We start from the raw sequence: 72089 nt of genomic DNA on the forward strand, positions 1-72089 counted from the left end.
GATTCTTGGGCCTTTGGGGCTTAGAAGAGTATCTGTCTCCTTTGAAAACCTGGAGTAACCTTACAAAGTTCCCTTCTATTAATGCTGACTTGACAGAAAGCATGTCTGACTTCCCCTTCCCAATTTCCTATCTCTTTCACTCTCTGACATCAGGCAAAGAGATGTTATAAATGGTGGTGGACTGTACTGAAATACTGCTTTTGATATTGTAGGTTGGGCAGGGGTAGGAGTGAGGATCTAAGTGCCATTTCTGACACCGCCTATATGGGAAAAGATCTTCTATGTTCCAAACAAAGAACAGACAAACAAACTAGTGGACCTAGTATTACCATGGAAACAGTCCCTCCGTGTATGTATGGGTGGTCATACACGTAACACACATAAAGGCAGTGCCCTGGGGCATTCTCTCTATGACAGTCCTTTTGGGACCTTGGGGAATCCCCGGCCTCGCTGAGTATTACTTAGGGTAAGCTACACTGCTCTAACAAATAGACCCATAAGGTGATGGAAGTTCGTTTCTTCCTCTCCTAACAGTCCAGGGCAGATGCTCTGCGTCTGGAGCTGGGAAGAGGAGGCTGTTTCCCATTGACATTCAGGGCACCAGGTCTTAGGTGCCTTAGGGAAGGAAAGAGCTAGGAGGCACATTCGTGGAAGGTATTACAGCTCTGGCTTGGAAGTGACTTGCCTCACGTAGGCTCACATGGCTTTGGCCAGAACTCAGTCCTATGGCCTTTCCTAAAGCAAGGGAGGCTGAGGAATGTCAGCCAGCTGTGCACCCAGGAGGAAGAGGTGGATAGCTTTAGAAGGCCTGCCAGCTGTCTTCTCTGTGCTGAGGCTGAGTTCCAGGCTGAACGGCATCAGATGAGAGAGCCTGAATTGACCCTTGGAGGGGCATCAGCAAATGATTCAGACTGAGAAGGAAGGGGTAGGATGTCCTGCACTGATACTCAGAGGGTCACCAGCACAGCCCTGTTTCTGGTGGCTGTAGCTGCTGTGTCCCACTTTGACTTCCTGCTTCAATTCCTGGCTCAGCTGGACTTCTACCTCCTTCCTTTGCTCTCCTCCTGGGCCTGCTCCCAGGCAGTGTGGCCTCAGGCTCCCAGTCTCTCCTTGCTACTGGGATCCACCAAGGAGTTTCCTGGTCCCTTATTCACTGGACTCCCTGGCTTTCAGCTCAAACGTCCTGTAAGTCCCCTACTGTTCCTCCTAAAGTGGACAACAGCACCAAGGCTCTTAGCTCTCGTACTGATGCCCCATCCCAGGCTATGCCCTTTATGGCCTCCCCTTGGCTTTGGCACGTTTGGTCTCCTCTTTTGTTTCCCTTACCTCCTCCAGATCCCCCTCCTGGCTGACTGCTGGTTTGGGAAGCTGTGCCTTTCACACTTGAAACACTCAACTTTTTCTCCCCCCAAACTCCAGACTGCATCTGTGTTAGGTGCCTTCTCCTGCCTGGAGCTCCCTTGCTGGAAATCATCTGTGACCCAGGCAATTCAGAAGATGTATAGACATAAAAAAAACTCGGTAAGAATCCTTCACTTGTCACTTAGCAGATGTCAACAGCTTTGCAATGGTGGAGTTTTTTATGTAGGTGATCTGCCACCTCCTTCCCCATCTAAGTTGGAAACCCTTGGTTTATATTTAATGAATTTCTTGTTATGTCCTAAGTATTGTGGCACATATATACTTTGTTTACTCCACAGCACTTAGCATATACTAAGCACTCACTAAATACTACTAATACTAGCTTTTCCTTCATCCATTTATTATTTTAAGGGAAATGCTTATTATAGTACAGAGTTAGATGATTTAAAACATTGCTACTCAGCCCTCAAAATAAGTATTACAAATGAAGGAATCATAGACAAGGCTGAACATATAGCTCTACTGAGGAAGAGTATATTAAAAAACTAAAGAGAAAGGTCATTTAAAACTAGAGATAAGTAAAGCTAGATATTTACTATACCATTCTGAAGTGTGCTTTGTCATTGTACTTATAGTGTGGTCTAGCTGTGTTTTTAACAGCATTATAACAGCATTACAACTACATTTGAAAATTTTTTAACAACATTATAACTACATTTTGAAATGAGGATCTGTCTTGATAAAAATACGGAAGCTATAAAGACAATTATCATGTATGCAGCCTAAAAGTTGGCTTGACCAAGAAATTCTTTAGAGATTCATTTATATTGTTTGGTTCAGCGACCCTGGAGAAGGAGTTGTAAGTTATAGAATGGTAGTCCAGATTTGAAAAGGGAGGTCTGCTAGGTCAGAAACAAATTCTTCTTTATAGAATCCGACTCATTTGAAATGAGGGAGAAAACTGATGGATGGTTTAAAAGGAAATGTTTGACTGAAGCCTGCCTGCTGTACCCATAGCTACCTGCCCACCAGAACGTGACTCCCTGGTGACAGCTGCACTAATTATAGAAAACAAGTTGAGTGGAAGAAGATGAATTATGTAAATTTACAATCACTGAGGATCCTGTTGGAGCCTTTAGGAATTTTGATTAATAAAAATAAACCTAGGATTTTCTTACATTGAAAAGCAATTAAAAGATGAAGGATAATTTGCTATAGTCTTAGAATAGCAAGGAAACATTTATTAACATGTTTTTATTTCTTATTCATTTTATTACATATAATTACATGTCCTTGCATGTGTGTCATTTATTACTGTAGATTACTTGCTGGTAACAGCCATTTTGTGGATTGGAGAGGAAGTATAATGCTTTAGGCTGCATGTTTATATTTTTATTTTTTGTTTATGAAAAATAATGAAAGGTACCCAAAAAAAGTCATGTTTTTCATAAACCCATGCTCTTAAAAGAGAAGACTGCAACTTTCTCTGCTCCATTTCAACCAGTTCTCTTATTCTAAACCTTATTCTAAACCTAGCTTAAAAGCTGAGGATTAGAAAACAGTCAGGAATGGTAAGCCACTCAATCTTCTAAAAGAAAACATTTTTGTTTGTGTTAATAGATGAGCCATTGAAATGAATACCTTAATAAAGATGCTTAACATGGTTCTTTACACATTTAGAAGTTTGATAAACTTAGGCTTAGTGAATATGTTAACAAAAGTAAGTGAAACTGGTATTTAAAATTTTTTATTAGTGAAATATTACTCAACACAATTTAATATGCTGTAATTTTATTTTATTTGCTTATTTATTTTTGGCTGTGTTGGGTCTTCATTGCTGTGTGCAGGCTTTCTCTAGTTGCGGTGAGCAGGGGCTTCTCTTGTTGCAGAGCACAGACTCTAGGTACACGGGCTTCAGCAGTTGCAGCATGTAGCCTCAGTAGTTGCGGCACACGGGCCCTAGAGTATGTGGGCTCCAGTAGTTATGGCACACAGGCTCAGTAGTTGTGGTGCATGGGCTTAGTTGCTCCGTGGCATGTGGGACCTTCCCGGACCAGGGATCGAACCCGTGTCCCCTGCATTGGCAGGCAGATTCTTAACCACTGCACCACCAGGGAAGTCCCAATATGCTGTAATTTTAAATGACTCTTTTTTCCTACTCAGACACATTGGAAATGCTGCTAAATTGTTTCAGTTGCCAACTCACTGAACAACAACAACAAAAAAAGACATTGGGCTTCCCTGGTGGCGCAGTGGTTGGGAGTCCGCCTGCCGATGCAGGGGACACGGGTTCGTGCCCCGGTCCGGGAAGATCCCACGTGCCGTGGAGCAGCTGGGCCCGAGAAGGTGAAGGGTCTACCACTAAGGCAGCACAATTCACAGGAAAGTTTCTGTTCTCACTCCCCATCATCATAGCATTTTGACTAAGCAGGGAAAACACCATTACATCAGGATCAGAAAACCGTGCGAATGCAAAATGCTCTATGTTTATTGCCACTCTTAATTCCCAAGTATGTATATTTTAATAATCTACAGTTCAGGGGAGAGTACCCAAGCCTTTTCCCAAAGGCAGATCTCTCACGATTTGTGCTACACTGAAAACCTCTGTACAGACAAAGCACAGCTCAAGGGTACCCGAGTGTTCATATTTAGCACCGACACAGAGCTTTCATCTGTAACGTGCTTTACAAACATTGACTAATTAAGAGGAACAACACCCCTGCAAGGTATTTAGCAGGATGCAAAAATGAAAATTTACAAGAAAGACAGCCAGGATGCATAAATCATGAAGTGTTAAATCAGCATGACCTGGAAACCAGCAAGACTCCCTCACCCTTTCTTGCCATGACAGTCTTTTAGATTTTATGCCAGGTGATGGTGGTGGTGGGGTGATGTCTGGGTGGGAGGGCTGTGATAAAATTCGAAGTATCACATTTGCAAAGGGAATTGTTCTACTAGCTCAGAGAAGGGGCTTCAAGAATATAATCCATTTAGAAGTACCCGAGAGAAAAGGAAATCAATACAGTATTTAATTAATCTACTGCAGATTGACTTCATATAAAGGAACCCCAACCAGGAAAGTATCAGGCTAGGAAATCTGACAGTGCACAGTTGGAGAGTCTAAGAAGGCAGGAAAATGGCCTGGGATATAATCTGCATTTTCCATTCTTTCATGGAGGTGTGGGCAGGCATCGTGACTGTCCTGGGGTCTGACTGCAGACTTCCCTCCCCTGTTCTATGAAAGCAGTCTCAACAGGTAACAGCATTACACAAATGGTGAGTGGAATAAGTTCAGTAGCTTTTAGAGGACAGAATGGACTGTCATTCAGTTAAGGGCTTTGGATGAAGAAGACTGGGATTCTAACTAGTGCTGTAACCCTTGTCTCTGTTTCTTATTTATTTATTTATTTGGCCGACCGGCATGTGGGATCTCGGTTCCCGGACCGGGGATCAAACCTGTGTCCCCTGCAGCGGAAGCGGGGAGTCTTAAACACTGAATTCCTCTTCATCTTTTTTTTTTTTTTTTTTTTTTTTTTTTTTTTTTGCGAGCCAAAACGCAGGCCCAGCGGCCATGGCTCACGGGCCCAGCCGCTCCACGGCATGTGGGATCCTCCCGGACCGGGGCACGAACCCGCGTCCCCTGCATCAGCAGGCGGACTCTCAACCACTGCGCCACCAGGGAAGCCCGCTCTTCATCTTTATATGGTTTAATAATCTCTCTCAAAGAGGTGCTGGAAAATGAAATGAAATGGACGTGAAAGTGCTTAAGAACAAGAGTAGATGCTCAATGAACTGTAGTTCTCTTCTCCTTACTGTCTTTGGTGAACTGCAGCTATGAGGCAGGTTCAGTTCTGCCTCAACCTCAGGAGGTCTGCCATCAGTGGAAGCAGTTATAGAGTCAGGACCCATCTCAGATGCCCTCTAGAACCCCCGAGGGTCCATGTTTAACATGAACCACATGAGCTACCGAGCACCTGCAATGTGGCTAGTCCAGTCCAAGAGATGAGCTCTCACTGTAGACTACAAGCCAGATTTCGAAGACTTAGTAAAAGAAAAAGAATGTAAAATATTTTATTCATAATTTTAATATTTATTATATGTTGAAATGAGAATATTTTGGACATATTGGGTTAAATAAAATATATGAAAATTACCTCTTTTCACTTTTAAAAATTGTGGCTGAGTGAGGCTTCCCTGGTGGCGCAGTAGTTGAGAGTCCGCCTGATGATGCAGGGGACACTCGTTCGTGTCCCGGTCCGGGAAGATCCCACATGCCGCGGAGTGGCTGGGCCCGTGAGCCATGGCCGCTGAGCCTGCGCGTCCGGAGCCTGTGCTCCGCAACAGGAGAGGCCACAAGAGTGAGAGGCCCGTGTACCGCAAAAAAAAAAAAAAAAAAAAGAAAAAAGAAAAAAAAAATTGTGGCTGAGGAAGACAGTTACAGGGATGGAACCCACGCTTCCACTGCCAGGGAAGTCCCTTCACATTACGGTTCTATTAGGCAGTATTGTCTGGGACTTGGAACATAACTCTCAAATATCTTAGATCATGTACTTCATCAGTGAAAAAAATTTTGAAAATGCATCCCCGAATATATAAATTTTTAATTTATAAGTATAGTTTATAAACATTAGAGACATACAAAAGCAGAAAGCAAACAGATGGATAGAAGTCTTGGTATCTTCTTCTCACACCCTGATGATCACAAGTGTACCCCTAGGGTGTGCACAGGCCCTTTGGAAATTGCTACCTTAGAAAGGGCCCTTGATGAGGCAAAGGGCTCCCACACTCCTTTGGGGAGTAGGGGAAATGGGGGATTATAATTGGAGAGAAACAAAATTACAATAAAATTGTAACAATGCACAGATCACACAAGTACAACCAAAGTAAAATATTATAAATGTAACAACATGAGTAAGAAAAAAATGCAAACAGTAGGCTCCCCTCAGCTGCAGCCACAGAATTGTTGAGTTGGGGGTGGCCAAGTGAGAGGCCATGAGATCTAGCCGGAAGCTCCCTCTTTGTAGATCTTTACAGAAGATTGGAAGATGTCAACTGTCTGAATCAAAGTTATGGAGGAGGGACTAAGGAATACCCTAGGTGTTGCTTGGTAGCTTCTTCTCTCACTACTCTCATACGGAAAAGAGGGGCAAATCCTGGGTTTTAAAAATTCACTAAGAAGAGGGAGAAGGGAAAGTGCCAGGGAGGAAGGGAGTGGAGAAAGAGCCGGTGCCTATGTTTTCAGGTCCTATGAGCAGAGGTGTGGAGGTGTGGAGTCCCACTCCGTGTAGGACTCCACAAAGTGACAAGATCTTTCTGATGAGAAGTGTTGGGAGATGCTACGATTTGAGGGCAGCAGAGAAAGACTCCTGTGCCCAAGTTTGCCCCAAGAACCAAAGAGATTATGGGCTTGGTGAGGCATGAGGCCTTATGTGTGCTAGAGACCAGAGGACCTGCCCCATATATTCTACAATGCATGAGACAATCTGGGACTCCTGGATGACCTTAGGGATGGGAAGAAGCCCAAATCATGACTGAGATTAATTTCCTGGCAGCAGAATTATTTGAATTAGAGATACATAGAAATGTGACACGTTTTTAATGAAAAATATCATAATTATTAAATGTACATAGTTACATAGTTTAAAATGTGAAATAGAGTATATGTATACCTGATTCACTTTGCTGTACCCCTGAAACTAACACATTATAAATCAACTATACTCCAATAAAAAATTTTTTTTAAATGTGAAATAGAAATGAAATGAAAAGTCCCTTGTCCTACCTCCGCACTCCAGATTCCCACTTCCTAGGAAGAGCCACCTTCAACTTTTTTAGCTATTTCTTCTCACGCTTACCTCCATAATTCTAAATAAGGTATTCTTACTATTCCTGAAGTTTTTGAGTTTTATATATTGCCTAAGAACTTCTCACTATAGAAGATGAAAGTTCACACACACACACACACACACACACACACACACACACACTCTTTGCCTCCCCTCTGTCCTCTCAATATAGTTATATGACAATTTTGTAATTTTGGTTAATAATAGAGTATTTACATTACTATGACGGTGCCAATTTTATTCACAGCAGAGCCAGGTAATGTATTGTAATTTCCTTTCTTGAAAAATTTTTCTTTTTTCTAAAGTTAATAAGTACCTTAAAAATTTGGGTTTTTTTTTATGAACCTATGAACCACTCATTCGTTCTCAAATTTTCTCACTACACAGTAAGGCCCTCTCGATGTGTTCAAACATTAGGAAGTGTGTCATTTTTCTGTCATTTCTCACTTTCCTGCATTAATCTGGACTGGAACATGCTTGTCATCCTGGGGCTTCCTTTCACCATCAGTCTCACATTTCCCTTTGCCCTCATTTCTTGAATTTTTTTTTTGTTGTTGTTGTTCTTGTGGGTTTATGCTTACTTTATTCATTTACTTCACTTAAAGATTTTTTTTTTTAATTTTTTGGCTGTGTTGGGTCTTCGTTGCTGTGCACGGGCTTTCTCTAGTTGTAGCGAGCAGGTGCTACACTTTGTTGCGTGGGCTTCTCATTTGTGGTGGCTTCTCTTGTTGAGGAGCGCAGGCTCTAGGCGCACGGGCCTCAGTAGTTGTGGCACTCGGGCTTAGTTGCTCTGCGGCATGTGGGATCTTTCCGAACTGGGGCTCGAACCCGTGTACCCTGCATTGGAAGGCGGATTCTTAACCACTGCACCACCAGGGAAGTCTCCATTTACTTTACTTTTAATGAGGGTTCAAGAAGATGCAGATGTTATTTTTTTTTCAGGAGTGCTGCTTATCAGGTAGTAGTAGGAATGCGACATTTCCCAGTCTCAGTCTTGTAGCGTAAACATCATAGCAGCCTCACAGAAACAGCAGCAGCTGAAAACGAAGTCCATGCGCTGATGCAGCACCAGTGACACCCTGAAGAGAAGCTCCTTCTCCAGCTGGAGCTGACTCCAACCATCTGCATGACAGACTGCAGAGTCAAGTGTAGAGCCCTCTTAAACTCTACTAACTCACTAATTGGGGCTACAAAAACCACATTGTATAACTCATAACATCATTCTGTAAGTTCTGGAAAGCAGCTCTTAGTCATATGGGAAAATAAATGCTTCAATGACTGTGGGTCATTTATCTCTCAGAACCAAAGCAGCTCCTATGGCCAAAAGTGGGACACTTTGAGCAAAACTAAAGTGTAATGCATTGAGATACATCAAATGTGCTAAAATCCGTGAGTTCATAAGGGCACAAGAAATTAAAACCCAAAAGACTCCTTGGTCATCTTTGGAGGATGCTCACTATTCTGAGAACTGGTAAATAAAAGGAAAGAATCAAACATCCTGCCTTTCCTGAAAAAAAAAAAAAAAACCCAAAACTGTACTTCAGGTTAACAAATAGATGACAGCGGAGAGCTCTTCTTTAAAAAAAACCCCAGCTAATAAATGAGGAAGGAGTAAATAAGTGCAACCCCGGGCTTCCCTGGTGGCGCAGCGGTTGAGAGTCCACCTGCCGATGCAGGGGACACGGGTTCGTGCCCCGGTCCGGGAGGATCCCACATGCCGCGGAGCGGCTGGGCCCGTGAGCCATAGCCGCTGAGCCTGCGCGTCCGGAGCCTGTGCTCCGCAACGGGAGAGGCCACGACAGTGAGGGGCCCGTGTACCGCAAAAAAAAAAAAAAATTAGTGCAACCCCTATTGAAATAATGGATCCAGGCAATGATCATCAATGGTTACTGAAACCATTTCCTGAACTGCTGGGGAACTTTATCTATCTATTTATGCCACACTATGCATCATGCAGGATCTTACTTCCCTGATCAGGGATCGAACCCGTGCCCCCTGCAGTGGAAGCACAGAGTCCTAACCACTGGACCGGCAGGGAATTCCCCAATGGAGAACTTTATAATAGATGGATCAGGCTGACAACATCTGGAAACACTGATCAATCTTAATATTACAAAAAAGAGAGACAAGGAGACAGTATGTGCCTCATGCGATGTAAACAGGAAGTACACAGCACTGCCAATAAAATATTCTTGCCAACAAATTACACACAATCTGATTGTCTCTAGATTTTACTACCACTGTAACAGAAAACAGGGAGCGGGAAGATGATAAATTGACATTATAGGGAGGCAGTCAATAAAATCATCAAAAATCAGAATATAGGAAACTCCTATAGGACAAATGACACAGTTTCTTGCACAAATAAATGACAAGGAAGAAGGAGTACCTGTGGATTAAGAGACTCAAGGAACCCATACCAAGCATGGTATGTGGCTCTTGATTCAAACATGCCAACCATAAAAACAGTCAAACAAGCAAAACTTTATGAGACAACCAGGCACATGTGAACCCTGACTGGATACCTGATGATATTAAGGGATCATTGTTAGTCGTTTAAGGTATGACTCTGGGATTGCGATTATCTTTTAAAAACTTCTTGTCGTTTAGAGATACACACCAAAGTAAAGAGAGTCTCCTATTGCCTGCCTTCCTTGTCCCACAAACTCTTATCCCATCGGGTTGGTTCTCTTTACAACAGTCGGAAAAGCTAGTGTAGATGCTCAGGCCCTCTCTGGCTTGTCACAGAGCCTGCTCTGTGTGAGCCCTTGGCGTCAGCCTAAGTCTTGAAGGAAGAGCCAAGGCAGCTGGCCACTGTGAGTGTTAGTAATTGCTGAGTAATTGTAATTGCTCAGTATTTGCTGAGAATGTGTGCCGGGACCAGCGGTAAGGAGTGGTGAGGGCTGTGGTAAATTGGAGAGCACACTCTCTGTCTGAAGACATTCAAATGCAATGCTACAGGGAGGGAGGGAGAGAGAGAGAGAGAGAGAGAGAGCGCGAGGATGAACCAACAACGGAGGCCAAAGAGCATGGATCCAGGCTATAACCTTTAGCCATATTGGTGGTCCCTGCAGCAGACCTAAACCTATACTTGAGCTGAATGTAGACTTTTTTGGAAGTACAACTCTTGGCCATATCCATCTCTGTGACAGTCAGTACAGAACTCTAGTGCCTACTCACAGTGGATTAGAGAGTGTTATGCTTATCAAACTGACAAAGCGAGAACTGGTAGGAAATGTGCTACCAGGAAAAAGGCAGTCCCTTGAGGAGCCTGTCTGTGTTGATTTAATGATAAGAATCTGTACACCAAGGGTGTCAGCCAGACAGGAAATCCATCCTGGTGGAGAGTCAGAAGTGCCCCAGTTGGACTGACAGGCTGTGGCCACATTGATTGGCTCCAAAGGGCATCGTTATACACACAGGCAAAGGGCGTATCTAGACTTTGCAGTCACCGGAGACTTTCCTGGGGCACTGAAAGGGAGTATAGGGAAGGCGATTAAGGGCCCTAAGAGAGAGGCAGGAAATCTACTTCTTCTTTTCTCCCTGTGATCGATTGATTTTTATTCAATTTAAAGATAATTCTGAGGTTCTTCCTAAATACTAGAGAAATATCAGAATGTGGTAGAAATTATTTATTAAAAAATGGAATTTTTTGGGTGTGTTTCAGGATCTTGTTGAAAGGATTGTTCATTTATTTGGTGGGTTAGCAGGAAGGCTGACTGTAGCAACTGTGGCACTGTCAAGAACAAACACTTCTTGAGAATACGATGAAAAGGAACCATACCAAACCCTGTGGTGGATATAGGCATGAGTAAGACACAGTTCCTGCCCTGCCAGATCTTACACTACAGTTGAAAATCTGAGATCATAAAATTACACTAAAAAAAATATATTACACTATAAGACATAATGTGGTAAATGTAAATGACTATGAAATTAGGAAAGGCAGAGATGGACATGCAAAGCTTCACAAAATATATGGGGACTGAAAGCTTTGAAGGGTGGCCTGAATTTCAGTACGTGTTAAAGGGAGAGAGAGCTTTAATCCCATCTAATTCTGTCATGGTATACTAGATGTTGCCAGGGCCTGAATGTCTGCATTCCCTCGAAGAAACTGCCTTGCCCAAAGGCTCTGGCAGGCAGTCATGCTTTAATGCCCACAGCCCACTATTCCAGCAGGTTAGGCAAGAAGTGGTTTCCTGACCCAGGACTGTCACTCCCAGGTGTGACCCGACTAGTACAGCCTGGCTTAGAAGGACATTCTGAGCCCATGAGAGTCTTCTTTTTGATAATTTAAATGTAGAAACATGAAAGAGCTCAAGTGAAAGGATGCCATGTGTAAGTCAAAGTTATGAAGGAAAAAAGGTGGCACCAGGCTCCCTTGGAGCCGAGCGCTTTCTGGTTCCAATAACAGGTGTCCTTATAATCCTCCACCTCTAAGTGACTTGAAGTAAATGGAATGGAAAACTGTTCCTTAACCAAATTATCTGATTAAAATCTATGGGCAAGATGAATGGAAATAGTAACAGGGCTTTTTTTCCCCTCTCTTAGCTCTGAGACTGTCTTGGTAGAAACACCCTGAAAGTCATCTTAGTAATTATAAGGTGGACATTGACCTTACATTTGTATGCAAGAGGATGTGACAAATGGCATGTTACCCAGAACTTCCGGTTTCTCTTTGTTTTACCTCCAACTTCTTTCCCACCCTCCTTCGTTTCTAGTCTCATGGATGAAAGTAGAGCAATGAGAAATTAAAGGGGGGAAATAAAATCAAACCAAGTGTAGAGTGAACACAGAACTGTAGATGGATGCAGTCTGGAAATTTGCTTCTGAGCTTCTGGGGGGTATCATGGTTAATAAGAACATTTTTAGTATTTGTGAGATAGAAGCAAAACAGTTGAGGCTCAACAGAAGTTTCTCTCATGGGTCCTCATAAAGGGAATAACCATTCTCAACCAACGGATGACAGGTGGCTCTTAGAAAAAGCCTACAAAGGAGGGGAACTCCCCTTGTTTTAAGTATGAACATTTCGGATGGTTGATTTGATCCAAGGAAAAAGAATCTAAGGGGGAGAAAACATAACATGCCTAAGAAGAGTGGATGGCCTTCCAGTCCTCTAGGTAATCTTTGATGAACAGCATTCCTCACAACTATGTTTTGGTAAGAATTAAAGGGCAGAGAGGTTATATCCTGAAGGGAAGAAATTGGATACAGCTGATAACACCAGATGCATATTTCTGACATTTTGATATGTGGACAATCAATGGCGCAGGTGTCATAGTAGGCATCATTTTCTGGAAGCAAGGGGCCAAACTTGGAGAGGAGAAACCAGATGATCTTCCAGTTTAGGTAGAAGTCTCAACTGAATGTCTGAACAGGTGTGGGGCTGCTAGTGGGGACATAGAGGCCTGTGGGAGACTGGACTCATTTCCTTTTTGGCCGACCGTGATCTCTGCAGTGTATACTTTATGGAGGGCCTTAGGAGTCTACATCAGTGTCGATTGTTTACAACTAAATAATTCGGTAACATTTATTGGCAAGTTGTTCTCCATCTTCTTACAATTATGCTAATGCAATGTCTTATTCATTTTTAAATGTGTAAAACATACTGAATACTTGGCACTTGTCCATCCAGGAGAAAGTGATTAAAGCACATGAGAAAAATATTATGGAGAGCTTTTTTTGACACGCTGATTTATTTAAAAATCAACAAAGTGGCTAATGGAACGTTGGGGTAGTAATTTCACATTTATATTAACCTTTAATGAGCCCACGTGGTTTCTTTAAAATCTATATTATCTGTGTAAAGAAAACCTATTCATTAGAAACCCAGTCCCTGATTTTGGTAACAGAGCCAATATTCATAGCCCACAGAGGCCAATTCTAGTGAGCTTTAAAATTCAAGATATTTAACTTTATGAATATAAGACTTTATTATCAACACATTTCCCATGCTGTCAGTTGAAAGAATATGTTGACCACCTACTGTAACTAATTTAACTAGTAAATAATTGAAATATTAATGTCAAACCAATAGAGTTGTTAACATTTTTCTTAGGAAAATAACTTTTATACTTATATTAGGCTTATTTGCAAAGAATCATTTTACTGCCTGAGGTTTTAATATATAACTTTATAATTTATTTATAAAGAAAAATGTATATGTCAATTCCAATTGGCTAATTCTATATTTTTCTGTTAAATTGTGCAAGGAGAAAGTCTAATTGGTCTAATTAATTCGTATGAACTTCTCTGGGCTGGGCTTTTTGGGTCAAAGTCTAGGTTGTTGGCCAGCCTATGGTTCGGATCCCCACTCCTGATCCACTCAGTGAACATCCTTTGTTCAAGGAAAAGTCTAAGCCCACAGCAAGGGATTGTGACCAGGGTGGGTTCTGGTATGAGAGGATGGAGGAGATGCATGCATCATGACCGATGTATTTCACATTAGAATTTTCCAGTCTTTCTGCATTGTTAACAACACTGATACACGACCTTGTTATACGTCTTTTTGCATTTGTCCACTAAATTTGTTAGGATGAATTTTCAGAAGAGTAAACTGTCAAGGGTCAAACGGTATAAAAAATTTTAATTTTGCTACCTATCTTGCTAAATTTTTACCATTATATTTCTCCTGGTCTCTTAATATTTCACTTACTAAACACCAAGAATATAATTCTCCCTCTTTTCATGTGTGTAAACGTGTAAGAAAGAAAACTTTCGCTTCTGTAATCAGCTCACAAACATGGTTGAGTCTCACAACCTTGTTCTCTTTTTTTTTTTCGTGAAACTGCTTATGAAAGATTTTTAGTGTTATTTTGGGAAATATTCCTATCTCTAGAATGTTGTTTTACTTCAAGAAAACGTTAGGGTGGCTTGACTGCTGCTGGTGAGGCTACCATCCAAGAAAGAGGAAAAGATCAAATTCCAGGTGCTCTTTTTTTCACTTAATTTTGCAAATTTTGTAAAAGATTAATTAGAAAAACCCCAAACCGCTCTCAGGATGGTGGAACAGCTGACAAAGTTTGGAAAGTCAGGCCAGGCTGTTCTCTCAGGAAAGTTTGCACTTGCAGTCTGCCCTGCCTGCCCGAGTGGCTGGTATGAGCGATCCTGTTCCCGTGGGTGTCACACTTCAGGGAGGAGAATTCTTCCCTGTGCTTTTCTTTATACTTCCCTTGGTGTAGAGCTTCTCAAATTGAGAGGGCAGAGAAGCACCTGGGAATTTGTGCGAACTGGAGATTCCTGTGCTCCAACCCCTGAGATTTTCTAACTTGGTAGTTCTGGGGCCCGAGGACCTATATGTTTAACAAGTTCCTCAGATAACTGGCACAGGTGCTTGATAAACCGCACTTTGAGAAAAATTGCTTCAGGGACTTAATGGGTACTTTTGGGGTGAGAGGAAATGAAAATTAAGTTTTCTATTTAGGGACTTCCCTGGTGGCACAGTGGTTAAGAATACGCCTGCCAATACAGGGGTCATGGGTTTGAGCCCTGGTTGGGGAAGATCCCACATGCCACAGAGCAACTAAGCCCGTGCACCACAGCTACTGAGCCTGTGCTCTAGAGCCCATGAGCCACAACTACTGAGTCCGCGTGCCACAGCTACTGAAGCCTGCGAGCTTAGAGCCTGTGCTCCGCAACAAGAGAAGCCACAACAATAAGAAGCCCGGGCACTGTAATGAAGAGTAGCCCCCGCTCAACTAGAGAAAGCCCACGTGCAGCAACAAAGACCCAAAGCAGCCAAAAATTAATTAATTAATTTTTAAAAAGATAACTGATGCATAAAAAAAGTTTTCTATTTAAAAAAAGTTTGTTCTATAAAAAAATTGGTTATGCTACACTTTGTTTTGGTAAGTCAGTTCTGGGTCTTATCAAACAGCTTTCTTAAAGAGAATATTGAAATCTGTCTCCCCAATACTTCACAAACAAGAATGCTATTGGCCCTTGCTTTTTCCTACTATCCATCCTGTTTAATCAACTTATGTGTTCACAGTCTTCCATTCCTAAATCCTCTGGTTCTGTTCTTTTTTGACCATGCCAGAATCCACTGAGGAGCTCTACAGTTTCTCCTGATCCTACTTTAGGAATTAGTATTTTGAAGACTAGCCCCTTGGACAGGTCAGGGCGTATGTGTGGAGGTTATTTGGCTGTCTGCCAGGAAAGGACCAGGCTGATGTTATCTGGGTTAATTAGAACCTGGCTCTTTGCCTTGACCGTTCAGATACTTGATTTTGTCAACAAACAGGACTCGATCTGGTCTGTGAGCAGGTTCACTTTAACCAAACTCAAGCACCTGGTGCACATGACCAGCCTGCCACGCATTTGTTTACAGTTAGAGAGGAACTGGAACATTCCCACCATTCGAGTGCTTTGGGACATCCAATCACAATCAGAAGTTTGCTTCCTGAGAAATCAGAATAAGGGAGGTTCAATACATAATTTGCTTTCTGATACCTTGAGGCTGATGCATTCATTGCCACAATTGAGATAGCCTTCTGAGGGATACATTTATTTTGTAGATTTGTTCATGCTACCAGTTAAATTTTAATCTGACCAGAGAACTATCTTTTCTCTTCAAAGTGACTTTGCCTCTCTCTGCTTCCCTCCTTTCTTTCTTTTTGTTTATTTTACAGGTAGTTCTTATTATCCTTTATCCCTTTTAATATCCTTTTCCCAAGTTATTGTGTGGAGTAGGAGATAGAAATGCAGTTTACAATTACTGGGTCAGGCACTTCATAGTTGTGCCCTAGTGTTTCTGCACTGCTCGCAGTTTTCTTTTGATTCTTATCTTGACACTGCAAGCCAACTTTACTACTTGTATCTTGTTACAGAAGAAAACCTATTTTCAATGATTAGAGAGCTGTCCTGTTCAATATGGTAGCCACTAGCCACATATGGTGGCTATATATATATATCTTTTCTTTTTTTTTTTTTTTTTTTTTAAAAAAAAAGGGCACGAACACCATGTCCCCTGCATCGGCAGGTGGACTCTCAACCACAGTGCCACCAGGGAAGCCCCTAGATATATTTTTTTAAAAATTCGGGGAACTCCCTGGAAGTCCAGTGGTTAGGACTCCGTGCTTTCACTGACGAAGGCACAGGCTCAATCCCTGGTTGGGGGACAAAGATCCCGCAAGTCTCATGGCATAGCCAAAAAGAAAAAATTTGGTTTCTTAGTTGTACCAGACACATTTCAAGTGCTCAACATGTAGGTAGTGTTTCCTACTGGGCAGCACAGATATAGAACATGTCCATCATTGCAGAAAGTTCTACTGACCAGCACTGGTCCACAGCCTCCTACATTTAAAAGAAGTGAGAAGATCCTTAAATATCTCATATGCCAAAGGCAAGAAAAAATGATTAAAAACAATTTTAGTTGTTTTTTTTTTTTGGTTGAGGACTCTATTGCTAATGAGATTTGGCAGTTTATAACTAAGTCCAGTGATACATAAAATTGAAGTGTGTGGGTCTTTCTGCCACTATCCCATCCTTCCATTTCTTCTTCAGCCTCTCTTGTTTGAGAGTAACAGAAACCCACTCTGACTAGCTAAAGCAGAAAAAGGGGATTCTGTTCAAATCTGCAGGATTATCCAAGGACAGGAGTACAGCTCAGCCTGGAACCAAACTGGGACCTAAGACTTAGGTCTTATCAGCACTCTATCTGCTCCTCTGCACCTGCCTCACTTTGGCTTCTCTCTGCAGACCAGCTTACATTGCTTTTCTACTCCATGATACAGCAAGTATGACCACCAATAGCTCCTGAGATTATATTACCTCCATTCACTATGTCAGCTAGGCTGAGGCTAGACTCTTTCAGTGCTCATTCCAGTCATCTCTGGGAAGGTGTTCATTGGCCTAGCTCAGCTCAGGTGTCTATTCCTGGTCCAATGGCTGTGACTGGGGGCAAGGTCAACCATAGCTGCATGAAGCCTTGCTGCCGTTACCATGTGGTTTAGAGAGTGAGACAGGAGCCAGGAAAAGACACAGAGCTTGGCAGCCAACCCCGTGGGAGGCCACCGCAATTCTCACTGTATCATTTGGTGTCCCAGGACTCCCCTCTTTAGTCATTTACCTGAACTATACGCTCCCTGAACTATTTCCCTCCCTGAACTATACCACAAATACACTCTATTTCTACATCCTCCTCTAAGTAAAGTTTCTTTATCTTGTGTACCATTATAATAGGATTATGCTACAAGGGCAATTATTCTGATATTGACAGCAAACTGTAGCAAAGATTCAGATAAACCTAGAATATCAGTTTTCTCATCTGATAAATGAGGATTATTTTGTCTAGCTTAAGGTAGTTTTTGAGGTTTAGAGTTTAATAATAATAATAATGCTATTCCCTTCAAAGTAATACATTTTCCATTTAACCTGGATATTAATGGAAATAAAATATCTTATGGGAATTTCAAACACTGTGTCAGAAACGCAGTGGGGGAGATAAAAACTTTAGTGACCCTGAGGTCATATAATATAAACTTTAATTCTATTTTTTTTTACATCCAGATTGATCCCGCATAGAACTCAGATTTGAAAATCAAGTATAATCTTTTTCATAATCTGAGGGGAAGGATTTACCTAGCTGTGTGATCTTGAGCACAACTTTGTGCCAGTTTCTTCATCTATAAAATGGGATAATAACAGCCACTACCTCACTGGCTTGTGAAGATTAAATGAGTTATCATATGTAAAATACAATAGAACAAGAGCCTAGCAATAGTAAACACTATGTAAATGTTAACACTGATTATTATTCTTTGACACATTGTTTCTTAAACTGTAGGTTGAGATGCATTAGTAGCCAATTAAAATACAAAGAAACAGACCAGAGCAGAATAAAATAGTAGAGAGCGCTGCACACGGTACAGGTATTATTGTGGGTTGTGATAAATATGCCATAACAATTGGTACAATGCTACCTACTCTGTAAGTTTCAATATTTGCTCTCTTTGGGCTAATTTGAATCGGTTCTTAAAGCTTATTTGAATGAATACCAAGAAGAGTGAGAAAATGAAGAATGGAAAGTCCACTGATTGGGGGTCAGATGCATTTAGTTCTAACCACTGTTCTGCCACTGATCAGAAAAGTGGTTTGACACGTGACCTGAACTCGACACCTCTTTTATTAAAAAGGGAATTTCTTGTATGTATCTCAAAGGAAAGTGTGCAGCACTGTGAGCCCTTATAGTCCAGCACTACATATGAATTAGACAACACCTCTCAACTTGTCGGTTTTGAATTATAGCTTGGCAACATCATAGGGCTAATTATGACTCCTCCCTTTTTTTTTTTTTTTTGGTTTGGAAAAAAAACACACGAAGTTCTCTGATTTGCAATAAATGCAACTTTGCCAAATTCTCTAACCACTCATGAAATTCCGAGAAGTGACAACGAAATACACTTAGTATGTCTGTTATGTTGATTTTAGAGTTTATTGCAATTTAAGCCTGAAAATTCAAACATTTCTAACATCACCTTTTTCTATTTTACTTTCCTTTTTGCTTTCTTTCTCTTACTTCCATTCCAATTCCGTAGGGCCCAAGTTAAAACCTGAAGAAAAGGGCTTCCCTGGTGGTGTAATGGTTAAGAATCCGCCTGCCAGTGCAGGGGACAGGGGTTTGAGCCCTGGTCCGGGAAGATCCCACAAGCCGTGGAGCCACTAAGCTCGTGCGCCATGACTACTGAGCCGGCACTCGAGAGCCCGCAAGCCATAACTACTGAGCCCGTGCACCTAGAGGCCATACTCCGCAACAAGAGAAGCCACTGCAATGAGAAGCCTGCGCACCACAACGACAAGACTAGCCCCTGCTCGCCACAGCTAGAGAAAGCCCGTGCGCAGCAACGGAGACCCAGTGCAGCCAAAATAAGTAGAAAAAAAAAAAAAAAAAAAAGACCTGAAGAAAAGAATTGCTATGTGACATTATTCAGGAAGAGGAGGTGAATAGTTTTTAAAACCTCTGGTTCTCATCTTATTTAAAGCATGAAAATGAGAATTGGAATCTTGTAGATCTAGTATTGATTTGGCAGCTAAGAGAAGAATGGCGCCCCAGAAGGAAGTCTAGTCAATGAGGGGAAGGAACTTTGCACTGGCAGGGACAGTAGCATTAAACTAACATGGGGAGTAAAGTGCACAGGGAAGAGGATTGGTAGGAAAAAGATGAAAGTGCTCTGAGAAAGTTAAGGATCATCGTCATCCCCACCCTCATCATCATCATCATAATTCTGACAAGTAGAAATAAATGAAAAGCTACAGAAAAAAATGAGATGGAAAAGGAAATAGTGGAGATTCTTTTGTGAAATTGAAGGAACTTGTAGCATCTGACTTGCTGCTTTAAAATATTTCACACAAGTTTTTTTGTTGTTGTGGATCAAGGAAGGGGGAGAAGAGGCACTAGAACCACCAGGCTACAACTAGTTTCTCCTGAAAAAGAGCAGAAGGCGAGGGAGGGTATATATGCGTGTGTAGAGCTGATTCATTCTTCAGTGCAGTAGAAGCTAACACAATATTGTAAAGCAACCATACTCCAATAAAAATTAAATTAAAAAAAGAATTGATTAATTTAAAATTAATTAATTTAAACTAATTTTAAAAAATTCGAATAACAACAACAAAAAAGAAACCAACTACTGATACGCACAACAACTGGGATGGATCTTAAGGGCATTATACTGAAAGAAAAAAGCCAATTTCAAAGGCCACATATGTATAATTCCATTTATATAACATTCTTGAAATAAGATTATAAAGATGGAAACAGTGGTTTCAAGGGCATAGAGATGGGGAGTGAGGATATGGAATGATGGGTATGACTCTAAAAGGGTAGCACGGGGGATATCTTTGTGATGATGTAATCATTCTGTATCTTGATTTTGGTGGTGGTTACACAAATCTACACATGTGGTAAAATGCCACAGAAGTATACACACATATTGTGCCAATGTCAGTTTCTGAATAAGGGCAGGTACGTCTAAAGAACTACCTAGACCACCTGGAAGGCAACACAGAACAACAGAAAGTAGAAAATATGAAAAAGAGATTACAAAACATGGAGGACAGAGTGAGGAGATTTAATATTATCTAATTAGTGTTACAGAAGGAGAAATGGGGGAGAGGCAAAACTAGAAGAGATCATATCTGGGCAGTCTCCTGGTGGTCTAATGGTTAGGATTTGGTACTTTCATTGCCGTGGCCCGGGTTCAATCCCTGGTCAGAGAACTGAGATCCCACAAGCCATGCAATGTGGCCAAAATAAAATAATAAAAAAATTTTTTTTAAAAAGGAAAGAGCAGAAGGTATAAACGAAAACACAAGCCTGTTGGTACGCTCAATAAACATTTATTTGACTTTTCTTCCCCATACTTCATAAAAATAAAATGAATTTATATTGAATGTTTGCACTTTACCCTTTTTTGCTTCCATGTTCTTCATAATTAATATTAGTAGGTCATTATCAATAGATCAGTAAATGGAGACAAGAAGAAAGCATTTGCTTCAAACCATTTATCAGGTCAGAGGGCAGAGCTGGTCTTCAAATTTATAACCTCTAAATTCTTGGTTTCTATTATTACCAGACATCTGTAACTACTGAAAAAGAAGTTCTAGACCACCTAGTACCAGCTAGTTTGCATCTTCTATCTGTGCTGTTTAATGGAAGATGAGACAGTAGGTAGTGCCACCGTACCCCCAATCGCTTGGAATTTTAACGCGCACACAGGCACACACTCTCACTGTGGCCTTGCTCAGCACCTGCTGGCAGCCAAGATGGTAAGGTAGGAGGCCATGCAAAACCACTTTAATAGCTATTTACTAACTGATACTTAAACTGACTTTTCAACACTGAGGAAGACCATCAGTATGTGGGGATTACAATATTCATTACCTCACTGTGATTTTTTTTCTAAGGCCTGTATTCTCTGTGTCCATTCAATTCTGTTTCTCAGATAAAGAACCATTATCATTTGTTTCAGTGCTTTTTGTTTTATGTTATACAGTCAATTTTACCGATAGTTTCCAAACATCCTTAAGTAGGTCTGCAAAAAAGTTAGTGTGTGCCTTCCCATCTGCCTCAGATCTATGTAAATGTACCCTGCTTAGTTTCACTTGAGTTCAAACATGTACCTTTGAGGCCAAGACCTTGGGAATTCAAGGGCAAAGTGAACTTTAATCTGGTACATTTCGTACTTTGATGAATAGTGAAAAAAAAAATCCTCAAAGCTTGATTGGTTCTAGTCACATTTGCCTGTCACTATTTCTCAAACCATTGTACGTAAAGTCACCAGCACAAAAGATCCTTCACTAAAAAAACATATACCAGGGGAAAGCAAATCAAAAGAACAGGGGAGAGGATAATGTGTTTGATTTCTCAAAGTCTATTTACTGTCCAATTGATTTTGGCCCTTAGGCCTTTGGATGTGCTAGCAAGTAATTATTTTTATGGTTGATAAAATGAATACTGAATATTTATCATTAATTGCAGTTTGAAATCATTTTTTAAAAAATCTGTCATTTTGGTTTCTAAAAATTGTTTCTTCTGGCTAGACACGAGCCAAGTACCGAGAGCTGACCAGATGCCAAGTCTCAGGACTGTCTAGTCTTCCACATCAGACCTTCAGCCGGGCCTTCTGACTCTTCTTGAGGTTAGAAAATCTATCCCCCAGTCTCGCAGATGCTGTTCTCCCCCAACTGGCTCTACAGAGAACATCATTATCTTTGCTGAGCTTCTGTCTCTATGGCAATAACAGATGGGAAGTGCTGCGGAATTATTCATGTTCTGGAAAGGAGGCAGTCAAGAAGGAGGGGAAGATGGGGGGTGGGAGAAGGGGGCACGACCCGGGAGCACGATCGTGGTGTAAAGAACGGAACGTGTGTGTGGAGCGAAAGAGAGGCTCGTGAGCCTTTAGTAGGCCCGTTGGGAGGAAAAGAGGGAAAAAAATCTATGTGCACAGGGGTATTCCCAGTCGGCTGGCTCCAAATGTGGACCCCATACGAGTGACCTCGAAGCAGTAAAACCAGGAGAAATGGGGCGAAAACTGGCAAAAAGAAAAAAAAAAAAAGGAGGGGGACGAAGCTCGAGTCTTCTGAATTTGGTGCACTGAGACCTGGGGGTCAGTCTCCTGATTTTGCGGTGGGGCGGGAAAAAGGGTTTTTTCTTGATGTTTCAAAATATGACGGAGTAGCTCGGCAGAGTTCAATATGCTAACTAGCCACCGCGGAACACAGACCAGGGAGACCACTGTCCGGCCCCGAGGGTCACAGCCGAAAGCTCTTCAGTCGTCTCTTTCCTCGTCTCATCTCCTGATCGCTTCCAAAACAAAACCCCAAAGCCCTCAGGAAACACTGTAGAAACATGTAATTTCTAGCTCCCTTTTGGAACCGAGAGAGCAGTCTGGTGAGGGGGTGGCAGGAGGGAGTCTGAGAAGCAGGGACAAAAATGTTTTCTGTTTTGCCGGAACTTCGGCCAGCCCTCCGGCCCGGCCCGATGGCGGAGAAGGTCAGCCCCGGCAAGGCGCCTGGGCGGAGGCCGCCCGGGCAAGGCGGGGGCCGCCGGTGTGGGGCGGAGCGCAGCGCCAGCAGCTGGCGGGGCGGCCCTCGGGCGGGGGGATGGACCCCGGAGACCGGAACGCCCGTCACCGCCCTCGCCCGGCCCCGTCGCCCGTCTGCGCCGCGCGGGGATGCCCCGGGCTCCACCCGGCTGGTCGGCGCCCAGCGGCTGGGGGATCCCGGCTGGGCTCCCCACCCGCCCCTCTCTCTTCTGGTCCCGGGCGGGCGAGGGAGGTGCAGCCTTAGGGGTGCTGAGGTAACACCCGAGAACTTCCCGGGGAGAGGGTGCACGGGGGATTTCCAGTCTTCCCTGCGGCCCACTCAGCGGGGTGGTGTGGGGAGGGCCCTGGGGGTGTTCCGAGACCGCGGGGGGGGTGCTCCTTTTCCTCCACTTCCCACGACCCCCTGGCACGCCCCGAGGCGTCCCGGGTCCCATCCTCCCCACCGCCTCCTCGGGTTTGAGATGGGTGGGTGGCTTTGCGTGGGCCGAGGATTTCAGGGTTTGGGGGCTCCCCCATTCTAGGTCTCGCCTCCTCCCCTCTTCCTTGGCCAGCGTTGGCTGAGGTGTTCCTGTGGTGGGCGAAATCAGTACGTTGGCTAGTGGCCTTGGTCCTTAACCCTTTGGGTCTGTTTTAAGGTAAATTCCTCGCAGTTTGGGAGGCAAAATTTTCTATTTATTGGGATTCCTTTTGGAATTTCTCTCAAGAAGGAAGTGGAAGAAGGATCTTTTCTTTTTTTCCCTCTTCCTCCATTTGCATTCTTTGTGAGGTCTGTCTGCCTTGTGCTTTTTGTCCCGGATTAGTCTTGTTCAAGGATGGAGATTCCCAGGAGTGGAGTCTGTAGCTTTTGGCTTCCATTAAGCAAATTCTCTAACCCTTTAAAGGGAAAGTTAATTTTTGCTTACAGTCATTCCAGAAAAATAGCCTACACTGACTAGATGAATTATGCACTTAAGATTGTAACTTACATATTGGTAGGTATGTTAACTAGTATCTGATGTTTTTGGATGAAACTGGTGGGTTTTTCTTTTTAATTGAGAGATGAAGTAATAGGTGATTTTAGCTAAAATGGCATAACTGAGAAAACCTTTAGTATTGAGTTTTGGGTGAGATGATCTCTTTACGGTTCTTCCTGTTCTGAGTAGGAGTAACCCTCTCCCTTTTGAGGGATATTATTGCAACCTTTACCCATTCTCCGAATTGCTTTCCTATTTAAGTGAAGGTACTTCTAGTTAACTGGTATTAGATTTAAAGGAATCACTCAAGTGTCACCTTTGGTAAAGTGAACTCAGTTTAAGATTAAGAAACTATTTTCAAACTGACCCTTTGGGCTCTGGAGCAAATTCAAATGTAACTATCCCCCAACCCCCTTCTCTTCCAGATTAATTAAAAGAAGAATGAACAGTAATCCTGAAGATAACTGGGCAGTTTTTCTTTAGGTTTCATTTTTAATTGTAGAAGTTCAAGTGGAGTCAGAGACTCTTCTTAACTGGTGTGAGGATTTATACAAGCCTTCATTTTGTCCACACAGACCAACAGATCATCATTTTTAGAGAAGATACTTTTTTCCCTCCTTTTTTGGTGTCTTTGGTGCCAAATACTAAATTTGGGTGCATAATTTTGACTCAAGTAATTGCATAAACTTTTTGGGTGTTGTGCTTAAAACCAAACCAAACTATTGCGTTGAACTTGGACATCTTGAATTGAGAGAACTGGTAACTTTATTTTAATACGTATATCTGAAGAACTTAAGAAAACAAAGGCTTCCTCGGAAGTGTGCCTCTTAAAATTATTTTCTGTGTTATTAGACAATAAGAAGTTTTATAGCACTTGCAGTGAAATTATACTTGGAGTATAAGCAGAACCAAAACAAAGTTGCAAAATCTATTGAGTAGTTTAGGGAGGTCTCTTTGGAAATTTAAATTTTCTGTTTGAGTAAGTTACCATAAGTATTGGTATACATTGTGTTTCTCTCTTCAAATAAGCAACTAGTTAACAATGCAAATCTCAGACTTACTTATTTAACACAATAGTTTTTAGCAATGGAAAACCTACAGACAAATTTTTCCTTGGTTCAGGGCTCAAATAAAAAACTGAACGGGATGGGAGATGATGGCAGCCCTCCAGTGAAAAAAATGATGACAGACATTCATGCAAACGGAAAAATGATGGTAAACAATATGCCAACTGTAAAGAAGGAACACTTGGACGACTATGAAGCGCCAATGGAAACTGATGAAGAGCATGTCAAAAGAACCTGTGCCTCTGTGCCTGAACCTTTACATTTAAATCCCAGTTTGAAACACACTTTGGCACAATTCCATTTAAGTAGCCAGAGCTCTCTGGGTGGACCAGCAGCATTTTCTGCTCGGTATTCCCAAGAAAGCATGTCACCTACTGTGTTTCTGCCTCTTCCATCTCCTCAGGTTCTTCCTGGTCCACTGCTCATCCCTTCTGATAGCTCCACAGAACTCACCCAGACTGTGTTGGAAGGGGAGTCTATTTCTTGTTTTCAGGTTGGAGGAGAAAAGAGACTCTGTTTGCCCCAAGTCCTAAATTCTGTTCTCAGAGAATTTTCACTCCAACAAATAAATACAGTATGTGATGAATTGTACATCTATTGTTCAAGGTGTACATCAGACCAGCTTCATATCTTGAAGGTCCTGGGAATACTTCCATTCAATGCCCCGTCCTGTGGGCTGATCACATTAACTGATGCACAAAGACTGTGTAATGCTTTATTGCGGCCACGCACTTTTCCTCAAAATGGTAGTATACTTCCTGCTAAGAACTCATTGGCCCAGTTGAAGGAAACTGGCAGTGCCTTTGAAGTGGAACATGAATGCTTAGGCAAATGTCAGGGTTTATTTGCACCCCAATTTTATGTTCAGCCAGATGCCCCGTGTATTCAGTGTCTGGAGTGCTGTGGAATGTTTGCGCCCCAGACATTTGTGATGCATTCTCACAGATCACCCGACAAAAGGACTTGCCACTGGGGCTTTGAATCAGCCAAATGGCATTGCTATCTTCACGTGAACCAAAAATACTTAGGGACACCTGAAGAAAAGAAACTGAAGGTAATTTTAGAAGAAATGAAGGAGAAATTTAGCATGAGAAATGGGAAGAGGACTCAATCCAAGGCAAGTTTGTTTTTTTTAATAGCAATTTTGAATAACGGTAATGGTTTACTTTGAAATTAAAAGTCTATTTAGAATATAATAAACTATTACTACTCATGCAACAACAGGAGAAACTCATCTAAATAATATGTTATGTTTGTATTACACGTTTTAGGCTATAAAGTGCTTTCCTGTATGTGTTCTCATTTGATCTTCCAAACAACCTACTGAGAGAAGTGAGATTATTCCCATTTTACAGATAAAGAGAATGAGGCTCAGAGAGATCAAGTGGCTTTCCCAAGATTATATAGCCAGGGAGTGGAGGATTTGGGGCTTTTCAAGCCATGTCCTTGTTTTCACACATCTTGCTTTTTGATGACTAAATCAGTTGTTTTCCTAGGACTCAAGATAATTTACACTTTGGTGTTATCTCTATTTGCAAATGATATGATAGGTAGCCCAAACAACTCTGGTGGTGGGCTCCAAACAGCGTTTTTTCAAAGGTATATTTAGGATTTCTGACATTGTTTCTGTAATTGAATATTCAGACTTGATCAGTACTGGAGACAAATGCAAAAGACAGATTTATCTGAAAACTTCGTGATTCTAGTCACCAAGAATTTTTTTTTAAAGAGAGGAATAATTTTAAAAAATTATGGCAGCTAGAAAGATTATTTTATTTTTTAAATTAAAAAAAATTATTTTATTTATTTATTTTTGGCTGCATTGGGTCTTCATTGCTGCACTCAGGCTTTCTCTAGTTGCAGCGAGCGGGGGCTACTCTTCCTTGCGGTGCACAGGCTTATCATTGCGGTTGATTCTCTTGTTGCAGAGTGCGGGCTGTAGGTGCCCGGGCTTCAGTAGTTGTGGTGCGTGGGCTCAGTAGTTGCGGTTCATGGGCTCTAGAGCGCAGGCTCAGTAGTTGTGGCGCACGGGCTTAGCTGCTCCGCGGCATGTAGGATCTTCGCGGACCAGGGCTCAAATCTGTATCCCTGCATTGGCAGGCGGATTCTTAACCACTGCACCACCAGGGAAGCCCAACATTATTTTAGATTAAATAAACATTAATATAAAAACGTCTCAGCAAAGAGATTTTAAACTTATTTTCCCACTGCATTATCTGGTAGGCTACACTAGTTCATTCTAAGAGTTTGAATGTCTGGCTAATAGATAAGATTTAGGCTATTAAATATTCAGTTCGTTGATCTGGTTTTTAAATATTTGCCTACTTGCTTAAAATCAGTATAATAGCTAACACTAAGTGTTTAAAATGTGGCAAGCATTGTTTTTGAACAGTTTTACACGTACAGTTTTATTTGATTGGTACCACAAAAGATTGGCCATGTTTCATCTTAGGAATCTAATTTTTCCACTATTAATTAGCTTTTATTCCTTGAAATATCTCTGCCCTTTCTGCTTCACAGAAGTATTAAATGACTGAAGTTTATTTACAGCAAGATTAGAGCTTGGGCAAGAAACTTAAGGTTTCATGGCCTGTGCTTTAAACCTTTCAGGTTTTGAGGGAAATTTAGTTACAGTGTAGTTTTAAGACAGTGATTTGCTTCTGAAGCCCAATGAAGATAATTTCAGACTTGAATTCAGGGTAGTTTGCTACTTGCTGATTCCAAACCGGTCAGTACTTCTTGGAAATGCCTTGCCTGTGGCTACTAGGTAAGTTTATATTGTTTAACTGATTTTAAAGCAGAATTGACTTTAAGCCAGTTCTCACATTGTTGGACATGCTTACAGCTGGCCTGGTCCCACGCTGAAAATAGTGTTTAGAATTGTCTGTATTCTCAAAATGTGGAATGCCCCTCTTGACATTTATGATATCTTGCCCTAATGTAACTAGGACTCTCACATGTCCATAGGTGGCCACATTATTTGCCAGATATTCTTGGTCCAATCTTGGTTGCTCTGACATAAGCATTTTTGGGATAAATTACTTTGCCTAATATTCCTGCTCTGTGTTTGTGAGAAAAAATATCTGAGAACCATGATAAAGGTTAAAAAAAAAAAAAAGGTGATGAATTTACTTAACTGAAACTGAATGTGCTAGGGTTTGGTTAAAATTGAAACTGTCCTTCATCAGGATGTAGTCATTTATTGTCTCAGAATTTATTAATTTGAATTCAGTTTTTATTTGGGGAAGCTGTGAGATTTTTTCCCCCATCTTTTTACTATGTTATGTTTTGCAGTATTTGCCAGCGTTTCTGGTGTGTTTTGTTATTTTTTCCAATTTTATGTGAATTTTAAGCAATTTAAGGGAATTTGAAAATTTCCAATAATCAAACCTTTAAGAAAGAAGTTTTTGGGGAGTTCATGCGTAGTAATACATGCTTGCTACTTCACATTTTGAAAATTTACTCCTCAAAACTTGGCGAAGTAGTTCTCTTTTGAAGTTGAGATGAGAAACCGGTGGGTTCAGATAGGTCACATGCTTCTGGTTGTATAACTGGTAAGTGGTAGAATCAGGAGTTGAATGGAGTTCTTCTGACTTCAAGTCTAGTAATTTTCACTCCTTTTCCCATAAGCAAACTCAGTAGCAGAAACTGAATTTTGAGAAACATTAACTTTTCTTATCAACTTACCTTAGTATAATGGTTCTTAAGCCCTCTGTTAACTTGTATGTAGACTAAGGTATTTTACTGGGAAGGGGGCACGGAGATAGATAGTCCTTGGCTGGGGAACATTTTTCATTATCTTCTGTGAGTCACTGAATTGGTTGCCCAACAAACCAAATACATCCAGAGGAAGCTCATTTAAAAAAGTCAAAACAGGCTTTTTAAAAAAAAATTAAAGCATATGCTAAATATATTAACCTCTTATCTAAAGGTCCTTATGTTTAGTGTGAACACTGATGTAATTGGGCATGTTTAGTTAATGTAGTCAGAGTAGGTTTTTGGATTTTAAAAATCCCCTCAAACTCAGTAGGCAATTGTTTGAAATGTAGCAACTGTTGAATTATTTCTAAGGATGGAAATTATATTAGTGATGGTCACCAACTATTTGCATAACTAAAAACTATATTTACTTTGCATAGTTAGGAGCTATATTTAGATGGGAGAAATAAGTGGTAGAAGGTCAGTGTTCTAAGTGAAGAGCTGACTATTCTCTGCAGACACCAGAGGTATAGTATTTTGAACTCTTTCTCACTCAGGTCACCACAAGAAATAATACTTGATTTTTAGATCTGCCTAGGTTGCTTTGCAAAATAGTGTTATCAAAACTGTCTCTTCATGTCATTTGAGTTTTTTATGTTTTTATTAGAAAAATGATTATTGTATTTTATAGTGCACAAATATATGGAAGAATACCATATTCTTGATTCTTTTCCATATCTCCAGTGGGTATTGTTTATTTGATCTAATTCTGATTTTGTTGAATCTTAGTTTCTATCTGTGGAAAAAAGGTTTGCCAAGCAAACTGATCATTTGTAAGTAAAATTTGAAGGGTGATGTTTCCTTGAGATTATTTTCAGGCACATTAGAAAAACCTATTTGTAGTCAACTGATAAGATCATTATAGGTGATTCTTTGCTGTTACAGCATGGGGCTGACATTCTCCAGTTCACTAAGTAAAGATGGTTTATGCCTTTATAAATTTTTAGGGGTTAAAATTTAGATTTCTAACATTTAGACTTGACTACTGTTAGGTAAGTAAAATAATACGGTTCTTACTTTGCTTAGGGAAAAAACCCTATGGATTATCTGTGATGCAAATAGATTACCTAAAGATATCAACTTAAAAGTTTTCCTCTTAAAGCCTATTAATTAAACATTTCACTTTTTTTAGTTTTGCATTTTTCTTACAGTTCATTTCTGCGAGGTCATTGGCAATAGTGATAATCCTCCAAAAAATTTCTCCCCTCTTGTAAGCTATTATACTTTTGTTTAGGAAGTGTGTTTCTTAGTACCAACCTAAGTGAGGTAAAGAAATACACTAGAGAGGATGGGTAACTTACAAAGAGTAGTGTTGGGACAAAATGTGTACCAGTAATAATTGTGATAGATTTGATGGTAATTTGTTACATCAGAGGCAGAGTTTGCATTTTATGATTAGCATAAATTTTTATTAAGTGGCTATAAGGTCAGAATCAAATGAAGTATTTGTGCTCATATAAGGGACGAGTATGAATATTTTTTCTAACTTTATAAAATTAACAACTGTCTTAATGAGTTTTGAGACTATCTTTTTCCTGTTTTCCCAGAATTTAGTTTACTGCTTGGCAGGTCAAAGTTACTCAGTGAAAAAGAAAAAATTTTTTAAACTGAATAAATTTTTGGGAGACAATGCTCCATTGTATTTTAGAATATTGGGGATTTTTGGGGAAAAATTATGGTTTAACCCTTAATAAACTTATATAATTTGCAAATAAACTGTTGAATAAGACAACTGATCAAATGAGAGAATGGATTTAAAAGTACTTTGGAAGTTGAGTCTAGAAATATCAAATGGTACTTCAAACTATTACTGAAATATTTACTAATATGTATTTCGGGATTTTTCCTTTCCCCAAACATTTTCTTGATTTATCTAGAATTATCTGAAGATATTTCAAAGTAAGATAACTGAGTGTTGGGCTCAGCTGTATCTCACTTTTAGTTGTTTGTACACAGTAATTATACTAGTTGGATATTTGTTTATTTATCAAAATGAAGTATGCAAGAAGAAAGTACAAAACACGTTTGTTATAAAATATGTTATAAGAAGGAAATTTCAGTGAAATCTTTAGAATGGCTTTGGGAATAGTGCCCCCTTATGGTTTAGGAAATCTAGAGTCTATATTCATTTTATCATTAAAAAATTTTAATTTTTTAAACATTTTAAAATGTTAATATTTTTAAAAAGGCTTCTGATAAAGCGCTTTATCCTTTTGGTCTGAGAAATGGGAAAAAAAATTAAGAAACTTCAAGGAAGAAAAGAAAAAGGATAGGCCTGAATCAGTACATAGTTAGCCAGTAGTGTTCTCATACCTATGCATATGTTATAATTTATACCACTTGGAGAACAAGGAAGAAAGCAAGAATTGGATTAATTTCAATGCCTTTAGAATTCTGGTCGTAGAGAGTGTGGAGCCAGAACTCAATTTGTTCAAGTAAAGAGGTAGAACTAGTTTGGGAATAGTTTTAGTAATGGCTTGAACCTTTATTTTGTCCATGCATAAAATTTGGTCTGTTGAGGTTTCATATATGTTACATATACATTAAAATAATGTAAGGATTTTATTTGACTAAAAAGGCATGAAGAATATATAATTTAAGGTGTGGTTTGGTTCCATCACTAAATAAAGTATTACAGCACCATGCTAGGCAGAAAGAGAAATGAATAGGAAAGATTTAAAGTTAGTTTAAAACTCATTTTGATTCCTAGACTTAGAAATGGGTCACAGAAATATGTATGTAAAGACTAGTTGGAGGCTCCCTAGGGCAGGAATTCATCTTGTAGTTTCTAAACCTAGAATGTGATGTATGCTTAACAAAAGTTTGGATACAACTGAATGAAAAGTCTTAGTAGCCCTAGAAAGCTACCAGTGATTTTCAAGGAGGAGAAGAGTTTCGTTTTAAAGCGAAGCAGCATTTTGTTTTTATTTGTGGTATTGAATTTATTTTGAGATTTCTAATAGCCTTAAAAGTGCATATTTTGTTTATCTTATGGGGACAAGGAATACAAAAGTTAAATAAAATTACTAAAGACCAATTTGGGTACGTAATACTACGGCTTTCCATTTTGAAAAAAAAATTTTTTTTTGGTGTGATTATGAAAGCAATATAGGCCCATTAGAGTAAATCCTAAAAAAAGTACAAAGAAGAAAACAGAATTTCCTCATAATTTCACCATGGAGTGATAACCACCATTGGAATTTATTCCTTTACGTACGTAATGCTTTGTAAATCTGTGCAAAAGCATCTGTAGAGTGCACAGGTTATTAACTTAAGACCTAATTGTTGAAATAATACATTTGGACAAACTTTAGGACATGTACTTAGAGCAGTGTTTATCAAATTGCAGTTTGTCACCCATGCAGCCTTTCTCATCTGGGGTTCTGTGGGAGGAGAATTAAGCCATAGAAAGGATGGTATATAGTACCTTTCTAAGTCCTTTGGAGAGAAGTTAATTTAATGCATACAGTGGAAGCTTTGCAGAGTTTGGGCTTAATTTTCTTGAGAACCTCAGTTGAGAAGGGTGAGGGGGATATCAAAAAAGTCAATTTACTGGGTCACCAGCATTTTAAAAATACATGAAACAGAGTAAAAATTTTTAAAATGCAATATATTGCACATAGTAAAATTAATTAATTTACATTTTGATATTGTCAATTTATATTATTTGAAGGTCAAAATAATCTGAGATACTTTTTAAAAAGCATCTATGCTGAAATGGGATAGAAAAGCAAAGCCTTACATGTATGTAGATTAAAACTTTTTTTAAAAATTAATTTATTTTTGGCTGCGTTGGATCTTTGTTGCTGGGCGCAGGCATTATCTAGTTGCGGTGAGCGGGGGCTACTCTTCGTTGCAGTGCGCGGGCTTCTCATTGTGGTGGCTTCTCTTGTTGCGGAGGACGGGCTCTAGGCGCGCAGGCTTCAGTAGCTGTGGCTCACGGGCTCTAGAGCACAGGCTCAGTAGTTGTGGCGCACGGGCTTAGTTGCTCCGCGGCACGTGGGATCCTCCTGGACCAGGGCTTGAACCCGTGTGTCCTGCGTTGGCAGGCGGATTCTTAACCACTGCACCACCAGGGAAGCCCTAGATTAAAACTTTTTATAACAGATATTTTAGTGAAAAGATGTATATGACATGGAAATTTTCAAATAATTGCAATATTAAGTGGATTGGACACCATAGAATTACAGTGTAAAGAAATTATTTTTCAAGTCCCAGAAATTAACAGGATTTTTATCAGTTTGTTTCCTTTAAGTTTTTTTTTTAATAAATTTATTTATTTTTGGCTTCATTGGGTCTTCGTTGCTGCACACGGGCATTCTCTAGTTGCGGCGAGTTCACAGTGTGTAGGCTTCTCATTGCAGTGGCTTGTCCTTGCGGAGCACGGGCTCTAGGCGTGCGGGCTTCAGTAGTTGTGGCACACGGTTTCAGTAGTTGTGGCTTGCGGACTCTAGAGTGCAGACTCAGTAGTTGTGGCTCATGGGCTTAGTTGCTCTGCAGCATATGGGATCTTCCCGGACCAGGGCTCGAACCCTTGTCCCCTACATTGGCAGACGGATTCATGCCACCAGGGAAGCCCTGTTTCCTTCAAGTTTAAGGGAGGAATATCGTACTACTGACTTTTACATGGCTTTGTTTCCATGAAGGATTTAAGAAGAGAGTTGCATATTTTAAGAATATGACCTTGCTTTTCCTGTGAGAGTTTTTAAGCACTTTAAACCTAAAATTGGCTTTATGAGGTAGATATGATTCTGTAGTGTGGAGGAGCAACAGACGTTGTGATTTCTGCAGATGCATCTTTGATAAGTTAGTGGAAGTGCTTAGACCTTATTGTTCCGGTTTTGCATTAGGTTGATTAATTCTAATAATTACAATGAAATGAGGCACAAAACTAAGCCTTAAAATCTCTTAAGTAGCTATTTGCTACCTTGTAACACTATTCCTGTTTCAGTTGTTGAAACACTCATTCACAGCCTGTTGGAAGTATTGAGAAAACCTGATCCTATTCTGAGAGATTCAGTTTCTTTCAGTAGGAGTTGTTGGCAGCTGTCTGGTAGGGTGTCTTTTGTGTCCTTCTGAAATCATTTATGGACCACTTGAATGTCTTAGTATTATACACAGTAAAAGGAACCTGGCGGGTATATTGGCTTTATAGCGAAGGAGTTGTTGCTTAACTATGTGTTTGGTCATGTGTTTACTAAGGTTGCTAATGATTTATGTTTGGCTTGTACAAAGTAATGTGTATTTAATATGCATTATATTTTACTTTTTATGTAAGCACACCATTATAGGAGGATAGACTATGAAATTTATCAGTCTACTAGTCCTTCATAAGCTTACTGGCTTATAAATACCAAAATGTAAACATTAATCTTTGTCTTTCTAAGTTCTATTTTAAAAAATATTTCCCACATATTTTAAAAAGATTTAATTCTGATTTTTTGAGGGGACTTTTTGAAATCCCATCAATACTTTGAGATATTGTCTTGATTTCTTTAGTTCATCAATGTTTGTCATTAGGACTTAAAGATCATAATATTAATCTGACACTGTAATTAGAAACTAAAGTGCCACCTAAAATCACAGTTTATTATTGAAGATAAATCTGGGAATTTTAAAGCATTTTGATTTTTGTTTTTGGGGGTTTTTTTTAGTGCAAATTGGAATGTTAGTATACAAAGGGTGCTGAGTGGGTGGAATTGCTTTTGTAACTAGAAAGTGGTGACAAATGCTTATTGGTCTTTTTGTAAATGAAATCAAGTTCTCTAAACTATTTGTCATTGTGAGGCTAATAAGCATGGTACCAAAATACAATGATTCTTTATTAGGAAACCTGATTATTAAAGGGCCATGTGTACATAACACAGTAAGTTGAAATTTAGAGAAACTTGCATAAAACATTTCCTAATTTTTCCTTATTTAAAGTTAACTTCTATACATTTTGGGCTTATTTAAATTTTGCTTTCATAGACGTTATTTGTTGTTTTACGACTTAGAGAAAGAGCTTTTGGAATGAAATCATGTGTCTGAAATTTTTCTTATATGTTTCAGATGAGGATGCCATCTGTTCATTTTGTGGTAGATAATTATGGGGAAGTTGGGCAATAGAAGTATTTTAAAATCTTAAGGCTCTAACTTAAGCTACTAAGTGATCTACTTCTCTTCTTTGCCAAGTAATGTAATGTATTCTATTTTAATGTTTAAGTACACGAAGGGAATGGAATTATTCTCATATTGAAAGGTAAAAGGAAAGGCAATAGATGTGCGTATCTTGGTGTCTCATTTTTATTCCTGATCAGTAGTAGCATTATTGCTGTGCCATTTAATTATATTGTTATTTTTTTGAAGACCTAATTTGTATGTTGCCACAAATGCATAATAGATGAGAAAATCTGGCATGCCCGTGAATGTTCTGTTGTATAATGTGTGCTTTTCATAATTGTTTTTAACATGCAGTTAGGATAACTTGTTATAAACGTGTTTATGGCTTACCACAGCATATTAGGTAAAATTAACTCCCAACATTTTATCATGGTTAGTGTTCTGCATTTCCCCATCATTTATATTATTTAATTTGTAGATCTGATCTCTCAAAATACAACCCAGAGACTGTTAGGATTGTTGGTACTTCATTGAACACAAGGGTATTAAATATGAAAGAGACTATCTTGTGAGTTTCCTGGTAGCCGATTAACCTTAAAAAAGGCTACCCTGGGAATTAATGAGCTACACTGTCATTCAGAATTCATTCAACAAATATTTGAGTCCCTACGACATGCCATGCATGGTGCTAGGTACTGAAAATACAAAAGTGATTAAGACAGTACTTGACCTCAAGCTGCTGTTTAAGCAGAGGCGGAATAGCCACTCGTCAGGGATTTTGTATAGGGAGTTCAGACATTACCTAGAGGACTGCACTAGGTGAACTTTAAGGAAGGTTTTTTTAATAACCCCTCCTCTGTGACTCTCTTCATGTGTTGGTGCAAGAATAGGAAACAAAATAAAGGTCAGAAACTAGGGAGGGATGGATGTTTAAATAGAAAGAATGTGCTAGCAGTTATTTAAGGTGGCATTTGAAGTTTAGAGACATCATAGAAACAAAGCGATACTGAATTTGGATCATGAATAAAGGTAAAACTTATACAAATCAAGCTGTAGAGTTTTAAAATGAACTTGATCAAAATTGAATCAGATTTGAAGTCAAGATCTCTGGCTGAAGAAGTTTAGAATTTGTTATTCTGAAGATTTGACATTCCAGTTATCTGTAATAGGGAAAACTTTAAAATATATAAATCAATTTTAGTAATTTTAATTTAAAACATCTGGAAACAGTTGATTTCTTGGGCAGTACATCCAGAATTGTCTCAGATATGAAACTGATTTAAAGTGGAGCTTTCCATATTTTCTAAATAATGAGTTTAACAAATAACTTCTAAAAATGGAATTCTCATTTAATTTGAGCCAATCTTATACTTCATTGATTTGTTAGTGAGCTCACCCCTGCTCATTAACACCTTTTTTATCACAGTGTTGGGGTGAAAATGTTCTGCCTAAGTGAGTTTTCTAGATGATGAAACTACTCTTCTCAGCACTGTGTCTTTTTAAAAACTTTTAACCTTTTTTTAAAATGAATTCTAAAATGTCTTAAATAGTTTTCAGTCTTTCTAAATGGTATGTGTATGGTATATATATATATATGTATATGGTATACTATAAATTTAAGTATAAATATCGACTATAAGCATGTCATGTTGACCCAAGACTTCTTAAACATCAGTTACTCTGTTGTGATAAGGGTAGGGAACCATTGAGATATATTAAATTATTTGCCCTGGCCTATGTGTGATAAAGCCCTCAGATTGTGTTGCTTTTTGAATCAGTTTTTGTGTTTGTGTCTTGTAATTCTCCTCTCTCCCTGGGCTGTCAGCTGGCATCTGGTATCTATCACTTAGTATTTCTGTTGCCAGCAGTCAGTTCCCTTTCTAATTTATGGTAGAACTAAGCTGTAGGCTGAGAAACTGTGTAAACAAATGATTGATTTATTTTATAAATAAGCAGTTGCTTTTGCCCCAGATTCTGAACTTTAGAATACTTGATCAGGATTGTGAGGTTTAGAAACAAATTCTACTCTTACAGAGTCTAGAGGCCCTCACTGAATACTCACCTCTTAAATCCTTTCGAAATGCTCTTCTTTTCGCTATAATCTTGTGCTCTTGTTAGTATTTCAAATTCCTTGCCCAGTAATTCTTAACAAAACATTGATCTCCTACCAATATGTGTGTGTGTCGGGGGAGGGGAGACAAAATATAAAACAAACCAAATGAGGAAGTTAGTAACCACAGGTTATTTATTCTTTTCTATCTCAGTTTCTGAACCTCAATTTTCTTAGCTGTAAAATGGAGATAATTATACCTACTTAATCAGGGATTAAGTAGGTATATATATCTATAGGGATGGGGGGGTATATTCTAGGTAATTGTAACAATGAGAAGAATCAGAACTTAGTGATGCTGCACATTTGCAGAGTACTATTATTTAAAATGGATTTTTAAAATAGATTCCATAAGTATGATATTTGATGAAATCATTCTGGTAGTCCATGTTAACATACATGCTAAAACTGTTCTTGTGATGGGACAGTTCATGTCTCTTTCGGTTTTAAGTGACTACACATGGTACTTTAAGGAAAGACTGCCTTATTAGAAGATGATTCTTAAATAACATAATTCTTTACTAGTCAGTGTTCTCTGGAGGCAGCCTATGGCTCTGTCAAGTAGATACATAAAATTACCCGTCACATCCTCCTTCAATAAACTTTTCCCCTTCCACATTTTTCTACAGATAGATACACCACCAGGAATGGAATTACAGTCATGGTATCCAGTTATAAAGCAGGAAGGTGACCATGTTTCTCAGACACATTCATTTCTACACCCCAGGTGAGTGGGTATTGGCTCATTCATTATTCATTCAACATCTATACATCAGGTACTATTCTAGGCCCTGGGAATTCATTTTATAGTTTTAGGTTTTTTTTGCTAATCAATGGAATGAATTATAAATAGTGTTGAATATTTGAATTAACCTTTCCTGTGTGTTTCTATGTTTTTTTTTTCCCCCTAGAAATAGGTCGTTTCTTTTTTGCCGTAAAGTGAAAAAAATGGAAGTTTTCTTTTTATTTCCTTACTTCCCTTCAAGAAGTAAACCAACTCTTCAAGAGTGTGGTGTGCAACTTTGATATTTTATTTTATTTTTATTTATTATTATTATTTGTTTTACATCTTTATTGGAGTATAATTGCTTTACAATGGTGTGTTAGTTTCTGCTTTATAACAAAGTGAATCAGTTATACATATACATATGTTCCATGTCGTATATGGCCTTTATTATGTTGAGGAAAGTTCCCTCTATGCCTACTTTCTGGAGGGTTTTTGATCATAAATGGGTGTTGAATTTGTTTTTTTTTTGTTTTTGTGGTACACGGGCCTCTCACTGTTGTGGCCTCTCCCGTTGCTCCCATTGTGGAGCACAGTGGCTATGGCTCATGGGCCCAGCCTCTCCGCAGCACGTGGGATCCTCCCGGATCGGGACACAAACCCGTGTCCCCTGCATCGGCAGGTGGACTCTCAACCACTGCGCCACCAGGGAAGCGCATGGGTGTTGTATTTTGTTGAAAGCTTTCTCTGCATCTATTTAGATGACTGTATGGTTTTTCTCCTTCAGTTTGTTAATATGGTGTATCACATTGATTGATTTGTGTGTATTGAAGAATCCTTGCATTCCTGGAATAAACCCCACTAGGTGTCTGTCCCCAGTGGCTAAGGTTGGTTCAGTGGGTTGTGTAGGCTTCCTGGTGGAGGGGACTAGTGCCTGTGTTCTGGTGGATGCGGCTGGATCTTGTCTTTCTGGTGGGCAGGTCCACGTCTGGTGGTGTGTTTTGGGGTGTCTGTGGACTTATTATGATTTTAGGCAGCCTCTCTGCTAATGGGTGGGGTTGTGTTCCTGTCTTGCTAGTTGTTTGGCATAGGGTGTCCAGCACTGTAGCTTGCTGGTCGTTGAGTGAAGCTGGGTGTTGGTGTTGAGATGGAGCTCTCTGGGAGATTTTCTCCGTTTGATATTACGTGGAGCTGGGAGGTCTCTTGTGGACCAGTGTCCTGAAGTTGGCTCACCCACCTCAAGAGGCACAGCAGTGACTGCTGGCCGCAGCACCAAGAGTCGTTCATCCACATGGCTCAGAATAAAAGGGAGAAAAAGTAAAAAGAAAAAAAGAGGATTAAAGAAAAGGAAATAAAGTAAGGTAAAATAAAATAAAAGTATTTAAATAATTATTAAGAAAAGAAAAATTTTTTTAAGTAAAAAACAAAAGCAACAACAAAAAAAACGGACGGATAGAACCCTAGGGCAAATGGTGAAAGCAAAGCTATACGGACAAAATTCACACAGAAACATACACACTCACAAAAAGGAAAAGCGGAAAAAATCATAAATCTTGCTCTCAAAGTCCACCTCCTCAATTTGGGGTGATTCGTTGTCTATTCATGTATTCCACAGACGCAGGGTACATCAAGTTGATTGTGGAAATTTAATCCGCTGCTCCTGAGGCTGCTCGGAGAGATTTCCATTTCTCTTCTTTGTTCTCACAGCTCCCGGGGTTCAGCTTTGGATTTGGCTCCGCCTCTGCGTGTAGGTCACCGGAGGGCGTCTGTTCTTCGCTCAGACAGGATGGGGTTAAAGGAGCCACTGATTCGGGGGCTCCGGCTCCCTCAGGCCGGGGGGAGGGAGGGGCATGGAGTGCGGGGCGAGCCGCTCGGCAGAGGCCGGCGTGACGTTTCCAGCCTGAGGCGCGCCGTGTGTTCTCCTGGGGGAGTTGTCCCTGGATCCTGGGACCCTGGCAGTGGCGGGCTGCACAGGCTCCCTGTTAGGGAGGTGTGGAGTGACCTGTGCTCGCACACAGGCTTCTTGGTGGCAGCGGCAGCAGCTTTAGCATCTCATGCCCGTCTCTGTGGTCCACGCTTTTAGCCGTGGCTCGCACCCGTCTCTGGAGCTCCTTTAAGCAGCGCTCTTAATCCCCTCTCCTAGCGCATCAGGAAACAAAGAGGGAAGAAAAAGTCTCTTGCCTCTTCGTCAGGTCCAGACTTTTCCCCGGACTCACTCCCGGCAACCCGTGGCGCACTAGCCCCCTTTAGGCTGTGTTCACACCGCCAGACCCAGTCCTCTCCCTGCGATCCGACAGAAGCCCGAGCCTCCGCTCTCAGCCCCCGCCCGCCCCGGTGGGTGAGCAGACAAGCCTCTTGGGCTGGTGAGTGCCGGTCGGCACCGATCCTTTGTGGGGGAACCTCTCCGCTTTGCCCTCCACACCCCTGTTTGCTGTGCTCTCCTCCGTGTCTCCGAAGCTCCCCGCCTCGCCACCCGCAGTCTCCGCCCATGAAGGAAGGGGCTTCTAGTGTGTGGAAACCTTTCCTCAACACGGCTCCCTCCCACTGGTACAGGTCCCGTCCGTATTCTTTTGTCTCTGTTTGTTCTTTTTTTCTTTTGCCCTCCCCAGGTACATGGGGAGTTTCTTGTCTTTTCGGAGGTCTGAGGTCTTCTGCCGGTGTTCAGTAGGTGTTGTGTAGGAGTTGTTCCACGTGTAGATGTATTTCTGACGTGTCTGTGGGGAGGAAGGTGATCTCTGCGTCTTACTCTTCCGCCATCTTCCCCTCTCTGTTAACTTTGATATTTTAAAACGAAACTTTTTGAAACTTAGAGGATTTCATAGTAGCCACACCCTCAAAATCAATTTTCATATTTTCAATAAAAATGCACCTTAGATTACAGTTTTTATTTATAAAACCTAGATTTTTATCTGCTACTGTACATATTTATCTCCCCAAGCACAGTGATAAAGAATCTCAATCTTACTTACATTTATATAGTTCCTTCTATTCCTGTTACATTTGAAGTAAGTTTTGGGGCAGTAATAAACCTGTCAGTTTTCTTAGCAGAATACTGAGTTTTCATTCTCAGAATTCATGTGATTGGTAAAGAGGGACTATATAGATGTCCTGTACAAGGAAAATGATATGAGATGAGATTATTTAGAGTTCAGAAGATGAAGTGTTTGGTCAGTTAAATGGTTGCATCCTTTGGCTAGAGGTTAAGCAGATTATAGTTAATCATATGGCACTTAAATATGTAGCTCAAATTTTGTTCCATGAGTCTCTCAGATAATCTCCTGAACAATTTTATATGAGCTTTGAGTAAAATTGGTAGTCATCCCTTTGATCTTAGTTTTGCACAATTTATTATTGCTGTTTTATCAAATAAGTAAGAAATGCTAAAGTATTTTCAGAAGATTGCTCTGTGGGGTTTGATCCAAGGACGACTGCCCAGTAGCTGGGCAGCATTCAGAATGCTGGTTCTCTCTCTGAGAAGGGAGAAGGGCCCTGGGAGCTCTTTGTTGAGGCTGTGATGAGTCAGGCCATAGCCTTGCAGTGTGGGACTGAATCAGTCTCACCACAATAAAGAGCAAGGATTCCTTGCTTTGGAGAGGTGGCAGACACGGAAATAGTCCTTCAGAGTAGTGTATAGTCTGTTTTCTTTTGGCATAAACCTTACCTACTCGGGGCTGTTGAACTGCTCTGTAAAGTACTTCATGGTTTTAGTTCTCGTGGTTTTGAGGGAGGGAGAAGAGACTGATTTTCCATTATCTTTTTAAGTGCTTAGAAACTACTTTTTGTAAAATAACAAAAATAACCTGATAATTTTACTCTTTCTGCCTCAACTACTTACTTTTTCAAGAATTGCTTTCTATGACCCTTATTTTCTGAGTTGTTCTGTTATGTTTTGATTAAAAAAAATTGTTTAACCAATAAAATTGATGTAATATATTTTGCTTTTTACCTAAATGTAATATGTATCTTCTTTTGCCATTCTTTGTTTTCAGCTACTACTTATACATGTGTGATAAAGTGGTTGCCCCAAATGTGTGGCTTACTTCGGCTGTATCCTAGCCTAAAGAGGTCACAAAGACAGAGGCAAGTAGATCTATACCAAGACACTCAGAGAAGCCTCACAGTAGTGGGAAACATCAAAAAACAGTGTCTTATCCAGATGTTTCACTGGAGGAACAGGAGAAAATGGATCTAAAAACAAGTCGAGAATTATATAGCCGCTTAGGTAAGTATTCAGAAATTATCTTTTTAAAATCAAATATCTAAGAAACATATTCAGCATTTTCAAAGAGGATTTCTATTTAAGAGAATTTCCCAGATAATGGAAGCTTTTATCTTAAAAAAAAATACCACCTTTCAAAACTCTTGAGTGACTACATAGACCCCCTCAGTTGTTCTGCTTATATAGAATGGTGATATATATATAGAGGCTAATGAGCTAGAAAATGGACTATATGGCTGCATATTGCAAGTGACTTTTGTCTAATTATTTTTCCTTCTTCCTGCCTTTTCTTTACTGTCAGATTTCTTAAAAGGTCCTTATTTTTCTTTCTAATTTGCTGTGAACTGAGAAACCTTTTAACTAATAACGTGAAAAGTATATGATAATCTATAAAAATATTGAATCAACTTTGTTATACACCTGAAACTAATATAATATGGTAAATCAACTATAGTTTTTAAAAAAAAGTGTATGTAAGAGTAGTTAGGTATAGGACTCAGAGACACTTAGTCATGGAATAAGCAAGGTTTGAAAACTCATAGCTGTGGGGGCCAGGCAGATGGCATAAATGCAGAATGCCGGCTGGACATTAAAAAAAATACTGCATAGTTACAGTGCCTTTTAAAATACTGTGGCCCAGACAAGACATGTCTGCTCACATGCTGCCTGTGTTACCCTCTTCATAGATGCAGAGCTTTGTTAACAGCTTAGGCAAGTGCAACAGTTCTTTTCAGCTTTCTCAGAGCAGTCTATGAGTCCTCTAGTTACCTGTTTTCATAGATAATTGAGATTCTTCAGGAGTTTTTGTACTTTAATTTTGAGATTTTTAAAACTCAGTTTTCCTTGGATTTAAATATGGCGAACAATAATTAGTAATGTATTACTACCATTATACCATGTTTGCCTTATATTTCCTAAATTATTTAATTCTAGAGACTTTTAAAAAATTGTTGAGATGTAATTCATATTGCTTAAAATTTATCCTTTTAGAGTATACGATTCAGTGGCTTTTAGTAAATTCACAAAGTTGTGCAATGATTACAACTATTTAATTTCAGAACATTTCATTACCCTAAAAAGGAACCCTATAATCCAGTAGAAGTTACTCTTCATTCTTCCCTTTCACCAGGCTCTGTCAGCCATAAATCTATTTTCTGTTTTTATGGATTTGCCTATTCTGGACATTTCATATAAAAGGGATCCTACAACATATGGCCTTTTGTTGTCTAGCTTCTTCCACCAAGGATATTTTCTCAGTCCATATTATAGCATGTATTAGTACTTCTTCCTTTTTTATGGCTTAATAACATTCTGTCATATGGATGGATAATACCCCATTTTGTTTATTCATTCATCTGTTGATGGACGTTTGGATGTGTCCACTTTTTAGCTATTATGACTAACGCTGTTATGAACGCTTATGCACAAGTTTTAATGTGAGCGTACGTTTTCATTTCTCTTGGCTATATATTTTGGAGTGGAATTGCTGGATCAAATGGTAACTCTATGTTTAATATCTTGAGGGACTGCCAAACTTTTCAAAGCAGCTGCACCATTTTCATTTCCTGCAGCGGCTTCTGAGGACTCCGATTTCTGCACATCTTTGCCAACACTTGTTATTTTTTGTCTTTTGATTATAGCCATCCTAGTGGTTGTGAAATGATATCTCATAGTTTTGATTTGTAATTCTCCAATGACTAATGATACTGAGTATCTTTTCATGTTTTTATTGGACATTGCAAATCTTTGGAGAAGTGCCTGTTGAGATCCTTTGCCTATTTTTAAATTGGGTTGTCTCTTTACAACTGAATTGTAAGAGTTCTTTGTACATTATGGTACTAGAATTTGCCATTCTGTCAGTTGTCTTTTTACTTTCTTGGTAGTGTCCTTTGAAACACAACTTTTAAATTCTGATGAAGTCCAATTTATTGTTTCTTTTGTTGCTTACTTTAGGTGTCATGTCTAAGAAACCATTGCCTAATCCAGTTAAGAGTTTTAGCTCTTACATTTAAGTCCATGATCCATTTTGAGTTAATTTTTATATAAGGTGTGAAGTTCAACCTCATTCTTTGTATATGGATACAGTTGTCCCAACACTGTTGAAAAGAATACTCTTTCCTGATTGAATTGTTTTGGCACCCTTGTTGAAAACCAGTTGCCCATAAAAGTACGGGTTTGTTTCTGGGCTCAGTCTTTATGCCAGTACTACACACAATTTTGATTTCTGTAGCTTTGTAATAAGCCTTGAAATTGGGGATTGTGAGTCCTCCAACTTTGTTATTCTTTTTCAAGATTGTTTTGGCTATTTTGGTTTCCTTTTATTTCCATATGAATTTTAGAATCAGCTTGTCAGTTTCTGCCACAAAGCCAGTTGAAGTTTTGATGGGGTTGCATTGAAAAAATAGATCATTTGGGGAAGTATTATCATTTATTGTAGTCCGTTTGGGCTGCTGTAACAAAAATAACAGACTGGGTGGCTTATACCACAAACATTTACTTTTCAACGTTCTAGAGGCTGGGAAATCCAAGATCAAGGCACTAGCAGATTTGGTCTGGCAAGGGCTTGCTTGCTTGCTTCCTGGTTCATAGATGGCCATCTTCTCACTCAAATGGTGGGAGAGCTCTCCGGAGTCTCTTTTATAAGGGCATAAATCCCATCAATGGGGGCTCTACCGTTATGACCTAATTACCTCCTGAAAGGCCCATTTCCCAATACCATTGCATTGGGGAGCTAGGATTTCAACATATGAATTTTGGAGGTCACTGACATTCAGATCATGATATCATCTTAACAGTATTAAGTCTTCCAATCCATAAACATGGGATGGCTTTCCATTTATTTGGGTCTTTTATTTCTTTCAATAATGTTTTGTAGTTTTCATTTTACAAGTTTTATACTACTTTGTTAAGTTTATCCCTAAGTATCTTATTTTTTATTTCATTTGTAAATGAAATTGTTTTCTTAATTTCATTTATGGATTGTTCTAGTGACATTTTAACAGAGTGATATTCATACTCTGTTACTTCATTTTTGCCTTTCAAAGATCCATCAGTCTCGAATAATTCTACAAGCAAAAAGAAACCTGAGCCTACCACTTGCAACTTAGCCAGAGACACAGGCAAGGCAGGAATTGACCGTGATGCTGCAGCTTCATCTCCACTTCTTGTCAAAGATGTTATTTGTGAGGATGATAAGGGGAAAATCATGGAAGAAGTAATGAGAACTTATGTAAAACAACAGGAAAAACTGAACTCAATTTTGCAGAAGAAGCAACAACTTCAGATGGTAAAATTGTTATCTAAATGGTAGTCCATTGTGAAAAGATACTTTTGCATATTCTTAAGGAAAGTCAAGATGAGATGCTATAAATGTATTTAGGATTATTCAGTTTTACATTTATAAGAAAGATTAATACACTTTAAAATTTTTAGAGAAGATAGTTTTCAAGATAATTACTTATGTATAGAATTGATGTGACAGCTGAATTTTAGATATTTTCTGTCCTGTTTTCTCCTGAATTGAAAATTCTAATGTGATGGAAATAAAGTAAAAATTATATTGTGATTCTTTAAATTACAGGAAGTTGAAATGTTGAGTAGTTCAAAAGCTATGAAGGAGCTCACTGAAGAACAGCAGAATTTACAGAAAGAGCTTGAATCTTTGCAGAATGAACATGCTCAAAGAATGGAAGAATTTTATGTTGAACAGAAAGACTTAGAGAAAAAATTAGAGCAGGTAATGAAGCAAAAATGTACCTGTGACTCAAATTTAGAGAAAGATAAAGAGGCTGAATATGCAGCACAGGTAAGAATTACAGTTTGTGTAGTGTTGCCCTTTCAATGTGGAAATTGAAGCCGTTATTTTAATTTCATTAAAGAAATTACTTTATGTTAAGCTTATTTCATTTAGACTAGATTTCAAAATAGACAGTTCTGTTAAACACAACTTTATATCATCCAAGATGATTTTTTGACCTTGATTACTTTATTACTTTAAACTTATCAGGTTTCTGTAGTTTAGTTGTCCAAATTGCTAATCTCTAGCTATCTGAATATCAGAGGTTATGTTATTTTAATGTAGTACATGGGCTTTCAAATCAACGAATTAACAAACGTGAACTGATGCCCACTATGTTCACAGCACTCGGGCAAAAATGAATAGTAGCTCACAACTTGGGGAAGATGAACAAATAACTCTTAACCTGAGCCAGCTGTGATGAGAGGTATACTGAAGTGTAGGGCATAATGAAAGTGTTCTAGGTGTTCAGTTCTCTTGACCTTTTGTTTCACCCTCATTTTAAGGTCATGTCAAAGTCTGATTAATAGTATTAGGTATTCAAGAGATGCATGCATGAAATAGTTCATTTTTGTAATAAGTAACTTTAAAGTAGGTCTTTGCCATGATGTGAGGAGTAAGTGGAAAAACAACACTGAATGGAAACTGACACAGTCTTCTAAATCACACAGCTGGCAGAACTGAGACAGAGATTGGACCATGCCGAGGCTGATAGGCAAGAACTCCAGGATGAACTCAGACAGGAACGAGAGGCAAGACAGAAGTTAGAGATGATGATAAAAGAGCTAAAGCTGCAAATTTTGAAATCATCGAAGACTGCTAAAGAATAGAAACCTTTAAATAGATTCATCTGTGTGTTCCCAACAGGGTTTATTTTTGTTTGTTTGTTTATTTGCTTTGGTAATTGAATTCTGAACAACTTATCTGCATGAAAATAACTAGGCATTGTATCCATTTGTAGATCAGAGAAAGTGAAGAGATTATATATTAGTATATAAATTTTTACATTTTCCAAATGAATGAAAATGTATGTTTCTTTGTACTTTTTTTTCAACCAGCTTAGTAACAATACTTTACGGTTTCAACTATTACATAATCTGCCTATATTTCTAATGCAATTTAGCAGTTGCATACTTTTTAAAAGCTACATTGTGTGATGGAAAATAGTTTTGATCAATTTTGTTATCCATATTTTAGATTCAATTTTAGATACATGGTGGCTTCATATTTCATATATAGAGCTACTCAAGGGGTTGAATCTCCATTTTTTTTCATGAACACAATCTCCTTTCTAAGTTAATATAGTATACTCATTATTATAATCAAAATTTGCTTTTATTTCGTTCATATTGTTGAATTTCCACCAGTTCTCCTCTATTTAATATCTCCTAAGAGACATTTTGTCAATAGAGGAATTTCATTGTTGAGGTTATAGCACACCCCATGGGGAAGGATAACATGCTTTCTTATACACTGCTGCTAAACACAAGAAGCGGTTATAATTAGATTTTCTGTTTAAATGTGGTTATATTTAGAAAAAAAATTTTATGCAGCAACTTTAGAAGAGGGAATAAAATGTAATAATTTTTGAACTTTTATGTTGTTAATAGTGGTGTGAAAATATTAATGTACTTGAGAAAAATTGATGTACATCAGTTTCCATACAATCCATAATCCTGTACAGTTTTTATATGTAGTTGTGGGTCTTACTGAAATTTATATAACGGATTTGTTTTCTTTAATGGATTTGTCTTCTTTTAAATTGTAAAATATTAAACACTTTGAAGGTTATTTTGGACTTTTGTATGTTTAAATGTTGTCTTACCAAAATGTGCACGAATGGACCATTTTCAGTTACTATTTAATATCAAAATCAGGAATTTACAGTCAACTGGTAGTGTATGATAGGTTAATATAGGGAAGTTTAGTTATCTGCTACTAAAAGGTTTTTAGATAATTTTTAGAAGACAGGAATTCCATAGTTTGGGGGAGGGGCAACTTCTTCTGCACTTTTCTTTTTTTTTTTTGCACAGAAAATCCTGTCATTCTTTAATGGCAAATTTCATATTAGTTAATTCTTGGCTTAAAAAATACTAGGTAAAATTCTTATTATGCATTTTTTAAAGAAAGTTTCCTGAAGCTACCATTAATTGACATTATTATCCCATGAATTTTATGTTTATGTTCTCGTGTAAGGTACTGTATGAAATTAACTTGAGAGCTAAGTTTATTTTTTAAATATATCAGCTAAGGTTAAGGTTATTTACTCTTCCCATCTTAGATGATAGATACTTGGTATAGAACTTCAAAAATAAGTAGGTTATCATTTAATCAGTTATTTTCATATTTTGCTTAATGGTACTTATATATCCTAAAAGAATTTTTGTACTTCCCAAATACTAGAGTATGGTCTAAATGTGTATTTTCTATTTTCCATTTAACTTCGACTTTATTAAACCTGCAATTAATTTGTTGATTCTTGTTCCTCCTTAAGGAGGAACGCATGTTAAAATGACATATAGGAACAAATATTAAAAATGACATACCCTCCTAATATCTTTTCTTTATCTGGAGAAAGGAAAATCACAAATACATTTTATGATACCGTTTCATTTTAGCTGTGTGTTAGTTGTGTCACAGCTAAGATTTTTGGGACATATAATTCAGGCCCCTATAATTTCATTTATTTTTCTAATTCACTCAAAATCTACTTATGTTACTTAAGTAAGTTTCAACTCAAAACTTCTAAAACAAATTGCTTAATCTTTGAAATATGTTATTTAAAAATTCTAAGCAATGCTTAATCACCTTTAAATTATCATAAACTCTTAATTTAGAGTTGAGTAAAGAACTATTTTTTCTAGTTCTTCACACAAGGGAAACTTGCCACATGACATTGTAGTCTTCATTTTCCAGAAGATACACTGATGTGCCATCAGTTTCTAACTTCTTTGAAAATGTTTTTTTAGTCAATTGTAAATAGTATGCCTATTATAGTTAAAAGTAATTTCAAGTTAAACTGTACAACATAGCTTGAAAATATAGAGACTTTGTAATACTCTACAAGTGGCCTCTGCTAAAAATATCCATATAATTATTCTATTTTTGCATGCTCATTTTGTGTGTTGGTTGCTAGCTTAAAGTTTGTTTCAGTGTTAGTTTTTGTGTGCCAATTCATCAGGCAAGCGGATTTTCCCTCAGACATCATAATATTTTTCTTTTTAGGAACAATATAAAAATATTTACTTTAAAAAGCTGCATTAAAGGAACGGCCTATCAAAAGTGCTAGAGCATCTTTAAAAGGAAGAAAAGATAGAATGTTAGTTTACTGGGTGATGAGTAATGTTTAATTTGGGTGATGATAGTTTCTGTACTCTAAACTTCATGAGAAAAAGGTACCAAATCTATAGTAAATGTAAAACCTGCTGTCATTGAGGAAGCTCTAAACAACCCTTATTTCACAAATGCAACTTTTAACACTAGGAAAGGCTTTGACCAACAATGTAAGTTTGGCTTGTGCTTTAGTTTTGTAAAGCATATTCTTTTGCTTGAATTTCTGTGTCCAGGAGAGTCAGGATGTTTTATGGTTCTTGAACTAATTTTATAACATATTTAATATATTACCAGTTGAGCTATAAAATCATTTGTACATATTGAATTGAAAACCAGTTACTAAAGTAGGTGTAATAGAGTGAATACAATGATACTTGCAGGTTATCCATATATTTTAGAAGACATGACAGAACAACCATTTTATTTGCACATCTATGGCTTCTGTTTGAAGGAAAGTAAAATGATAAAGAAACTTGAGTAATATGAAACATGCTCAAGGTTATTTCCCTAAATGTAATAGGAAAGCTGGTGCTGAAGGTTTTTGATCAGTTTCTAAAATTTTCTTCTCAATGACTTATGTTTTGATTGCTTAGGGAAGAATCCTCATTTTTATTTGCTCTTACACATTTAATCTGCACGACAGGATATTAAAAATTAATGGAATGAGAAGTTGTGCTCATACTGTACATCTGTTTCTGGGCTTGAAACTACTTGCTAGTTTTTATTGAGCTGCCAGCAATAAGGGACACATTACTGCTGTATTATACATTGTGGGGTTGAATAACTTAAACAGCTTAAAATTTTTTTCTAGTGTAAGACACTTAAGAATTTCCATTATTGGAAGAAATTTGTATGGGTATTCAATATTGCGTCTTGTTTAAAAGGACAGTCTTTTTTTATTTCGTAAAATCTTTCCATTTTAATTGGCTTCTAAACTATAATACATAATGCAATTTTGAGCCTGTTTTTTAGTGATACAATTAAATGTCTTATATAGTGCTACTGTGTTTGAATTAAAGTGAACAAATGTAAAAACCGAAATTTAAAAAATTAAGCCCAGAAAACAAAATAGTGTATTAAGTTAGTTGAATGTAAGAGAAATTCGTAAGATTTTTTTTTCTTCAATATAAATACCTCACTTGAAAATAAAGCACAGCATACTTAAAGTAGTTCTAGTAAAAAAAAAAAAAAAAAAATTCTACTAAAAGAATTGCTAAATCTTGAACAACTCTTGGGGAATTATAGTTTGGGAGAAATAAAATATACTTGCTTTTAACCACCCTGTTAGAAGTATTTATTTGTCCTGATAATTTTAAGCCAACACAGTAGTCTTAAATTATTTCTGAAGTTCTAATCTGTGAAGGCAGTAAATGAAAGATCTGTTGTGCAACTGTTGAAACAAATTGTTGACTACATTGACCATAATTCAATTTAAAATCTTGCCAATGATGTACAGTTTTATGGTTAAAATTGCTGTGGTTGGTTGTATTACATGACACACAAAACTGTCCTCTACCTCACGTGAAATAAATATTTTATATGGTTTTACTATAAAACAAGACTCATCTATCTGGTCACTTAGTTTACAAATTTTGAATTATATTTATTGAAACATGACATACTGTGCTCTTAGCTTATACCTCAACTGTATTTTGTGCTGTTCTCCATTTTCATGCCTTGTAAATAACTTGTATAGATTGTGGATTAAATTCCAAATAAAAACTTTTAATGCCAATGAAATTGATTCAAGCTTTCTTGGTATCCTGTGTGAGTTCAATGTTCTTGTTTCTTAAAATTGACATTTTCTCCTTTTGTTTCTTTAAAGTCTATTCATTACATAGCAAATAACTAACTTGAGAAACTTTTTTTTTAATTGTAAAATGTGAAATTTTATGTAATATTTTATGTGATGAACATAGCATTTTGTGATTATTCTCTTTCAAGATACTTGGACTCTTGCATTAACATCTTTTCCTCATCTCCACTTCTGGTATTAGTTGTCAATTACTGCATAACAAACTATTCTAAAATCTAGCAGCTTAAAACAACATATCTCACACAGTATCTGAGGGTCAGAAATCGAAGAGCAGTTTAGTTGAATGTGATGGCTCAAGAGCTGTTAGAAAGGTGCTTTTATGACGTTACCTGTGGCTGAAGTCATATGAGAGCTTGACAGCTGTTGGATCTGCTTCCCAGCTCACTCAGGGCTATTGACAGGCAGTCAATTCCCCACTGTATGGATGTTCATGGAGCTCTTCACAGCATGGTGGATGGCTTCCCCCAAATGAGTGATCCAAAGGAGAGAGTGATTCCACAATTTGTTTGATGACCTGGACTCTTAAGTCATATACTGTACTTTTGCCTTGTACTATTTTTTAGAAGTCAGTCACTAAGTCCAGCCCATACTCAGTCGGAGGAGATTATACAAGGGAATGAATCCCAGGAGGCAAGGATTATTGGGGGATATCTTAGAGTCTGGTTACCATACCCTCCAAACTTTTTTTGTGTGTGGCAAAATGTACATATAAAATTTACCATTTTAACCATTTAAGGTGTGTGTATAATTCAGTGGCATTAAGTACATTCACAATGTTGTATAATTATCACCACTATATCCAGAACTTTTTCACTATCCCAAACGGAAGCTCTGTGCCTATTAAACAATAACTCCCTATTCCCCCTCCCTCCCTCCCTCCCTCCAGCCTTTGGTATCCTCTATTCTACTTCCTATCTCTATGAACTTGCCTATTCTAGGTACCTCATATAAATGGAATCAAAATATTTGTCCTTTTGTGTCTGATTTAGCATTGTGTTTCAATTAGCATAATGTTTTCAAGGTACATCCATGTTGTAGCATGTATCAATTTCATTCCTTTTTATGGCTGAATAATATGCCATTTTGTGTGTATACAACTGGAGAAATGTCTATCCAAGTTCCTTTTTTAAATTGGGTTGTTTGTTTTTTGTTGTTGAGTGGTAGCTCTTCTTTATATGTTCTAGATATTAATCCCTTATCAGATATATGATTTGCAAATATTTTCTTCCATTCTTTAGGTTGTCTTTTCACTCTTAATAATGTCCTTTGATACACAAAAGTTTTAAGTTTTGATCAAGTCCAGCTTTTCTATTTTTTCTTTTGTTGTCTGTACTTTTAGTGTTCTATCCAAGAAATCATTGCCAAATGCAATGTCATGGAGCTTTCCCCCTGTATTTTCTTCTACGAGTTTTATAGTTTTAGCTCTTACTGGAATTGTTTTCTTAGTTTCCATTTCAGATTGTTCATTGCCAGTGTGTAGAAAATGCAGTTGATTTTTGGTGTTGATTTTGTATCCTGGGACTTTGCTAAATTTATTTATTAGCTCTAACAGTTTTTGTGTGTGGAATCTAGGGTTTTCTGTGTATAAGATCACATCACTTGTGAATAGAGATAATTTTACTTCTTCCTTTCCAATTTGGATGCCTTTGTTTCTTTTTCTTGCCTAATTGCTCTAGCTAGAACCTCCAATGCTATGCTGAATAGAAGTGGTTAAAGCAGGCGTCCTTGTTTTGTTCTCAGAGGGAAAGCTTTCAGTCTTTTATCTTTGTGGTTTTTTCATATATGGCCTATTTATTGTGTTTAAGAAGTTCCCTTTTATACCTAGTTTACCGAGTGTTTTTTTTCTTTTATCATGAAAGGGTGTTGAATTTTGTCAAATGCCTTTTCTGTATCAGTTGAGATGATAATGTAGTTTTTTCCCTTCATTTTATTGCTGTGATATATTACATTGCTTAGTTTTCATAAGTTGAAATTTCTTTTGCATTCCAAGAATAAATCTCATTGCTCATGGTGTATAATCCTTTTCATATACTGTTATTTATTTATTTGAAATAATTTGACATATAACATTCTATAAATTTAAGGTGTACATGTTCATTTTATACATTTATATATAGTCTAATATGCTGAATTTGATTTGCTAGGGTTTTGTTGAGGATGTTTGCAGCAATATTCATAAGGGATACTGGTCTGTAGTTTTTTGTTTTGTTTTTTGTTATTTTGTAGTGTCTTTGTTGTTATTAGGTTAATCCTGCTTCTTAGAATGAGCTAGAAAGTGTTCTTTCTTGCTTTGATTGTTTTGGAAGAGTTTGAGAAGGATCGGTGTTAATTCTTTCAATATTTGGTAGAATTCACCAATGAAACCATCTGGTCCTGGGCTTTGCTCTGTTGGGAGGTTTTTGATTGCTGATTTAATCTCCTTATTAGTTATAGGTTTACCTATTTCCTATTTCTTCATGAGTTGCTTTTCGTAGATTGTGTATTTCTAGGAATTTATCAATTTCATCTAGGTTATCTAATTTGATGGCATACAATTGTTCACAGTATTCTCAAAATCTTTTTTATTTCTTTTTCTTTTTTGCTGTACGCAGGCCTCTCACTGTTGTGGCCTCTCCCGTTGCGGAGCACAGGCTCCGGACGTGCAGCCTCAGCGGCCATGGCTCATGGGCCCAGCCGCTCCGCGGCATGTGGGATCCTCCCGGACCGGGGCACGAACCCGTGTCCCCTGCATCGGCAGGCGGACCCTCAACCACTGCGCCACCAGGGAAGCCCCTGAGATCTTTTTTAATGCATGCCTTTAAAGCTATAAATTTCCATCTTAGAAAATAAAAAGTAGTTATAAACCAAAACTGCAATAATTCTGGCTTTTATATTTGCCTATGTATTCACCTTTACTGCAGATCTTTATTTCTTCTTACTTCTTCAAGTTATTGTCTAGTGTCCTTTTGTTTCAATCTAAAGGATTCCTTTTAACATTTCTTGTAGGGTTGGTCTAGCGGTAGTCAGCTTTTGTTTATCTGGGAATGTCTTAATTTCTCCCTCATTTTGGAAGGACAGATTTGCCAGATATAAATTTGTTGGTTGAAAGTTTTTTCTTCTGACATTTTACATCATTCCACTGACTTCTAGTGTCCAAGGTTTCTTCTGAGTAGTCAGCTAGTAAATCTTATTGAGGATTCCTTATTTGTTATGTCACTTTTCTCTTGCTGCTTTCAAGATTCTCTCTTTGACTTTGTCTCTCAACAGTTTGATTATAATGTGTTAGTTTATCTTATGTGCAATACATTAAGCTTCTTAGATTTGTAGATTTAAGCATTTCATCATATCTGCAAGGTTTTCAGACATTATTTCTTCAAATAATCTCTTTGCCCCTTTCTCCTTCTAGGACACCCCCATAATGCTTCAGAATTTGTTTGGTTTATTTTTATAATTTCTCTTTATTAATATTCTTATTTTGTTCATAAAATGTTTTCCTGATTTCTTTAGCTCTTTGTCCAGATTTTCCTTTAGCTTTTTGAGTATATTTTATACAGTTGTTTTGAATTTTTTTGTCTAGCAAGTCCAATGTCTGCTTTTTCAACGGTGGTTTCTATCAATTTGATCTTTGGATGGATTATATTTTTCACTTTTTTTGTATGCCTTGTGATTTTTTTTGTTGTTGAAAGTTAAGCATCTGGCAATTATAATGCGGTAACTCTGGAAATCAGATTTTCCTTCTTCCCCAGGGTTTGCTTTTTCTTTTTTTAAGTTATTACTGCTGTAGGCTGTGGTAGTCCACATGCTTTGAGATTTTTCCACACTATTTTGCAAAGACTATTCCTTATTGTGTGTGGTCATGGATGTGTCTGTTCCTTTAGCTCATGTTCAGCTAATGTTTTGACAGATTTCCTTGAATGTCAGGAGTTAAAAAACAAGACAACAACAAAAACTCACAAAAAATTTTAAAAAGAAGCAGAAAAACAAAAAAATCCAACTACTTCTCACAGTCTCTGCATCTTGGCTGTATGTTAAAACACTCCTTCAAATACTACAGTAGGCTTTCTCTGATCCTAGGAATCAGCCCAAAGTGAAAACTTAAGGCCTTTTCAGGTCTTCCTGGGTATGCAGCTTGCCTGGCATGTGTGTAGCTTTCTAAATTCCCCCTATAGACAGCTGCTTTTGAATGTCCTAATTTCCCAAAGAATCTCATCCTAATTCATCCTCCAGTTCTTAGACAATCTATTGGTTGTTTACACCTGTAATCTTTTTTTTTCTTCTTCTATTTTTTTGGCCGTGTGGTATGTGGGATCTTAGTTCCCTGACCAGGGATGAACCCACGCTCCCCGCAATGGAAGCGCATTGTCTTAACCACTGGACCGCCAGGAAAGTTCCTATACCTGTAATCTTTTGTCCCAGGCATCTGTGAGTCTGTAGTCTACCTTGCATCTTTTACAAACAGTGCCCACTGCTTTTTCCAAGTTCCAAGTTAGGCAAATTGTGTTGGTAGTTCAAGTATACCCCAGAGATGTCAGAATAGATGTACATGATGCTTTTCAAATAAAGTCTGCTCTGTTCCCTTGTTCAAGGGACGGAACTGGGAACTGGGCTGCTGCTGCTTCAAGATCAAGACTGCTGCTGCACTGGGGTGGGAAGGCGAAAGGGTGAATAAAAATGCCCCCAAACTTTCCTATCATTTTGAAGATGGCTTTTTCTTGATTGGGTATTTGTTTTGTTGCTATAAACCTTTGACTATTTTTCAGAGCATCAACAAAGTTGGTCCTGACATTTTCTTCTCTCTCTCTCTTTTTGGATGTTTCTGTGGAAACATATCCGTGTTTATCCAATATCAAACATATTGGAGTTTCCTAGTTCATCATTTGTCTTACCACTCTTTCATTTGGCCCCAGTCTTTTTATAACCTGATCTTGCAAGTGATATACCATCACTTCTGTCATGTGCTATTGCTCATTCAGACTCACCCTGGAACAATGTGGGAGGAACTACACAAGAGTGTGAATACCGGAGGTGGGGATCACTGGGAGTCATCTTAGAGATTGCTTACCACAGCATAGGACGAGAACTTTCCTCTAAAGTGATGTTGGTTGAAACCACAGTGTTTATTTTATTTATTTTTTCCCTTTTTTTTTTTTTTGGCCATGCAGCTTGTGGGATCTTAGTTCCCCGACCAGGGATTGAACCCAGGACCCGGCAGTGAAAATTCAGAGTCCTAACCACTGAACTGATAGGGAATTCCCTACCACAGCATTTTAGACATTAAGCTAGAACTTTAGTTTGGAAAGCATTAAGAGAAGGTGTTTAGCTCAGATAACAATGATTACTGTTTGCCCTGGCCTGACACTGATACTCTACTAGATATTGGACTTAGGGGAATGAGTCAGACACAGCTTCTGCCTTTGAGGAACTCCCAGACAGCTGAACAGATAATTTGAAAGCAGCATGACTCAGTCCTATACAGAGGGCTAGGGGAACCTGAGGGGTAGACTTTGCTTACCCTGGAGGGTGAGGGATGTTCCTGTTCCATATGACACCTGGATGGAACTTAGAGAGGTGTGAGCTGTGGCTGTGCTGGAAGGCATTCTAGGTAGAAGGATCTGCATGGGGATAAGTTGGAGGCTAGTAATGAATGCAATATTATTCTTGCTGAGAAAACAATCCACATGGTTAAATTAGAAACTAGACAGCATAGTATGGGTAATTTATGTTTTGATAAAAGCATGCACAAGGTCTTATGGGACCCTTCAGAACTTCATTGGAAGAGGTAGGAAAGTCCTGTCATAGGAGGTTCTTGGGCTAATTTTGGGTGACTGCAAAGTAGCTGGGTGGAGAGGTCACTTCTTGCAGAATGAAGGTGTAAAGCATAGGGGACCAGAAAGTGTGGTGTTCCGCTACAAGGAACGTCCAAGGAGTTCATTATGATTGGTGTGGACATAGCGTGGGGTAGGGAGCTGCACAGTGGAGGGGATTTCACTTAATTGAAATGTAAGGGTTGTTGAGGGGTTTGTGTCATAAAGGGCCTGTGTGAGCCTATATCCTAAAGGGCTTGAACTATGTTCTGAAGGTAAAGAGGACTGCTGGTGAGGTAGTCACATAATTATCAGGAGGGTCACATAGTGTATAGGGACTTGAGTACTCTTCGTAGACCCTTATAATAATGAATATTTAAAATTTTTAAAATATTTTATTTTATTTATTTATTTTTTGGCTATGCTGTGTGGCTTGCGGGATCTTATTTCCCAGACCAGGGACTGAACCCGTGCCCCACTGCAGTGCAAGTGTGGAGTCCTAATCACTGGACCACCAGGGAATTCTCCCAAAATATTTTAAATTAAAAAATTGAACATTTTTTTCTCATCATAAAATCAACTCATGTTCATTATGGAAAATTGGAAAATGCCTAAAGAATAAAAGAGAGTAAAACCCCTCAATCTCACTACTCCAAGGAACGCTTGTTAATATTTCAGTGTATATTTTCCAAATATATTTATTTATATTTAAAAACTAGTCTCCAACTGTGCAGGTATTTTGAAATAAAATTTAGCCATTTCCATTTTGAAATTAATATTTTATAACGTTATCATCTAGTTCTTAGTTGAACACTTAATTGAAATGTAAATTGAAAAAGTTAATTGAACACTTTCATAATAATTATTTTATTTTTTGTAGGTAACTAATACTAAATTTTATTTTTTAAAATTTTATTGAAGTATAGTTGATTTACAGTGTTGTGTTAGTTTCTGCTGTATAGCAAAGTGACTCAGTTAATACATATATATATTCTTTTTCATATTCTTTTCCATTATGGTTTATCACAGGATATTGAATATAGTTCCCTGTGCCATACAGTAGGACCTTGTTAATTCATCCTATATATACTAGTTTGCATCTGCTAATCCCAAACTCCCAATCCGTTCCTCTCCTAATACCCTCCCCCTTGGCAACCACAAGTCTGTTCTGTATGTCTGAGAGTCTGTTTCTCTTTTGTAGACAGGTTCATTTGTGTTGTATTTTAGATTCCACGTATAAGTGATATCATCATCATAATTTTTTAGATAGACTTTTAGAAGCTGGATCAAAGAATATGCATATTTTATTCTATTTGATATATATTGCTGAATTACTTTTAAAACGGGATTTATCAGTTGTGTTATTGGTATTTGGTGATGTTCATTCTTTGTGTTAGTTATTTTTATTGAATCACTTTTAAATAGCATTAATGAGAGCCTGTGAGAGCCCCCCAGTGGCCAAGCTAATTTCTGCAAAAACATTATCAGTTGATTAAAAAGGAATTGTATCTAGTTGTTAAATCTTAATGGCAAAAAGAGGGGAGTGGCTAGAAATATCTTAGCTGTTTTAAAGGCCTTATCCTATAGTTAGAGAAGAGGTGCAATTTGCTTTCCTTTCAAATTCTTGTTCATCAGACTACGAAATGTTTTGAATTTCACTGCTGTGTAATATGAAGGTTAAGATTATGTTAATTTCAGGGCTTCCCTGGTAGTGCAGTGGTTAAGAATCCCCCTGCCAATGCAGGGGACACGGGTTTGAGCCCCAGTCTGAGAAGATCCCATATGTCGTAGAGCAACTACTTAGCGCCACAACTACTAAGCCTGTGATCTAGAGCCCGTGAGCCACAACTACTGAACCTGAGTGCCACAACTACTGAAGTCGCACCCCTAGAGCCTGTGCTCCACAACAAGAGAAGCCGCCACAATGAGAAGCTCGTGCACCTTAACAAAGAGTGGTCCCCCTCTCTGCAACTAGAGAAAAGCCCGTGAGCAGCGATGAAGACCCAATGCAGCGAAAAATAAAATAAATAATAAAAAAATTTAAAAAAAGATTATGTACTTTCAAACAGGTTTAATATCAACTGATTATTTTTTGGTGTTAAAGCTAATATTTATTGAGTACTTACTATGTGTTAGTGCTCCAAGCATTTTACACGTAGCAATGCATTTAATTCTCATGGCTATTATGAAATAATTACTATTTTAAATACCATTTTACTAGCAGGAAATAGAATATTAGTTTCTAACCAGAGTTACTTATCAAAAAGGTTAAATAACTTGCCCAAGGCCACACAGCTAGTAAGCATTGGAGCCAAGATTCCAACCAGGGCCCTTAACCTCCCTGCTCTAATGTCTCCCTCGGACTTTGGTGTCCAAGAATGTTCCCATTCAGAATAATTTCATAAAATAGGATCTTTATTTATGTAAGAAACAAACAACAAAAACTATTAGTAAGATTGAGACATAAGCTTCTCTTCTAGCCATTTTTTAAATTGGAACAGTATAGTATTGATAACATAATCTATGACTTTATATTACATATTAAATGAGTAATGACACACGATAGTTTTGATCACTTTATAGTTCATACATTTTCAGTAAAAGACAAAGTTTGACAAATTGCTCTGTACTTTGTTGCCTTAGGTAGCTAAATGCAAACACCTGCTCTTTTTTTTTTTTTTTTTGCAGTACGCAGGCCTCTCACTGTTGTGGCCTCTCCCGTTGCAGAGCACAGGCTCCGGACGTGCAGGCTCAGCGGCCATGGCTCACGGGCCCAGCCGCTCCGTGGCATGTGGGATCTTCCCAGACCGGGGCACGAACCCGTGTCCCCTGCATCAGCAGGCGGACTCTCAACCACTGCACCACCAGGGAAGTCCCCTGCTCTTAATTTCTAAGCAAATTTAATAGTGTGGCTTTCTAGTTAATTTTCTTATTTTCCCTTTCCATACTTCCATACTTTATTACTATTATATTTTAGTAAGTGTGATCCCCAGTTAGAGCTAAAACTAAGGACTTTTACTGCTCTTCAGGAAGTATGATCTCATTGGTTGAATTAGACGTGATTTCATCCAATGTATTCTGAAACTTCTGGTAGAGAAGCAGATAAATAGAATTGGCTGTTAGAAAGCAGAAGAGAGAAAACATTTTGGAAAGGACTCAAACCTTATACTCCAGGTACAAACTTTTCATTATTTTGCTTTATCTCCAAGTGGACAAAGGGGAAATTTGGAATAAAATGGCTTCTGAAGGAACAGTATTTTAATTGCACCATGAAGGCCAAGAAATGGGACCCTGAAAATGCAAATTTTTCCTTAGTTGAATTTGAAATTCTAGATGGAAGTAATTTGTGAAGGTGCTGCTCTTCTCTTGATGGAGAAACCTTGACTGAGGCCAGCATCTCTCGATAATCAGAGATTTTCCTGCTTGAGACCTGAGTAGCACACATCCCCTCCTCCTACTGGAGAGAGCTCCACTTTAGGCCTTCACTCTGCCTCTTGCCCACTCCCTAGACCAGTTATAATCCCCATCTCCTGATTTCTTCTGCTCTGTCTTCAGATTCCCATCTGTCATGGACTGCATGTTTGTGTCCTACCAAAATTCGTATGTTGAAACCTAATCTCCAATGGGATGATGTTTGGAGTTGGGGTCTTTGGGAGGTGATTAAGTCATGAGGATGGAGCCTTCATTAATGGGATTAGTGCCCTTATAAAAAGAGACCCCAGAGAACTCCCTTGTGCCTTCCACCTTGAGAGGACACAGTGAGAAGACTGCTCTCAGTGAACCAGGAGGAGGACTCTCACCAGACACGAATCTGCTAGTTGGTGTCCTGATCTCGGATTTATATAAGTTTCATGTGTATGACATCATATTTCTATTTCTGTATACCCTACAGCATGCTCCCCACCAAAAATTTAGTTTCTATCCATCACTATACAGTTGATTCCCTTTACCCATTTTGCCTTCCTTCTGCTTCTTCCCCTCTGATAATCACTACTCTATTCTCTACATGTTTGTTTTTGTTTGGTTTGTTCATTTATTTTGTTTGTTTGTTATATTCCACATATGAGGGAAATAATACAGTATTTGTCTCTCTGACGTATTTCACTTAGCATAATACCCTCAAGGTCCATTCATGTTGTCACAAATGGCAAGATGTCATCTTCTTTTATGGCTGAGTAGTATTTCACTGTATATATACCACATCTTTATCCATTCACCTGCTGATGGACACTTAGGTTGTTTCCATATCTTAGTGTAAATGGCATTTCATTTTTTAAAGCTTATGTCTGATACATTATTTTACACTATGAATTGGTACTACAGTGTTTCTAAAAATGTGTGTGTATGTGGAATTTTTGCATTACCAAATAGCGAAATCCACCAGAGAAATTTCTCCTTTTAAAAAGGGGTCTTATTAAAAGTATTTTTAAATGAATAATCTCACTTAAGTAATTTCATATATGTCCTATGTTTTCATGTTTGGTTTCCTAAAGAGGTACATTTTAATATATGAGGAAAGCTTTCACAAATAAGTGTACATTCCACTTGGATCTAATGATCACACATTTGGAATTTGCGGTTAATCATGTTTCCCTACGAGTCATAGGCTCCTTTACACAGAAAATATTTTTACCAGCTATGCAATGATAAAAGACAACCACTAGTAGGCGCCGCGAGCCCACTCCTTTGGCCCAAGCTTTGCTTTCAATGTGGGCTTTCGATGCTTGTCAACAAATACATTTGCCAGTACGATATGCATTTGTACTCTAACTGAATCACACTTAGTTTGATTAACTACTTTTAGGTATAAATGGTAGAAGAACAGTTAACCAGGCTGCTTCCTTTGTTCAGTACACATCCAGGGTTTAGGGCACTGACCATCTCTTTAATCCTCCCCTTTAAATATCTTCGAATAAGTTGAGGAACTTATGCTCAGACCATAGGAAAGACTCTTACATTTTTCATAATGGATAGAATATTGGACTTAGGGTCAGAAGACCGGGAATCAGATTTCAGCTATACCTTACCAGTTCTGTTACATACTATAGAAATGTGAAGAGATGGCATGGCAAAATTTTCTGGGAGAAAATTAACTGGAGAAACCTCCATCTGGGAGGTCTGGGGATCCATTGTTCTCACTTATCTGGGGTGACTGGACCCTGAGAGACTGCTTCTCACAACTAAAAGGGTACCTGGGACTGTGGTAGACCTGGAATGTCAGTTTATTAAGTTATGCTATGTAGGACGGCAGATTCTAATGAAGAGGAGGGCTTGGAGAGTAGAGTCACAGCCAAAGAATGCAGATGATTTTAGGAAAAGTACCTTGGCCAAGATGGCTTGAGGGACTTCCCCACTTTACAGAGAGCCTTGCCAAAGGGACCGCATCCTCGGATTCTGCGGCCACCATGCCATTTCCATCTCCTGTGGATAGTGGAAGATTCTCACGGCCTCTCTCTGCCTCTTGGTTCCCAGTTCTCTATTCTTCCATGGCTGCCCAACTTTCTTTTCAAGGGACACACTCTTTATTTATGGCTAATTCGTTCAAATAGGTTATATTTTGCTGGCCTCCCTTGAGTGGCCTTTTGTACATCTGCGCTGTGATCATTTAAACATTCATTTTAGGATTTTTTCTCCCATTAATAGATAACAATAGCAATAACCTAATTATTTTAGTTTTAGTCTTTATCAAAGGCAACTCATATTTCCAATCGATCAATATTGCCTGTGAATAATACTAAAAGTAGCTAACATTTATGAGTGCCCATCAGTGCCGGGCACTGTGCTATGTACTTCGTAAAAGTTATCTCACTTAATCCTCGCAATAAATGTATCGGGGCATCTGCTAGTCTCACTTTATAGATGAAAAACCTGAGAGTTGCACAGGATAAGGGACAGCTCAAGTAATCAAGTTGGAATATGAACTCAGGAAGTTCCATTCCAAGATCTTAACTTCACAACTCCGTCTACCAGTTAGAGCCTGAGTTCTGAAATCTGCCTTTACAGGTGTCTCTGTGAGAACTTTGGGTGATCTGGGCATTGTTGAATTATGAGTGGTTGAATTTTTATTGTTAGAATGTCAAATGCTTATGGAGTCGCAAGAGTGCAGATTGCATAACTTCTTTTTTAATGAATTGATATTGCTTGGGTTTTATGTTTTACTTCTTACAAAAGCTCTTTTTTATGTCATAAGGAAATATCTGAAAACATCCAGGTCAATAGACCCTGGTGATGAAATGCCCCAAACACAATGACTCACTCAAAAAAGGGACATATTCCTATAATATAGTATCTCCTACAAATCAAACTTGTATGATTTCAAGGAGAACACATAAGAGTGCAAAAGCAAGGGTTCTGAATTTTATATAAATATATGTGTATGTATGTATATATATATATATAATAATATTATATATATCATATATAATAGCAGCCCAGGTTCCCTGAGGCCTTACTTTGTACCAGACATTGTTTAAAGCTCAGTATGTATATTAACTCACATAATCATCAAGAAACCTATGAGTTAGGCACTATTTTAACCCTCATTTTACAAATGAGAAAACTGAGGCCCAGAGAAGTGAGGTAACTTGAATCCACAACTAGGAAATGGTGGAGACAGGATTCGAGGCCAGGCAGCCTGCATTCTTACCCACTGTGCTCTCCTGGGTGATTATTGCAGCTTTTTAATTGACACTCTCTCATCTCTTACAGAGCCTTTTCTGTCTGTGCAGTTGATTCCTTTGGGGTCTCCTTGAGGCAAGTCTTCTCTAGAAGACATGGTGATTTGCCCAGCAGAGATATGGGAAAGCTTAGTACCTGTGACTTACGATCTATATCTTAGAGTGTTGAGTAGGAAGTTTTTGCTTACTGAAATGCTTCTCATCTTTAAACCTCATGATTGTTGATAGAGGGATATAATAAGCCAAATGTATTAAAGGGACTTAAAACTGTTTAATGTAAATACAGCCCAAGGACAACTTCTCTACATGATAGAAAAGTACATATAATAGGTCTTACTTGAATGCATGGAGAGAAGGTGGCTTGATGATGTTGATGACGGTGATGGTGATGATGATGATGACGACAGCTTACACTTGCAGAGCACTCACTCTAGGCTAGGCAGTGTTCTCAGTGGAGTGCAGATACTAACTTACCTACAGTGAGCAGGAGCTGTCAGCCTAGCTTTTAATGTCAAAAATGAGACATGAGGGCTTCCCTGGTGGCTCAGTGGTTGAGTGTCCGCCTGCCGATGCAGGGGACACGGGTTTGTGCCCTGGTCCGGGAAGATCCCACATGCCATGGAGCGGCTGGGCCCGTGAGCCATGGCCGCTGAGCCTGCGTGTCCGGAGCCTGTGCTCCGCAACGGGAGAGGCCACAACAGTGAGACGCCGGCGTACTGCAAAAAAAAAAAAAAAAAAAAGAGAGAGACACGAGCCCTTTAGGAATTTTCAGAAAGTGACAATCAGGACAGGTTCCCAGGCATGGTTAGTGAGGTGGGATGCAGGCTACCCCTTCCTTGTTATGTGAACTTGGGCAACTTAGTCTCTCTCATGCTGTTTCTTCATGAGTATTATGTGTAAACAATCATTCCTACCATAAAGGGCTGCTAAGAGAATTAAATGAGATAATTTATAAAATATAAACGCATGCACATGGTACATGACAGCTGCATAAATGTGAGTTGCTATTGCTGTTGTTATCATTACTCTGGCCATGGCTTTTTGACCACTGGCAAAGGATCATTTTCTTCTACCAGTAACTATGGTATGCTGAATGCTTCAAGTCTGTTTCTTAGGGCAATTCTCAGCTCATCAGTTACCATCCTGGGCTGACAAAGGACTATTACTCAGCCATAAAAAGAAATGAAATTGAGTTATTAGTAGTGAGGTAGATGGACCTAGAGTCTGTCATACAGAGTGAAGTAAGTCCGAAAGATAAAAACAAATACCATATGCTAACACATATATATGGAATCTAAAAAAAAAAAAAAAAATGAACCTAGTGGCAGGGCAGGAATAAAGACACAGACGTAGAGAATGGACTTGGGGGGGGAGGGGGAAGCTGGAGTGAAATGAGAGTAGCATCGACACACACACACACACACACACACACACACACACACACACACACACACACATATATATATAGCTAGTGGGAAGCAGCCGCATAGCACAGGGAGATCAGCTCCGTGCTTTGGGAAACCTAGAGGGGTGGGATAGGGAGGGCGGAGGGAGGCTAAAGAGGGAGGGGATATGGGGATTTATGTATGCGTGTGGCTGATTCACTTTGTTATACAGCAGAAACTAACACAGTACTGTGAAGCAGTTATACTCCAATAAAGATGTATTAAAACACAAAAACAAAAAACAATCCTGGGCCAAGGAGGAACTGTACTGGGCGCTCTTGGGAGTACCACGGTCCTTGCTCTCAGCTGGGAAGGAATAGGGAGAAGCTGAGGAGGGATGGAGCGAGAGACCCAGAGATAGGATGAGAGAGGGGCAGCAAGAAGAGAAAGAATTCGCAGCAAAATAGAACTCGCGCCTGACGCAGGCCCTCTTGTCACTGTCCCTTACTTGGACCTGGATCGAATTATTTTCTTTCGAAATTTTATTATTTCCAACACTAACCGTGCGACGCTCGCCGGCGGGGCGGCGGGATCACCCCCTCCCTAACTCTGCTTCCCTCCACATCCCACTCCTGACCCCGCCCGGCGATTGGTCTGCTGGACCCGGGGCCGTCGCGGATTGGAGCTCGCCGGCCGGGTCTGCGGGGTTTAAAGAGGGGGGCGGGGGCGCGCTGCCCAGCCGCGCTGCTGTCCTCGCCGCGCGCCCGTCGCGCAGCTGGGCTCGCTGCGTCTCGTGGCTTCCCGCCTCCTCCAGCATCCCGCATCTCGCCGTCGCAGGCCAGCGCCTCGCCAGCGCGGGAGGAGGACCGGGGCAGGCGCCGTCGAGCCCGGGCGCGGGCACAGCTAGTGAGGGGCGAGGCGCAGGGACTCCAGGGCGGCCACGATGGTGGCCACATTCCTGCAGATAGTGGGTTTCATCACGAGCTTCGTGGGTTGGATCGGCATCATCGTCACCACGTCCACCAATGACTGGGTGGTGACCTGCGGCTACACTATCCCCACCTGCCGCAAGCTGGACGAGCTGGGCTCCAAGGGGCTGTGGGCCGACTGCGTCCTGGCCACGGGGCTGTACCACTGCAAGCCCCTGGTGGACATCCTCATCCTGCCGGGTAAGGACCCTGCCTTGCAAGCGGCTGTCCTAAATAAACCCTTTCCTTCCGGGCAGACGGGGGGAGGGGAGCATTAGGCAACGTTCACAGAATCATCTGGGGGCTTGAAGACTTTGGGGCATCTTTTGACACCTTCCGTCCTACTTTGTTGAGGAATTAGGTAGCCCTGAACTTAACCTCTCTCAGCCTCAGTTTTCTTATCTGGAATTTGGGATGACAGTGGTGGCCACTGGCCGAGTCACCCTGAGAAGGTAATGAACTGAGACATAGACACATGGTTGGAACTCCCTACATATTAGTTACCGTAGCCGCACCTGCCGTGTGCTCCCACTGTGGGTGGATCAGAAGTACTTCATCCCCTGGCCTCCTCCTTCAGGCGCCCTGCTTTCCCTGTTAGAATCCACCCGCAGAGGCTGGAGGAGGAAAGAGAGAAACAAAAGCATTCCAGCTATCCGAACAGGCGCAGGCTGAGTTTCCCAGTCCTTGTGGGACGGCCGAGGTGTCCTGGCCAAGTTAGGGCCCTCCTACCTGCGCCCAGTCGGTTCCCACAGGCCCCGGGGCCTGTCCCATTTCCCCTACCCCTTGCCCCCGCAGTGAAGGGCGTCGGTCCTCGGGCCTGCCGAGATTCCCCTCCCAGCCTCCACACCCTGGGGTCAGAGAGGGAAGAACGGGCGCCCCTGGGAGGGCCCACTCACCTTGGGAAAAGGAGCAACTCCGCGGGTCGCCCCCTCCCCTACGGCTGTGCCTCAGAGTGGGGAGGGGAGGGAAGAGTTGCCTAGTTTCCACCTTCCCCGAGGCCAGCCGGCGCCGAATCTTAACTTGCCGCCCCGTTGAAAAATTCTGGGCAAGTTTCAATTCAGATTGAAACCTCCAGCCAGTTGGATGATTGACAAGGTCTTCGGAGCCCCTTCAGGTTTTCTGCTCGGAATCTTGGCTTATCCCGGCCCAGGCCTAAGCACGACTGTCTCGCTAGCCTTTGAGGATGGTGCGCCTTTAAAGGCCTATCCCGGTTTCCTTAACAAGTGGAGTAACTGGGCGGTCGGCCGGAGTAACTGGCCCCCGAGGCCGCCAGTCTGGGAGACTTTGGCTTTGGCCTTCTCCTGGATGAGCTTTTCTCTCCCGAAGGCTGTCCCTCTTTAAGCCTCACCTCAAGTGCTTCCTATTTCCAGGTCCTTGTAGTCGGAATCTATCCGCCCTTCCTCCTTGCCACCCTGGTATTTGACCCCTATCCCCGTCAGTGCACGTTTTGACTTTTCTGTTCCTTGTTTGTGAGTCAAGTTCTCCTAGCACATTTTAAATTCCTCAAAGATATAGATAGCATCCTACCCTCTTTGCATCTTCCCCTGCACCTGGCACTGCCCCTGACACACAGCAGGTACGCACAGTGCGTGCCAGTCCTGCCCTCCATTTTGGACTTTCAGAATGACAGAGGTCTGGGGAACGCAGATGTGGACCCACCTTCAGGAAAAGCTGCCGTTGGTAGACCTGGATCAGACTCTGGGATGCAGTGCTCACAATCCGAGTGATTTGGGACAAGTTCCTAACCTCTATGAACCCCAGTTGTCTTCTTTTAAAAATTAAAATGAAACCAACCCCCTATCTTTCAGAGTTGTTTTGGGGATTAAATGAGATGAGAAATGTAAGCCTCCTTAGATGTAGTAGAGGCTCCATAAATGGTGGCTATATTTTTTATTAAAAGCCGGGCATGGTATTTTTAAGAATCTGACTTGAAGCATAACATTACTCTCTGCTTCCTTCCTCCTGAAATTAAATTTGCTGAGCATTCAGTGACAAGTGGTTTATTTTTAGAGAACATAGACCATCCTACAGATGGAGTACACTTTAGGGAGGGCCTAATCCTTCCTGTGGTCCCCTCCCTCCCACTGTAGGTGGGGACAGGGACAGAGCTCAGTCTCCATCTTTAGATTCTCAAATGTGGCCTTGACACCTAGCATGTTCACAGACCGTGGCTAGCTGACTCTCCTTTATGTCAGCCCTGGTTCTCTGACCAGTCGCAGGGGCTTAGGGCTGAGGTCAGAGGTCTTGCCTCAGACCTCCTGTGGCTCCTATCTGGGGGTCTTCAAGTCAACAGATACTTGATTGATTTATTACCCTTAATTCAGAAGAAACTGAGTTGGGCAGTTTTGTTGGGAGCGTGCCCTTGTGGAGTCTGAATTCTGGCAAAACACAACTTGCTAAGAGGCAATCTTGCAGTTGGGTCTTGGTGCACGGGTAGGCTGGCCACATTTGGTGTGAGGGTCCTGCCACATGAGGCAGAAGCTGGGGCTTGTTTTTGGGTTTGCCATTAACTCTGCTTCCCCCAGGTCATTAGCTCTACTTTCCTCTGAGTCAAGAGGGAGAGTTGCAACTCCCCCACCCCCTTTTTTGAAGGAGGGAGAGTGTTTTAGTGAGAAACGATACATTTAAGTGTGTCATATTCTCCCAGCATCTTGTCAGATTTATTTTACATAAATATTGCACATATTATAATCTGTTTCTTAATAAAGTAGTTACCTGGCATTTTATTTGACAGTATAAAGTTCAGGTAGCTTTGCTCCACTCTTATTATTCAACTCGTTAATTCCTTCATTCATAATTGTATGTTTACATCATCTGTTGTGGGCACTGTGTTAGCTCCATGAAGACCAAGGCAGGTGTCTGTCTTCTAGGAATCCATGGGGCTGGAGAGATGCCTTTATGGAAAATGGACCATTGTGGAAGCATGCCCAGGGCACAGTCGGGGAGGCAGGAGATGGAGCCTGACCATCTATAGGGGACAGGATTCACGAGCAAGCAGTATCTGGGGAGATATCAAGAGAGGAAGCCTGAGTCTTAGCTTAGTCTAGTTAGGGCCACATACTGTTTATATACAATGTGAATTAAAAGCACATGATTAAGGGACAAAATCACCTAGCCCACCTGGAGATAAAAGTACTGCCTTGACACAGAGTAAAATTAGGAATACCAGTAATAATAGCTGACCCTTTTTGCAGTACTTAGCATGCGCTAGGCACTGTTCTGAGCACTTCAGGAATTAACGAATTTAATCTTAGTTGAATTCCATTGGAGAGATGTAGGTACTATTATTATTTTTACTCTGTAGGTGAGGAAAGTGTCAAGACACTTGCCCAAGGTCACACAGGTAGAACATATCAACGGCAGGCTGGGATCAACACAGACCATCACAGAAGAATTCTTCAAAGATTTGAATTTTAATCTGAATTTTTCACAAGGCGCTGTAACAGTGTAATTAGGCTCTCGGCCGCTTCATCTCGGAAGCTTGGATGAGTGGTCTAAACCAGGGAGCCCCATTCAGTCTCTCCAGCCCCCAGCCTTCCTTTTTTTTTGTCACTGAGTCACGTTAAAAATTGAACATGCAAAGTGACCTTGGACAACATTTAACATAGTATAAGTCCTGGAGTGGGACAAGAGGGAGGAAGAGGTAGATGGTGCTGGATTCCCGTGAGGCAGGATTGAGGATCCACGGGGACCCATGGCCTAACCCACCCTGTCTGCACTCTTGTTCCCAGGCTACGTGCAGGCTTGCCGAGCCCTGATGATCGCTGCCTCAGTCCTGGGTCTGCCGGCCATTCTCCTGCTGCTGACCGTTCTCCCCTGCATCCGAATGGGCCATGAGCCTGGCGTGGCCAAGTACAGGCGGGCCCAGCTGGCTGGCGTCATGCTCATTCTTGTGGGTAAGACAGCTTTCTGTAGAGCACCCCAGCTCCCAGCGAGCCTGAAGAATCTCGGGTCTTGCTGCTGCTTCATCGAGTTCAAGAGGCGTGTGCAAGGAAGGCATGTGAATCCACTGGGGGAAAAGCCCCCCACAATGTGTATCCCTTTATGTTTCTTGGGCAGTTGATGCAGAGGGATAAGTAATGTCTGTGGGAATCACTGAACATAAAAGTAAGTTAAGGGACTTCCCTGGCTGTCCAGTGGTTAGGGCTCTGCACGTCCACTGCAGGGGGTGCAGGTTCGATCCCTGGTCCGGGAACTGAGATCCCACAGGCCGTTCGGCGCTGCCAAGGAAAAAACAAGTTAAAGAAAACAAACAAAAAGGATTTTGAGGGTATACCTAAGAGAGAGAACAGAAGACAGAAGAGAGTTACAGGGCAGCTCTCCACTCAGGCCTCATGAGAGAATCCCTTTTTGGAAACACCTGTGTCCAGGTCCCACGGCAGGTCCATTGAGTCAGAATTTCTGGGCATTAGACCAGGCAAAGATATTTTTGGAAAGCTTCCCAGGTGACTCTTGAGTGCAACCAGGATTGAGAACTTCAGTTAACATATAAAGGAAGACCAGAGAAAGAGGAGGGCAAGATAAAAGTAAGATGCTGAGGGTGGTAGATCACCAGGTGATGGTTCCATCTTTTATTCAGTAAGCATTCACTGAGCACCTGCTGAGTGCCGGGCAGTATGGTAGGCACTGGGGATATTGGAGAAAAGAAGGTAGTCTGTGCTTCGAGTGTACTTGCACATCTTGATGTACTTGGTATACCTGCTCATCTAAAAAAGGTACACAGGCTGTGCACACACATAGGAAGGCACCTGATCCACATTGGAGGAGTTTTCCAGAGCAGAGGACCCTAGCGATGAATTTTGAGAGCTGGGTAGAAGGTGATCAGGTCACGGATTGGAGAGAGGGACAGCTCAGGCCAAGGACACGACGTGTGCTTGTTCAGTGTTCCTGATTACACCTGCACACAGGGGTCTTGAGTTAACAGCCTAGGGAGGGTCCTTCTAGCTCTACTCTCTGACATGCATTTTGAGAACAGCAGCTCTTGTTGCCCAGTGTCCTGAGACATTGTGAGGAGACATTGGTTTGGATATGAGTTAGATATAAATCATGTTCTCCTGGGACAGGAAATTCCCATCCCCAAACTGGTATCAGACCATGTGTTTGAGGGGGAAAGGTAAGGAGCCAGGGTTCTGTGTGGATCAGTGCCACTTAGTGACGGTCACCCACAGTGACACCGGTGAGGTGAGGAGACATGAGGCATAGGGGTAAGGTTTCCCTTGATTGCAAAGGGTTGGAGGTTTTTAGAGGCTTGTGAAGCCACGGAGAATTCAGAGGAGGGGCTTGCGTGTGCGTGTGCGTGTGCGTGTGCGTGTGTGTGTGTGTGTGTGTGTGTGTGTGTGTGTTAATAGGAGTGAAAAGACCAGAAAACCTCTGTAATTTCCAGAGAAGAATTTGGGCATGGACATTTTGGTTCCCGCCACAAAGAATTTGTGTGGGAGTGCCACATGGAACACAAAATCAGCGTCATGTGCTTCATTCAACTCACAGGGTCCTTCCTTGTAGTGCTTTTCGGTGGCCAGATCTTTGCATCTGAACTCCCTTTCCAGTAGGTTGACAAAAGCTCTACAATTAAACTGGTTTGCAGAATCCAGGTGAAACCCTTCTCATCCTAGATATTTGCGGTTGTTTGTAACTTTCCTCACATTCTTACAGAAGCCCCAGAAGGCTTTCTCTTTAGCTCTGAGGATCCCAAAACCAAAGGATGGGTCCATTGTGTTGAGTGTTCATCTTTAGAAATCCTAGCCTTCCATATGAGAGTCACAGAATATCCACAAGTAAGAGAATACATGAGAAAACCCCAAACCCAAACCCTGTAGAAAATAAAGATATAAAAGCAAAGTCACAGAGACAAATTGGCATTTAAAAAACCCCTGAAAACAACTTAATTGTCCAGTTGAATATAATGATTATTAAAAAATAACAACCCGTCGTTTGAAACTTCCTAGACGAATTAAATACTGTTTTTCTTCATCTTTTTCAAGTGGGTTGGTGGATGCAGACAGAATCAGAGAGAGGAGAGTGAGAGGGGTGGGCAGGTATGGGTGTGAGCTCCTCAGTCCTTGTTTGCTGCCCAGAGGGAGACGATGGAGGGGGCATTGAGTGATCTGACATCCCTTCCCCCAGGGAGGCTGCCCCTTGCCCTCTTGTAGCCTTGTATCTCCAGTGGTACTTGCGTCCTCTTTGATGGCTCCTGTCCGGATTTGTTTCTCAGTGGGTCGCGGCTTGCCTTTGGGTTGGATGTTGTTTAGACTGGAACAAGCTCCCTTGCTTGCTAGATCTGGAAATGTAAAGCTCATTGTCTCAAGTGTGGCACCTGCTGGCCTCCCCTAGGTCTCCTCGGCAGGGAGCCCGTGTGCCTTGTTTCCCCTGCTGGGCAGTGGGTGGGAGGAACAAGAGAGAGTGAAGCCTCCCTTTGTGTGGCTCAGGATGGGCTTCTGTCCTAGGGGTCACCAGAGGTGCTCCAGTTGAGGTGTGGTCCCCTTCCAACGGGGGCCAGGCACACTGGGGTGTGGAAGCCTGGGAACCGGAAACAGTGTCAAAGCTAATCTTGGGATGAAAACTGTAAGCACTTTTAATGAAAATCAGTTCTTCCTGACTCTGAAAACCTTTATTTTTCAGAAAGCTTAAAAAAAAATTGTGTCTGT

The 72089-nt window shown here is 39.9% G+C and overlaps 3 protein-coding genes across 3 annotated transcripts in view; 2 read left to right on the plus strand and 1 right to left on the minus strand.

Annotated features, from left to right (window-relative positions):
- Positions 1–22566: 22566 nt before the first annotated feature.
- Positions 22567–23942, minus strand: LOC112392409 (proline-rich protein 2-like). The gene is made up of 2 exons (XM_024734138.1): positions 23939–23942; positions 22567–23321 (listed from the first exon to the last, which is right to left on the minus strand). Exons 1-2 carry the CDS (start codon positions 23940–23942, stop codon positions 22567–22569), a joined length of 759 nt encoding a protein of 252 aa, XP_024589906.1.
- Positions 23943–23991: 49 nt separating this feature from the next.
- SKIL (SKI like proto-oncogene) lies at positions 23992–50038 on the plus strand. The gene is given in 7 exon segments (XM_024734079.1): positions 23992–24465; positions 24829–25890; positions 37374–37471; positions 41458–41690; positions 44732–44973; positions 45268–45492; positions 46155–50038. Coding segments are annotated over 6 exon segments (1995 nt in total). The 5' UTR covers positions 23992–24465; positions 24829–24852; the 3' UTR covers positions 46314–50038.
- A 15199-nt stretch (positions 50039–65237) lies between these two features.
- The window catches only part of CLDN11 (claudin 11), a 13844-nt gene continuing 6992 nt past the window's right edge, over positions 65238–72089 (plus strand). The window contains exons 1-2 of the mRNA XM_024734078.1: positions 65238–65646; positions 69177–69341. Coding sequence (XP_024589846.1) covers positions 65421–65646; positions 69177–69341 — 391 coding nt within the window. The 5' untranslated portion in view covers positions 65238–65420. The remainder of the gene's footprint in view (positions 65647–69176; positions 69342–72089) is intronic.

Source organism: Neophocaena asiaeorientalis, unplaced genomic scaffold (assembly GCF_003031525.2).
Source record: "Neophocaena asiaeorientalis asiaeorientalis breed wild unplaced genomic scaffold, Neophocaena_asiaeorientalis_V1.1 scaffold280, whole genome shotgun sequence".
Taxonomy (NCBI): Eukaryota; Metazoa; Chordata; class Mammalia; order Artiodactyla; family Phocoenidae; genus Neophocaena; species Neophocaena asiaeorientalis.